Source organism: Alexandromys fortis, unplaced genomic scaffold (assembly GCF_014885135.2).
Source record: "Alexandromys fortis isolate MF-2015 unplaced genomic scaffold, M_Fortis_MF-2015_v1.1 scaffold_135, whole genome shotgun sequence".
Lineage (NCBI taxonomy): Eukaryota > Metazoa > Chordata > Mammalia > Rodentia > Cricetidae > Alexandromys > Alexandromys fortis.
In genome coordinates, this window is record NW_026068036.1 from 3,466,352 (window position 1) to 3,538,440 (window position 72,089).

The following is a 72,089-nucleotide window of genomic DNA, read 5'->3' on the forward strand; positions in this document are numbered from 1 at the left end:
GAGAGTTCTCACTAAATGTCTTTCTTTAAAAAAAAAAACTAATGATTTAATTTATGTACATGTATCTTGATATTGTTTCTCTATTGCACACAGAGTTAAATTCACATATTTTACCTGCCTTACAAAGACTCAAAGGATGTAAATCAAAACCTTTAAACCTAATTTTCTATGGTTATCATTTTTATTTCTTTTTCTCACCATTCTTTTTGCCACAATTACACATAAGTACTCTCTTTTCTCTGGTAAGGTTACTGAGATACAATACCCATGTGTGGCTGTGAATTCAGTGTGTGGTAAACTTCTTAACTCAGATAATACAATTGTTATCTATAACAATATACTTTACAATTTAGTCAATAGTAAGATGCAACAGTGTTACACTATTAACTTTAGCTAAGATATTACTTTCTTATTTACTATAAATATCATACCATCCATACTCATCAGCATATACTTATAACTGAATTTTGGTAAGAAGCTAGCTATTACTCCTCACTAATATATCAAGGATATATGTTTGGAATAGTTTCATAAAAAGTAAAGACTTTGCAATAATGGCAAAAAGTTTTGATATATAATGTATTAGACATTTTTATTTGTAATTTTAAATGTGTTGGATTCAGAATGTATAAAATAAACTTAGGAAATACTGTCAAATTTTAAGTCTTCTCTTTTATTATTATTTATAATACATAATTCAAGATATATATAATAAGGTATAATAAGCGATAAACAATATGCATATTATATAGTTAGAATATTTTTATCAACTTGTCATTCATATAATAACCTTATAATCATAATTATAACCAAAAATCTATGTTTTTTTAAATAAATCAATCAACAAATACATATAAAATTTTATATGCCCATATATATTACCCAGGGTTATGAAAGCTGATTGCAGCATTTATATTTTAACTTGGCGTTACCTCCTTTATTTTTCTTATAAAAGGTGATAAGGAATAAAATATCATACAGTGATATCTGTGTGATCATTACAACTTGTATGTTTCACAAATTTTCTCTCTAGTCAATGAAGTTATGTTCTTTATCTAAAGGGTAAATGAAGCATAAGAAACTAATAGTTTCTAGCGAGCTTGAGCTAGAAGTTTTTATTGTAAGAAGTTCTAAAAATATGCTTCAAGATCATGCTTTTTAGTCCCAAGATATAGCTTGATTCTAAACTAAACAATTTATTGAATGAAATAATAAATGACAGTTCTTTAATCAAATATTGAATGTGAGACCAGAATAAAACTGTGTGACAAAGACAGAAAGAAGAGCTGTTGGAAGGGATACTTGCAGGAGTTGTCTAGCAGCACAGAGAGCCATCACTCAAGATTAGACATTCCAGGGCTTCAACATAGCGCTCTCGAGGAAGGAAAAGTCAAATTGACAGGTATCATGACATTTACAATATGCTGATATTGTGTTAGAAACTATTGTAAGACAATGAGAGCATAATAACTGAAGAGTATGTGGATATGTGGATATATTTACATGTGGGTGTTGGTGTATAGCACTGTGTATGCATATATAAGTTATTAACATTTATCACTAATTGCTGACATTTTACTAATAATTACTAATTTTTTTTGGGGGGGGGGGTTTCGAGACAGGGTTTCTCTGTGGTTTTGGAGCCTGTCCTGGAACTAGCTCTTGTAGACCAGGCTGGTCTTGAACTCACTGAGATCCTCCTGCCTCTGCCTCCCAAGTGCTGGGATTAAAGGCGTGCGCCACCACCGCCCGGCCATAATTACTAATTTTTATTAGCTTCAATATACTATTATAATTATAATATACAGAATGTATATTATATACTAAGAATTACTAATATTAATACATTACTATTATACTTATAAAGTAATATTAATATAAGCTAGATACATGATACTAATCTTTTGGGAAGAAAGAAACAGTATACATTTGTGCCTTTATTGGGGAGTGAGTAGGACTTCTGAGAAAGACAAATACCCACCCTCTTAAGCAGACTCTTTGAGCATTTGACTATTAGATAACAAATTATTCCAAACGTGGAGGTTTGAAAAACAAATACTTACTACTTTACACCATTTTCACATGAGATGACTTCGGGAGCAGAATAGTAGCTGCTTCAAGGCCTATCTGGAATGGAGCAGTTAAAACAACAGCCAGGTATTAAAATTCAGTAAGAATTGCTTTAAGAATGCTCATCCATGAAGATGAGCACAGCAAACTTTTCAAACGCTATAGTATTTGTGTGGCTGTCCATAAAATAGCCTGTATATGTCTTGTTCTTCACCAAAAGAATAGTAGCTGCATGTTCCACTCCATAGAGCTGCTTGCTCATTCTCATAGAACTGAAGCTGACTTCATCCAGAGTAATGAACCAAGACAGAACAAGGAAGGGGATAACGTGTGTTCTTTAGCCTCGGCGTCAGAATTTCCATAGCATCTTATCGACTACCTATACTGCTGTTATGCAATGTGAGAAGAGACTATACAAGGCCTATCTGTTTTGAAAATTAGAGTTGACTGCTAAAAAGAAAGTTTCATGGGTGGGGCAAGATAGGTGGTAGTAAATAGCATAGTACTGCCGCAAACAAAAACAAAAACAAAAAACAGGCCTGGAGACTCTTCAAACAGCTACTACATTTATGATGCCACCAACAAACAGCCATGAAATATGCAGTTGGTGACCCATGTTGCCTTTCAATAGCAGAGCTATAGATATAATAGGTGTTTGTGAAACTGAAAGAGTATCTGACTTAATTTATTATCTCCTGTCCCTTAGGAGTGTGATAAAACATACTCAGAGTAAGAAATCAAGTCCATTCAGATTTAGAATACATTAGTTATAGTTAAAAACATACATGTTGAAGCATAACTACTTTAAAAGTAAAGAGTTGGAGCTAGGTGATGCTTTTTAGGTATAGGATGTAGGAAAAATGACTGTGATGCTAGGAACATTTAGAAACTTGGAAGTCCTGTAGAGAGAGTGAACCTTGAAGTTCTACTCTAGCTGATGCAAAATAAAGCCAATGCTAGAATAATAATACAACAGTGACAGGGTAGATTAATTCACTTTGTGCCAAGAACATATTACAAAATCCTTAATAGGGCCACTATCTATGCTGTGAGCAGGTAGACAGAATTTTAGCATACTTACTTGTGGAATTATTTCAGACTTTGTCTATAGTAGATATCCAAAACATGTTTGTTAAATTTGAAAAGTATACAAACATTATATCAACATAGCCTTTTTCTAATCTAGGACCTGGGCACACGGCCAGAATAAACTTGGGCTCTCCAAAAGCCATCTGCACTCTGGCCAGAGTCATCAATTCTCTCAAGTCCCTTCACTGTGAATAAAGTCTGGACAAACTTTGTGGGAAAATCTGACTCTCTGGTCCCCCAAAACTTAGAAGTGCACACATGTTATAGTGCTCCCAGTTTACCCCATGCCACCAGCCTACCCCATTATGTGTCACCAAATCCATCACCCATCATCCGTAAGTACCAAGACTGAGGGTGTGTGTAGTCTAGTGGTTGTGGTGAAGTGATGGACAATACATGAAACACCAGTAAAATAGTTTAACCCATATATTTTGTTGTAAGCTTTTTCTTGGAACTAACATATATAAAAGAGTCTATCAAGTAAAATAAATACAATGGGTTAATATTTTGATGATAAAATAAGCTAATTAAACTGATGATTATTTTCTCCAGAAACCATCCTCCCACAAAGCCTTTCTGCTATTATCATTCCAAGAAAATCCATTAATCTAACTTATGATGCTATCTTAGGTAGGAGGATGGAAACTGGGTGTTTAAGCAAGAGTTAGATTAATAATAAGAGATATTATTCTTTCTCATGCTTACCCCCAAACCTTCTTTGACTACCCATCAGGATGTAGGAGAAAGTTTAAGGGTAGTAATGTTTGGGAATAGCCTTTAATTACAATGCAAACACCTTCAAACATGCAATAGACATTTTCATAAGATTGCGTGGAAGATCTGTCCATTGTCCAGGAGCCTCCTCTAGATGACAGAGAGCTCCACTTTTGGGCTTCATTTGTTTTAGTCTGTTCCTATATTTCTGTCAGTGAGTTATGTGTTGGTTCTGGGTCGAGGGTGCAAAGTCATGACTGAAGAGGGAAAGATGCTACTTCAGTCATTCTGAAGATATTATTAAAGGTGTAGTCGCGATTATCTGCTGCCTTCCAACAGCTGTCTCAACTTGAAGAGTGTATTTCCTAAAGAAAATGGAACTTCCTTCCTCCTACGAAGTCTGTGTAAGATTTCTTTTCCCTCTTATGACATCATAAACCTTGTAAATGGTGCCAAGAGCACTAATGTTTGAATAGAAGGAAATCAAAATTTAAAAATAATTAGAATTTTTCTCAGGAAATAAAATCAAACCTAATAAAAATAAAGCTAATTTGGTGTTTGAAAATAAAAGCTCTCCATATAAAACATGTAGAAAATAAACAGGAATAAAATTAAAGCTAGAATTTCTGTGGGATAGAAGTAGGTGTGGCCAAAAATGCAATTTAACGTGGAGGTTAATAATGAGATTTAAATGCCACCAAAGTAAGGAGCTTAATTTGTATGTGTTGAGTTTGGAATGATTTCTAATTGGAAGTGTCAAGTTGGAGAGTTAAGGCCTTTGTTCTGGGAATTGAGTGACGGTCAGGATTTGTTTTCATCAGTGCAGATGTGGGAGAAGAGAGAATACACTGAAGGTGAAGTTCTATCCAACAATCCATCATCACCAGAGAATTAGTTAGCATGAATAAGCTAGCACGTCTTCTTAGGCTAAGCAAGCAGGAAATTTAAGTCTGTGCAGATGGAAGGAAGAATTTTAAGTAAATATGGGAGGGGGTACAAAACCAGACTGTGGGATCTCTCATTTGAAGACGTTGCTGCCAACTCGATATGAGTGGCTAGAGAAAAGTATGGACAATTGGTACTGAGCAAACATGCCATCATATAGGGTTTAGTAGGCTATGATTACAGCAAAAAACACCAGACTTCCAAATATATTTTTGGAAGACTATAAATATAGATCTTTTGAATAGAAGTGCTAATAAGAATCCTTGAAAGTGTATTTGACATTTAAGGGGCAGAGATATAGAAATCAGTTATAGAATGAAGCAGGTTCTTGGTAATTGGAAAGAACCAGGGGGGGAGATTAAGGAAAACCCTTGGTGAATGGGGAAGGGCATGAGAAGGAACAAGCTGGCATTTAAGTCTCTGACTACACACCTCATTTCACCCTATATTATTTGCATTTAAAGATTTATAGATTATCAGATACATACATATAATATACTGATCTCTGTGTGACTTAGCTGTTGTAAAGACATGGTATCAGGTTGGGATTCTAAGAATACAGGTTAACTGTGTATTTTGAAGAAACCTCAATGCTCTGTTCACTACTTAGTCTTTAGTTTCTACTGTATTGTGACTCCTCACCCTTTTGTTGATACAAAGACTCCAAGTTAAGAGCCCTAAGAAAACGGGAAAGAAATATAAGACAAGAGTCAATGCTAAGAAGTGTTTGTGATTCCTAAAAGCCACATCTTGTTTTTTTTTTTTTTTCCCTAATAAAACTGACATCATTGATAGTGGGCTCTCACTGGGGCTCTTCTTGGATATCCTGTTGTCCTGTGTAATAGGAATTCTGCTGTTTTGGATTTGTAGGCTCATCTCCTTTACATGCTCCAACAGTTCATAGATGAGGTAGATGCTGGAACAGGCTATCTCACGACCCTGGTTCTGGGCCTGGTTGGTAGTTGGGCTGGTCAGTCAGCCATCTTTCCCCCATGTGTTCAGCCAATGAGTTCTCCAGTGCTGCCTGCAGCAAGGGGCGTGGCCAGTTCTCCTGCTGTCAGGCCCTGCCACACTCTCACCACCAGGGCCAGCTCCACTGCCTCACTCAGGCAAGATGCAGCCCCCACCCCCTCACCCCACCTGCACCTCTGTCTCTCTGTCTCTCTCTGTCTCTCTTTCTCTCTGTCTCTCTCTCTCTGTCTCTCTTTCTCTCTGTCTCTCTCTGTCTCTCTCTCTGTCTCTCTCTCTCTGTCTCTCTCTGTCTCTCTCTCTGTCTCTCTCTCTCTCGCTCTCTCTCTCTCAAGGAGTGGGCAAGATCAGCTCTCCTGTTCTCCTCACTCCCTGCCCTCTCAACAACAGGATTAGCTCTAGTGTGTTGTCCTGGCAGGGTGCAGGGTCCACTCTCTGGCTCTCTCCTGTGCTGAGGCTGGTGAGGGGCAGGGCTAGTTCTTTTACTTTTGTGACCCCAGGGCAAGGGGTGGGAGGAAGTTGGCATCTTTCCCTCGAGGTGGGGTCTGGGTCCATTCTCTTTCTCTCAAACCCTCCAGAACAACAGGGTCAGTTCTAGTGAGCTGTCTAGTGAGGTACATGCCTGCGGTGTACTGTGGGGCCATCTTTCCTGATTGCAGGAGCCAGCTCTCCTGCTCCAATATCTAGTGAGAGTCAAGGCCAATTGTCCCAGGGCAAGTGAGGGATACATCCAACTCAACAAAACCCTCACATTTCAAAATGTGAGGTTTCTATCACACCTGGCCACGGACGTCAACTCAGACCCCAGTCACAGCAGGACCACAGACCTGGCCTTCAGCAGTAGCTCAGGCCCGGGTATCACCATGGCCCTGATTGCAGGATAGGCTACCCAGATCAATATGGCCCTGGTAACAGCATGGCCTTCAAGACACCAGCATGGTCTAGGTGATTGACTAGACCCCAGGCACTGTGTGCCCTTTGGTAGCAACATGGGCCAAGGACATTGAGTCAGATACTGGTTACTGTAGAGCCACATGCCCAGACATGGCCCTCAGCAAGCACCCAGGCCCAGAAGACACCATGGCCCTAGGTGACTATGCAGGTCACTCAGGCTGGATGCAATGCACACTCGTCTGTGAATATAGAATGACTGTCGGGTGAACGGTGTGACGTACTGGGACACACTACAGCTTCCACAACTCTGCTTCTTCTGTTTGCTTCATTTTGTTTGTTTGCTTTGTTTGGGCTTTTTTTTTCTTTTAAATGTTTGATTTTTGTTTGCTTGTTTTTTTGTCGTTGTTTGTTTTGAAAGGTTGCAAGGGCAGAGAGCGGATGCAAGGGGTAGGGAAGTGGGATAGGGACCCATGATGTGCAATCTGCAAAGAATCAATAAAAGTGTTTTTTTTTTTAAAAAAAAACTGACATCATGAAATGATTTTGTTTAGTTACATCTTAAAGCCTGAGATAATTTGTCCCCAAGGGGCCCCCACTTTTCACCGCAGATTAGCTTGAGCTTGCCTTCTCCCACAATTCTCTTTAACCAGAAGTGCTTAACCTAAGCACTTGTGCACTCACCAAGAGGAACTATTAACACATTACTGGCCCAGAACTTTTTATCTAACTGTACTTGGATGGACTACAGGACTTGCTTTTATTATTTCTGTAGATACTGGTGATCCAGTTGGCCTGGAGAATATGAGAATAATTGGCTTAGAAGAAAAATAATGATTTGTATAGTTATAGCCACTAATTTCATGCTTGTATTATGCACCAAGTAATAAAGTCAGGATAGTTCTTATCCATCTTTCAGTGAGAGAACACACTGGTACCATGATAAAATTGAGCTGAATTAATGAAGTACTTCATTTTATCTCAAAACTGAGTTTTGTTTGTGTGTCTATGGGAATTTGAGTGTCTATGTATGTGTTTCTGTATCTCTGTGTGTGCTTGTCTGTCTGTGTGTCTGTATATATTAGTGTGTATGTGTGTCAGTGTGCATGTCTATGTGACTTTGATGTGTGTGTGTGTGAGAGAGAGAGAGGGGAGAGAGAGTCACCTATTTTTTTGCACGAGTCTATCTTCCTACTTGCAGCGTTAATCTCTTGTGTACCTTGAGGATAGGCTTAGGGATGTGCGACACTGAACCAGTTCCACAAATCTGTCTTCCCTTTCCAATGATTTCTAGAATTCTTTTCTCTACCGTTTTTGGTTTTCCAGGAATAAAATCTATGCATTGTATTAGTTACTTTTCTATCTTTATCCACTGTGACCCAGGTAACTGAGAGAAGAAAGGATTTGCTTCCACTACTGGTTCCCGAGGAGTAAGTTCATCATGGCAGGGAAGCATGACAGTGAGAGGCAGACACGGTGACAGGAACAGGAAGCTGAGAGCTCAGATCTTCAAATGCAAGAAGAAAACATAAACAGAAAATGGAGTGTCCCCAGTGATGTACTTTCTCCAACAAGCTTCCACCTGCCAAGTAGTCCATAATGTTCCCAAAGAGCATTCCCAACTAGGGACCAGGTGTTGAAATACTAGAGTCTACGGGAGCATTTCCAATTCAAGGACCCACATACATGATCTGTTGTTGGAGCCGTTTTCAAATTTTCTTTCCTAACCTTGCTGTGCTGTATGTATACCTTCAGTCTCCTCCCTGAAGTATGTCAGCTTTGTCTTCAGTATGAAGCTCTCAATCAAGTCACAACTGTATAGCCCATACTGTCTTTGAATAATTAACTTCCAACAGAATAACAGAAAATTACTATATCATTTTTATATTATAATTATATTCTACACTATACAAAATATTTTATCTTGTCTCAATATCTGTGTCTTCATTGGTCTCCGATTCACTTTTGAATACAGTATGTCCGAAACCTACCAACTTCTCCCCAAAAAACTGCTAACTGATTACACATTTATCTCCCTCAAATGGAACTTAGAACAAGTCATCGTGGGCATTGGTGATGATGTTGAATGCTGAAATCTGTGCATAAGTAACCATGCGACTTCAGGTTTTCTAATGCCTGTGTGACCAACAGACATCACCAGGGTCTCTAAAATGCCCTTCTAGCTTTGAATTCTGTGGCGAACTCCCTGACCAGCAGGAAGGAACAGCCACCAGACGAGGAATCTTCTCAAATCACGCTTTATTGGAGCCTCTTGGTTAAAGGGAGAGCAGAAAGCAAGGGGCCCCGAGCTCTGAGCTGTAGCTGCTGATATAGGGAGTCTGCCTAGCAACCTTTGCTACTTTGATACTTTAACTGCTTTTCTGGAGACCCACTGGCAGGAAAGAAAGCAGGGGAACATCCCTGTCAATTACAGACCACAAGGAAGTTCCCCTGCCTGTCAGGGGAAGTGTGGGCAGCTAGATCGCCACAACTCATCCTGTTTTCTGGTGGAAGAACTGTAACCTTTATTATGGTATCAAGCGAGGCCGGGGCCAAATGCCATCTTGTAATGACAGCCACTCAAATCGGCTCCCAGCAGAATTCCTCTGAAATTTCACAAGAATCCCACTCCATGGATGAACATCCTTCTTTGTCAGTAACACTAGCAGACCAGTCACATCACATGCCTCAACATAAAGTGATGCTCATTTTCACTGCAACCTCAGCACCTCTGCTGGTGATGCAGCATCAGTGCTGTGACCTCTCTCCTGGGTGCAGACAATGTTTCTCAGGCTTCTAAAACTATCTGATACATGGTCTCAAATCCCCTAAGGAGCAAGGTGAGGAAGGGCTAATCAATGCTTATCTAATTTCTCTCCCTCTATTTTAATTTATATTTGGTTAAACAGCTTGTTCCCTGCTCTGTGCAGTGTGTAGGTGAATCTTCTATGACATAGCTATATATCAGGAAAGTTCAAAGACTCTAATCTTCTGTATCTCTATAGTACCAATAAAAGCAATTTATACATAGCACGCATTCAGTTTTGGTGGAGGAGCTATTCAGACATTAAAGGTTTAAAAAGGATATTTATTTAGTAAGAGGAAATAATTATATGCTATCATGGTGGAAGAACAGGGAAAGGATGAGATCAAAATTAGCATATAAAAGAAATTAGTTAGAAAAGAGGAAGATGGAATGACCCAGTCACCAAGCCCCACAATAAACCATGGGCAGAAAAGTGCATGTTTTACAAATGACTACCAAGGATTCCAGACCACTGGTGTGGAGGCCGTAGTGCTTCCAACCTAAATTCCAGGTCTGGTCTACTTCTCCTTTGGAAATTTACTCTATCTTAATAAACTGCTTATCCACCAGATCCTAATATCTGCCTACAACCCTTGGGACAAAATAAACCTATATAAAATGCTTGAACTGTAATTACTAGAAATTCTTAAGACCTAGTTATTTGTAGTATTACGGGTTAAACACAAGCCGTCTCCCATACGAGGTAAGAAGTCTTTATTTCAAAAGACTGTGTCCCCTGAATATTTGAAATTCAATCAACTAAGATCTGAAATATCAATCTCTGATTAAACTAAAGAGAACAATTTCGACATTTTAGTGGGAAAATAAGCCAATATTACCGTCTTTTCTTGTAAGTTTCAGTTGTTTATTGGGCAATGTTTTTAAATTTGCTGTGTGCATGCTCCCACTGCAGTGTGACATCAGCAGTGTAATCCTTTAACTCCTCCACAGTTGCATGCCTGGCTAGGGGCCACATCTTCAGGCCAACTAGACAAGGATCTGGAAAATAACAAGTGGCTCTTCAAAAACTGAAATCACTCATAACAAAACATTTTCCTTTCCAGACAATAATAACAAATAATTTATAAAACCTGCTGTACTTCTTCCTTCTTTGTTCCTGGCTATGAGATGTCTTCAGTTTGCTCAAGTACCAAGCTTGTACTTAGCAATGCATCGCCCTCCATCTTGGGAAGAAATGAGAGGAAGTAGTCTGAAAACACACAATCACACTATAATGTGAGTTTGACTCCTAAACATCCCAGAACCAGCCACGCCAGCAAACTTTCTGGTGTCATTAAGCCAATCTCTTTTCTCTTTAAAAAGGGAATAGAAATCGACCGCACCTGGTTATTGTCAGAATTAAAAGAAGTGATATACCAAAAGCATTTAGCATGCATTTAGAAGAAAAAGGGAAAGAGGAATGGAAAATAGTCGGGTCCTTTTACAAAACAAAACAAAAAACAAAAACTATTCTTACAATTTTATAATTTAAAAATGTGCAAAGTTGAGGGAGACAATCATAAAACTAGTGATAGAATTACATTACATTTTTGAAAATATGAGTGACCTATGATGAAATAAAGAATGAGGGGTCTAAAAGAAATGATTATTATCAGGAACATAGTTTCCCACAATTTCCATAAATTCCATTCTCAACCTGAACATAAGAGGTGAGACCAGCTTCCTTGATAATTATGGTTCAGATTTGTGAAGGTAGAGCCATGTGAAGCCATGGGAAAAAAAGATATCCAGTTGTAACATCTGTGAAGTCCCAGATGCTAGACACATCAGTGAGGAGGTAACATCACACTGTCCTAGCACATTGAGTAACATTTAGAACTGAACAGTTCCAAATGTCCTTTTGTCTTTCCCTTGCTTCATTGCCCCACCAATGGTGAGGTCCTGTGTGCTTCCAGAACATCCATGCATCATCGGAGCTGCATTAGTCCATCAAATGATGCACTTGCTCAGAAAGATGCATGTGACTCTCCAAAAGTTCCAGCCAACATCAAAGAGCACCAAGCAAGATCCACTTCAACAGATCATAATTTATCCTGGCAGCTGGACAAACTAAAGCAGAGTGACGCATGAGCTAGCTTAAGGAAACTCCAATCCTCGCAGACTGCTCACTGCATCACTCCTAAATATTTCTAAATAGGTCAGTGAGAAGAACATCACGGCCATATAGTAAGGCAGAAGAAATAAACTCTCTGTAGCAAGCTGAATTTGTCTTCTAAACGCCTTCAAGCTTCTCCTTTCATTTAACTGTGATTCAGCTGAGAGTGAAAAACAAAATCGTCCTGGTTTTGTAGTGGTCAGCAAGTTCAGTGACTCACACTTCGACCTGGCCCTGGGACAACTGTGGGTCTCTTCCAGGTGGTTCTTGGCACTGCCGATGTGGCTGTTCATACCATGTGTTTTGTCTTGGAGACTGGAAGAATAACAACAATGACCCCATCTCCAAGAGAACCACGGCTTCACTCTGGCAGAGGTTCTCATCCAAATGCCCTGAGATTCTGAGCTTGAAAATGACAAGGAGTTCCCAGGCCCCAGGTCATCCTGCCTTTCTTTCCCCAGCATTCAGTGAGGAGATAATCCTCAGACAGCTCCCAGATCAGCAGCCTGGCTGAGGCGGGGCTTGACCTTAGAACTGAGCTCTCCTATGATTTGAGCTACACTTTGTTGTATAGATAGCTTTGCCATCTTGAACCACAGACAAAGGAAACTGGTTGACAGCAAGGATTTCTTTGTGCTTGTATATATTATTCTATCCATAATGCTTTTGACGTTTTTGAGGCAAAGTAATAAAAAAACAGAAACTAGGATTTCTCTTTTGATATATAAAGGTGTGTGTAATAATTTTCTTCTCTTTCTGATGTGGAATTCTAAAAATACCTTTAAATATAACAAGTAAAGAAATTTTACTATTAAGTGTTGATTTTCAGGGTATAAAATTTTCTTTCTTCTATTTTCTTTTGCTAAAATTATTTATTTATGCAAGAGCTAAATATGAACCCTCAGCTAAAATCTCACATGGTTTCATCTATAATAAAGTGAACACTACCTGCTGACCTGTTCTTTTATAGATGCGGGGTAAAGTTAAGACCATTATTGTGAGCCGGGTGGTGATGGTGCATGCCTTTAATCCCAGCACTTGGGAGGCAGAGACAGGCGGATCTCTGTGAGTTTGAGGCCAGCCTGGTCTATAAGAGTTAGTTCCAGGACAGGCTCGATATCTATAGTGAAACCCTGTCTCAGAAAAAAAAAGACCATTATTGTGGCTGTTCTTATAGGTATAATATTTAATACACTGCTAGACAAAATATTAATTTATATTTTTAACAATTTAACTTTGAGAAGTATCATAGAAATAGCTACAGCAACAGGAAATTTCAACAGTATTTAAAAAAAAAATGCTCTTCTGAATTAGAAACAAATCCTGACTGTTGCCATCAAGATACTCCAGAAAAACTAAGGACACACACACACACTGCAATCATGGTCATGGTGCAGATCCTAGGGAATGAAACAGGAAGGGTACTAACAAGCTTATAATAGCAAGTAAATAAGGACAGCATCACAGAGAGGAAGCATTTTATATGAATCACAAGGTAAGTGTAGGTTTTAAACAAAGAAAGAGTGTGGATTCAAAGCAGAAAGGATGGAGAAATACCTGTGGAAGCCGATGAGCAAAATGATCTTATTAAAAGCTAACATATGATCGGGCATCTCTTGGGTATATTCCCAAGAGTGGTATTGCTGGGTCCAGGGGTAGGTTGATCCCGAATTTCCTGAGAAACCGCCACACTGCTTTCCAAAGCGGTTGCACAAGTTTGCATTCCCACCAGCAATGGATGAGGGTACCCCTTCCTCCACAACCTCTCCAGCAAAGGCTATCATTGATGTTTTTGATTTTAGCCATTCTGACAGGTGTAAGATGATATCTCAAAGTTGTCTTGATTTGCATTTCCCTGATCGTTAAGGCTCACCAAGGCCAGCTGGACTGTGACTGAAAAAGCATGGGATAAAACCGGACTCTCTGAATATGGCGGACAATGAGGGCTGCTGAGAAGCCAAGGNAGTTAGTCCCTTGGGAAGCTGAGGATAGGGAACCTGAAATGACCCTATCCTATAGCAATACTGACGAATATCTTCCATATCACCATAGAACCTTCATCTGGTGATGGATGGAGTTAGAGACAGAGACCCACACTGGAGCACTAGACTGAGCTCCCAAGGTCCCAATGAGGAGCGGATGGAGGGAGAACACGAGCAAGGATGTCAGGATTATGAGGGGTGGCCCCACCCACTTTGACAGTGGGGCTGATCTATTGGGAGCTCACCAAGGCCAGCTGGACTGTGACTGAATAAGCATGGGATAAAACCGGACTCTCTGATCATGGCGAATAATGAGGGCTGATGAGAAGCCAAGGACAATGGCACAGGGTTTTGATCCTACTTCATGTTCCGGCTTGGTGGGAGCCTAGTCTGTTTGGATGCTCACCTTCCTAGACATGGACGGAGCGGGGAGGACCTTGGACTTTCCACAGGGCGGGAAACCCTGACTGCCCTTCAGACTGGAGAGGGAGGGGGAGTGGAGTGGGAGGAGGGGGAGGGAAAAGGGAGATGGGGAGGGAAATGGGAGGCGGGGAGGAGGCAGAATTTTTTTTTCAATAAAAAAATAAATAAAAAACAATAAAAGCTAAAATATACAGAGGGAGATAGAGAGTTGAGGTGGAAAGGTAGTATCACACCCAAATTAGAGAAGGACAATGTCCTAAGAAACCAAACTGAACCTTCATTTCCTAGCACATGAAGAGGTAAAGAAATCCTAATCAGGCGAAGGATACAGCATTCATGATCCAGCAGATAACTCCTGACAACACAAACAATGTGTTGCTAGGAGAAGCCCTAAGAATATGTTTTAAAGGGATGTTTTAATAATTCAGAAGAGAAATCGTGAGTACTAGAACCTTAGTCAGGGAAACACAGGCAGGGGCTGTTTCAGGCAGCAGCTGGGTTACAAGGTCCTATTTCTAGATAAGATGACACAGGAAAACTGAGAGGGAGGGGGTTCTGATCTTAACTGGGATCATGTTGAAAGATGTTTGAAAACAATCCTACCTCTAAGAACAATTCCTTTTACAATCTGAAAACAGTATCAGTTAATTAGGGGACAAAGCCCAGCTCTTAGTGTTCAAGGAGTGAAGGATATAAAAGCAGTAGATGTAGGCCTGTTGGTGAGAGATTAATAGCCTACCGGGCCAGTCTGGAATGCTTTTTTTCCCTCACACATTAAAATAGTTTGTTTGTTTCCAATCTATAATATTCTTAGAACAAAATAACATTAGCTTTAGTACCTGTTCACAATACAAAAAACAAACAAAACTGAAAATAAAAACATAAAACAAAAAAGCACCAATTTTCTAAATAACTTATTTGTTCTTAATAGAATCAAAAGTGCAAAACATTCCCCTTCCTTTCAGGCTTGTCTCCCAGGTGCAGCCATCTTTCCTAAGAGACAAAATGGCAGAGTCAGCACTGCTATGCTGCCTCTGTGTCCCAGCATGATGCGAGTTGCGTGGACATGGACCGCATCTCATCTCCGTCCTCTTCTTATTCAGCTATTAGCTTGTTTGTTTACTTTGCAGTGCTCAGTGCTTCATGTGCACTACAGAAGCATTCTGGCCTCTGTGTCACACACCCCAGCCTGGCAGCACTTGTTTTCTGGAACAAGGTCTCAGCCCAAGCTGGTTTCACCTGTTCTTGCTAAGGATGACCCTGAGCTCCTAATCCTCCTGCCTCTGCCTCATGAGTGCTGGGGTTACAGGCATGTGCCAACATACCTTTATTTTATTTAAGGAATTCTGTCCATCTTTCCTCCCTCGTCATAGGTAAGAACACTTGCATAGTATATGCAAAGCCTCAGTTCCAACCCTAGTATCACATAAACAAGAGTGTTTGGTTTTGGATTTTTTTGTTTTGGTTTTCTTTTTTTTTTCCTTTATTTTTATGGTGGGGCTCCTCTTGTGAGTATGTTGTAAATCACTGATAGATTTTTGTCTTTATATTTCTGGAACTGATAAAATTCCTTGACATGTACTTTCTGAAAACCAAATTTCCCCAGATATTTGTTCTTTTTTTCAAAACTTTACCAAGAAGATAAAGGTCCCTGCCATTGGAGGTAAAATTAATTCTTGAGCTAGTCAGATATTTTTTTTTATCTTCCTTGATCTTAATGAGAAATGTTTTCATTAGGAATGTTTATATTCAAAAATTATTATAATGCCGTGTGGAATTGTGCAGTGGAAAGTACCTGGCAAGGTTAGTCGAGATGACAGTAAGCATAAGAAGGCTGCACTAGCAGAACAACTACAGCTATCTGATATTATTGAGTCTTTATGGTGCTAAGAACAAAGCCATTGTGTGTTCAAAGGGAATGAAGAGGCAAGTTTCCTCCATTCATCTTAATCATATGTGAGAACTGTCAAATATGTTTGTGTTTCTCTATCTTAATTTCCTTGTCAAAACTAAGGCAAACAAACATCTTTACCAAATTCAGTTTCAATCTTTCTTTGAGATAGACTCTACCGACTACATGCCCACAAATTATAACCACTAGAAATAGTAATAAGAAATCCTTCTGAAGGTGTCCTCCTTTTGGATATCTGAATGGTACTTTAAGGATAAAGGCAATCATACATACATTATGAGAAAATAAAAGTGAAATCTAAAACTCTAGTCAAACCACACTCATTTTAAAGAAAGCAGCTTCAGGAAAAACAGAGGAATACGAGAAAGGAGAGAATAAGGTGAAAAGAAATTGGAACAAATTAAGTGACAAAAATTTGTTTGTTTTGATACAATTTTGGGGTATAGAAAAATTAGAGAAACAGTTCACATGCAATTGGGATATAAGAGCCAGGTGGTGCTTTTGCACACTTTTTCATCCCAGTAATTGGGAGGCAGAGGCAGGTTGATCTGAATTCTAGTCTAGCCTAGACTATAGAGCCACTTCCAAAACAGTTGGAGCTAAAATAGCATCTCAAAAAATTAGATAGATGGTAAAAGAGATAATGCAGACAGACTTTTCTTGTAGACCACAAGCTCCCCAGGAATAACACAGAGACTTGTTATTAATTATGAAAACTCGGTCAATAGCTTAGACTTGTTTCTAACTAGCTCTTATAACTTAAATTAATCCATATCTTTTAATTTATGCTCTTTTACATCGCTTAGTTATGATTATTCTGTCCTGTTCATGTTGTTTCCTCTCCAACTGGTTGGCAACTCCTCTTTCTTCTTCACAGAGCTCTCTGTCCCCAGAAGTCCCACCTAAGCTCTTCATGTCTAATTAATGGCCATTCCACCCTTCATTAAACCAATTACAAAGACACATCTTTACACAGTGTAAAGGTATGTTCCACAATAAGATAAGAAAATAGAATTAAAGAAATAAGAAAGGTTTGATGAAAATATTAAATGGCCTTTGCCATTTCTTAAGGTAAATAAGGTGAAGGATGGTCAAGACTGACCTTCACAGACACTGTAACCATACCATGAGCTGACAAAAAAAAAAAAAAAAAAGGAATAGAGAAAAGTATCTTCAAGTCACCAGGGAGAAAGGTAGTAATTAGAAAAGAAAGAATAACTACTTTTAATCTATACTTAGAAATCACGCAACTCTGAAGACAATGGACAGTCATCACTAAAATAGTGAAAAGTCCCACCAACTCAAAATTCTGTATCATAGTGCCTCATGCCTCAAATTCCAGTACTCCAGGAGATGAGTCAGAAAGATTTTCATCAGTTCAAAGTTAGTCTGAGATGTACAGTGAGGTTCAGGATAGCCTGGATCACAGAATGAGATCCTGTTTCAAAATTAAAATAAGAAGGTGGAAATAAATATATTCCAGAGAGAAACTGGAATAGAACCTAGTTGTAGTGCTGTTTCTCCATAAGCAATACTTAAATATACATAAATAATATACATAAATCAAAATGAAATAAAACAGTGCCAAAGCAAGGTCAGTTCTCCAGGAGGAACAAAATTGGAGAGAGAGAGAGAGAGAGAGAGAGAGAGAGAGAGAGAGAGGAAGGTCCCGGAGTCCAAGAGTTTGTGACAAATGACAGACAACCCAAAATAAGCTCATTTTCCCTCAACTGCATACAGAAGTTTGCACAAACACAAACCAGACAAAATCCACACAAAGAAGAGGAGGCAGGCATGAAGTGCCATCCCTAGATAAAGGGGCTATCTAGGGGTGTAAATGTTTAATACATTTAGTAGCTGTTTGGAGAGGAAAAATCAGTTTTCCTTACTGGTATAATACATGGTATACCAATCCCACCAGGGAAGGCCTCACACCCAAGAGCAACTGAACAACACAAACTGGACTCTGTGGATTTATGAAGAAGGAGAGCAAACATGCATCTTGCTGCTGGGAGGTTTACAGCTAGTAACTACCCGCCTACTGGAGCAGGGCCGCAAAAACTGTTTACCAGGATGTGGAAGCGCATTCTGCCCTTCTCTCCTCCCCCTGGGCCCCGTTTTGCTGATTCGGTTTGTTTTGGATCTCATCTTCAGCCATGGTTCAAGCAGAGAATCCCGATTTGTAAGTTTTTACCCCTTAATAAATGCCTGTCTATTTCTTAGGTCTGAACTAGTGTAAGCTTCCTTTTGTAAGCGTCTGATCTCACAACCATCAGAAGCTCAATTGTATGAAGGTAATTTTATTAAAGGACATTGTTTGAGATTCTCAAAGAATTGATAAAATATTATTTTAAAAATTTGCCAGCTAGCTTTTTAAATTTCCTCATCAAATTCTCTTATCTCTTCGCCCTCCAACTCTTCCTCATTGCCCCTCTCTTTCTCTGTCCCTCCGTCCTTCTCTATCTGTTCTCAGTTCACTTAATTTCTTCTTCATACTCTTTCCTGACATTGTCTTCTGAAAGTCCCTGGGGTTAGTATATACATCCCTGTATTCCACAGTATTAGGATATGTTACCAACTAATAAATATTTTCCTCAGATATATGTCACTTAGTAAAGAATTAAAAATGAATATGGATAAATTTATATTAATCCATAAATTTAATTTAAGGTAAAGCATTAAAATAAGAAAATATATTTAATTCTGAAATGTTCCCATTATGAAAATGAGATTTAATATAGCTAACATAGGGACCAGACCAAAAACAATTTAAATTGATCTTGACTTTAGTTTTAGGTTTTAACTGTGTTCGTTTTTTGTTATTTTCTTATAGAATTAAAATTAATGTTTGCTTCTTAAATGTAATCAAATTTCAATAAGAAATGTGTATTTTCCCACCAAAAAAAAGAATTCACAAATAAGTGAGTTTCCATATTTGTGTTGTGTGTGAGAATGGTTGCAGAGCTCTCACAGAGCAAATGTTAACACCAGAAGAAAGCATTCCCAAGAGAAAGCCAAAGAAAAACGTCATGGATAACAAAATTCAGAATCTCAGGAGGTTACATAGAACCTCAAAAAATAAGAGAAAAAAACAAGAGAACTCATGAGAAAAGAAAATTATGAATTTTTGATATTTTCAGAATACAGCTTTGTTCAGCTTACGAACATGAAGGCAAATGCGCAAAGGATTTATCGAAAGGACTTATGACTCATTTCTTTAACTCAGCTGCTTATCGTGCAGAGATCAGTCATAAACATGGGAAAGTTTGAGAGCAGATTTGAAAGTTCAGAACCAGCATGTTTGAACACTCACACATCTGACGACAAGTTGGAAAAGCTCTCCTGGATCTTAGCATTGTTTCCTGTGACTTTGACACCAGGTTTCTATTTGTTACTAAACTTTGGCTTGTAGTCAGAGTTAAGGGCAATGGTAGGTGTAAATCACCAGACTCTTTAATCCAACGAAAATATTATTTTTGAACTGGGTTTTAGACTAGACCTTTGCGTGTATCAGCTGCTCCCAGGCTGAGTAGTATAACACATCTGTTCAGAAAAGCACTGTTTATTTTATTCTATCTCCTAATTTTGTGCTCAAGAACGATTATGACAATACTGGGAAGAGGTCTGGGCTTTCTGCTCTGTATTCTAGGGAAGGAAGGTTTGTCTGAATAGGCAAGAGATAGATATATGACTAAACAGGAATGATAGCGTGGCATCGTAACATGTGAACTTCAGTTTTGGGCGTGTGTTCATATGTGTGCGTAAGTGTGGAGATATCCATATGTATACACATGCTCGTGCATGTGGAGACAAGAAGTTAACCTGAGATGTCATCCTAGTTCCTCTGTCTACTTGGGTTTTGTTTGGTTTACTTTAACTTGTTCTGTATTGAGGCAGGGTCTCTCACTGGCCTGGAACTCCCCAGTTTGGTTAGACTGCATAGTCAGAGAACACTAGGGCTTTGTCTGTCTCTGTCTCCCACTTCTGAGATTACATACATGCACCATCATGCCAAGTGTTATTTTTATCTTGGGTTTTGGGGGTCAGAAGTTAAGTTCTTATGCTTGGACAGTAAACATAGTCTTGAAAAAGCCACAAACCCAGCATTACATCAGTTTTCATAATTGTATTCAGGGAACACAAACGATTTGCTTTACATTTCAGCCTCAAACTCAGTCAGCATACCTTGTCTTGAAGACCAACGAAGGATGATGAGGAACAAGATGAGTGGAAGGTGATGGGAAGAAAATAACTGTCCCTGCTCATGTTTGCCACCCTACTGTTTCTCTATCACTCATGAAAATGGCACATAGAGTCAGCACTCTCCCAGGGGAAAAAAAATCACACACTATGAAGATATTCTGATCAGTAGGAGTGTTGCAGAGGCAGGGACAGAGACAGAAGTCAAGTTAGTCTGTGTATGGAAGCAATTTATAGCATAAGCTTTGCAGACCACAGAAAGAGAACAGCCTGTGACCTGTCATACAAGCAGAGCCCATTCAGGTGGCAAGGGGACTGTTAATAATTTCGCCAGGAGTGATGTGAATTAACCCAATGTAGGATGCACCGTCAACATATAGACGAAAGGATTTTATCTAGAATCTTCTCTAGGCTAAGAACAGCGGGGACTACATTGATGACTTTCAGAATCTTTGCCCAAGATTTGATTTTCATTTCAAAAATTCATCTGTGAGGAAGGATCAAGACCACAACATGGCTGTAAGCTCTCTCTCCGAAGTTTATCCTTACTATGACAGGTCTTTGATAACTACCGCTTTTACCAATGTGTCAGTTCTACAGTTACACTTACCTTAGTAATACCCTAAGACAAAGCCAATGAAAAGAATGTGATTGCTTTGCCTTTACATGTCACTGGACAATTAAACTGAATTGAAAATATTTGAGGATGATGCAATTAGCAATGGTGAAAAAAAATCTTAAAATCAATACTTCATATTTAAGGGAAAAATGTGTTCTTGAAAAACAATTTTATTTTACTCATTTTAAATGCACATATCTCTAAAACATTAACAAAACACAGTTATAAAAATAAATTAAAATCAAAAGTTTAAAGATAAATGCTTTCCTTGCATTTTATTCAAAATATCTCCCTACTATCCCGTCCCCTTCTGCCTGCCCTCCTATGCTCTTTCTATTCCATCTAGTTCAAATTTTACATAATGTATTACATCATTTACTCATATCACTAAAATATCTTTATAAATATTATTTTAATTTCTGGCTAATGTGTTATCATACGGAGATATCATATCTTAGTAACTTCTCAATTGTTGAACATGTGGATAACAACTTTGGCAAAATAATATATCCATATTTCAGAATACTTCTTTATAGTAGATTCTGAGAAGTGCAGTTACATTACAAGTAGATAAAAATATTTAAACATCTTACAAGACGCTGCTTTCCAGACAGCTTAAGTACCGTGCTATCACACTCGTCTTGCATGAGACGGTCCTGTCACCTGTAATCATAAAGGATGCTCTGACTGTAAGCAATCTATAAAGTTCATCATCATTTTCTTGGTAATGTAGTTCATAATTTGTGTAATTGCTCTTTGGACAATAGAATATATTTTTTGCTTTCTACTTTCGTATATTTTTTTATACTTAGTTACCAACTCTCTCAGGGGCTCTTACCAACTCTTCTATGCCACTCTTCATCCAGCTGCTCATGAATAAACTATATAAACTATTTTCTTTTCCTTGGTCATCAGTGTATTAAAAACATGTTAAAATTTACAATAATTATTTAGTCTTTTATTATATTCAAATGCTAATTTTGTTTTTATCCACATTTGGGTTACACTTTAGGCCTTATCTTTAGCAGTAAAAATATTTTATATCACTTTTTTCTAATTGTTTGCCATATCCTTGACCATTTTCTTCCTTTTTTTTAACTTAGAAGTTTTCATTTTGTCCAAATACATCACCTTCATTTAGCCAGTAAGTTCAAGTAGTGCACAGGATTTGATTTAGCTATCAGCAAAGTCTGAAACATTTAGTTTTCATAATCTGATCCTTTTGCATATATTATTAAATTCATTATTGCCTCTGTCATTTGTGTAATAGTACTTTCCCAATGTTTCTTTTTACTTCATTTTTTTTTGAAATGTGAATGTGTTTATGCTACTAGATATCTTAAGTATAGTAGAATAATTTTCAAAAACAGTTTTCAAACTCTATGTAACAACTGGTAAAAACAGTGATCATGAATTTGAAAAAGAGGGGGGAAGATACATGGAAGGGTTTGGAAGAATGAATAGAAAGGAAGAAATGTCTACAATTTCTATCATCTAAAAGTAGGAATCAAGATCTTTGGATGCAATCTGAGCATCCCTACATCAGAGTTTCAGCCTAAAGTTCTTATTTTCACTCTGTCCCTTCCCCCCCCCCGAAGTTCTCTGTGTGTCACAGGTCACAGATAATGTGAATTCTTGGCCTCCCAAACTGATCACATGAGTTTATTTTAATAATAATTTTCTTTTTCTTCTCTCTATGAGCATGCCTAGATAAAAGAAAGGGATAGATGATTGATAGAGATAATAGATATATAGGTGGTAGATACATGATAAATAGATAGATAGATAGATAGATAGATAGATAGATAGATAGATAGATAGATAGATAGAGAAATATGCACACATATGAACATACATGCACACTTGCATATATACCTACACTCATATATATTACGGTGTTATAAGGAGAGGGCCGCTTGTTTGTCCTAGCTGCCCAGCTAGCTTACACCTGAAATAACCACACAGAAACTGTATTAATTAAATCACTGCTTGGCCCATTAGCTTGAGTTTCTTAGTGGCTAATTCTTACATCTTAATTTGACCCATTTCTATTAATCAGTGTATATCGCCACATGGCAGTGGCTTACCGGCAAGATTCTAACCAGCGTCTGTCTCAGAAGGAGGATCCATGGCATCTCTCTGACTCTGCTTTCTTCCTCCCAGCATTCAGTTCTGTCTTCTCCACCTACCTAAGTTCTGTCCTATAAGGGGCCCAAAGTAGTTTCTTTATTAACCAATGAAAGCAACACAAAGACAGAAGGACCTCTTACACCATTGTGTGTGTGTGTGTGTGTATGTGTGTGTGTCTATAAATGTTTCCAATTAGAAATCTAGCTACACATTCAGTATTTTTATTCTAATTTGGAAGTACCATTTTGGCTAGAATCTTTAGCAGAGTTGAATATGATATGTTATGTTGTAGTAAGAGCTGTGGGCCTCTTCCCACAGCCTGGCTCCTGGCTGCCCGGCTAGCTCAGTTGGTAGAGCATGAGACTCTTAATCTCAGGGTCATGGGTTCGAGCCCCACGTTGGGCGCCACTCTGTTGAAGGAGCAGCAGAGCTGTGTCCCGCAACCCGGCTGCCCACATGGCTAGCTTTATACCCGAAATAATTACATGGAAACTGTATTCTTTTAAACACTGCTTGGCCCATTAGTTTTAACCTCTTATTGGCTATCTCTTACATATTGATCTAACCCATTTCTAATATTCTGTGTAGCACCACGAGATGGCTTACCAGGAAAGATCTTAACCTGCGTCTGTCTGGAGTGGGAGAATCATGGTGACTCCCTGACTCAGCTTCTTTCTCCCAACATTCTGTTCTGTTTACACCACCCACCTAAAGGCTGGCCTATCAAATGGGCCAAGGCAGTTTCTTTATTAGCCAATGAATTACCTTCCTCCATCATTATGTTTCTTGTAAAACTTTAAAATATAGTATGATGAATAGTAGACTTCCTTTTCAATATAATTACATATAATAAAACACATGATCAATATGTACTTATTATAGAAGAAGGAATCCTTCAAGATGGTCCCCTGCCATCCAGCTCTCTACAGCCAATATCACATTTTATGTTTTTTTCCATAGTATTATTTGATATAGTTTTGCAAGTCAATGACAGCTTGGTGGATTCTGTGGCATGTGTTCTATCTGACTCATAATACAATTTCAATCCTACCATTGACTCTTTAACTTAGAGCAGATCTCACAGGCCATGATCAAGCTTGGTTGGTTCTCGTTCTTTTCAGAAATGCCAGGGTCAAATATCAGTCATCCAGGACAAGTGATTATATTAATCTAATAGCTCCTGTGGTACCTAACTTCGTGTGTCGACATATCTAAACTATCCTGCTTAGTTGTTTGGTCAAACACTAAAGGTGTTGTTGCAGTTGCCTTTCCCAGGAGTGATAATCACTTACAGTCATTTGACTAAAGTAGATTAATCTCTGTGATGTGTGGCATAGCAGTTAGTTGTAGGCTTAAGAGTGAAAACTGATGTTGCCTGCTCCCTGCAAAAAAAAAAAAAAAAAAAAAAAAAAAAACTGAAATATGCCTTAAGTTTGCACATAAATTTTTACTTGAAGTTTCAGCTTGCTGATTTGCCTATCCTAAGTGTTTTCAATTCAAGAGTTGCAAAATCAACTCTTGCATGAAGTTCCACTTATCAGCTTGTTATATAGATATGGGCTCTTAGTCCAGAAAATTGTATAAACCAATTATTTAAAATCAATCTTTAATACACACACGTACACATACACATACACTTGTGTGTTTGGTGTATTATTTTCTTTTCCTCATTACCTTGACAAAACATCTGATGAAGGCACCTTAAGGGCAGCGGGGTTGCTTGGACTCACAATTAAAGGGTGAAGTCTATTACTGAAGAGATTAATGGTGGAAGAGCATGAGGTAACATTGCATCCACTGTCAGGGGGCAAATAGAGCAAAAACTGGTGTTCCCCGTGCTTTCTCCTTTTGAGTTAGTTTGGGACCCAGGCTATAGATACATATCCATTTTGTCTCTTTGAATGCCCAGGTAAGCTTCACTCCCAGGAACCTCTCCCCAATGCCCCTATTCTGTCATCAGGAGCCATCTATCCAATGTGAAAATCTCCATCAGCATAACTGACATAGCTCCATATTTCATAACCATTTCATAGTTATGTGCTTAGTAGAACATTGAATTCACCTGCATGACAGTGAGTCTCCAGAATCCGTGGTTTTGTGAACCTTGGAACATGTCTTGAGTGGCAGGGAAGGAAAATGGAATAAGCCTCTCCTACACAAGTGGAAGAATCACATGTGAGCAGAGCTGTGACAATATGATGTGGAAACTCTACCAAGAGGATGGAAAGGGTTGTGCTGCTTTATCTTTAACAATGCTTCATTCTTAAGTAGACAACTGTACTTGGAACATAAAGATTAAAACAACCCACGACTTCCTCAGACAGTGCGATTTATTTAAATATGAGGTATGACAGGAGACATCATCTCAAAGCCTTCCTTTTGCGGGATTATTCTCAGTGAACTCAAGGACCATTTACCATCAATTTTTTGGAGGTCTAGGTTTGAGATTCCCATAAAGCTGGCTTCAGCTCTGTTTGCTTTCTTGGATGCCAGGAGAAACAGCATTTTCCTGGCATTTTTATTGAAAAATCTTTTGGCTCAGACTGTGTTGCCTTCTAGCCACAGGGTGTATGCACAGAGACTGGGTGAGGGAGAGGAGAAAGAAAGAGACTGCAGGCTGGCAACAGACTCCTACAGGGAAGTGCATTAGTACAAATTACACACAACACTTTCCCAGGCCCCTTTAATTGGGTTTCATCTCAGTCAGAGGAAGGGACATAAAGAACTGTCAGAACCACTTGCTTCTAGAAAATTGTGCCTTGGGGCCCTCTGCTTACCGTTCTCACTGATGTGCAAGAAAGCATTATAGCTTATAATACATTTGCAGGTTTTTCTTAGGTTTAATTAGCAACTGGGTGATTTAATTTTAAGTAAATCCTCTGACTTTTACTCACCATTTTCAAGTTGTTAGGGCCCTGAAAAGTTTGATAGAGGCAAGGAAGGAGAACAGAGAAAGAGCTTTGTCACCAGGCACTGTTTGTGTTAAATGTGCAGATGAAAATAGATGAATCACACATGCCCTTCTTTTGCTATCGAAAATTCTGCGGTGCCTAAAGAGCCAGGCACAACTTCCTGGACCCCTTTGCTCAACTTTTGGAAACTTTTCTCTCTCCTGCAGTGTGTTTTTCCTTGCCCTTGCCTTGTTTGGTAACTTGACAGCTACTCTAAGCCAAGAATCCCAAATAGTTTTAAACATTACTTGGTGACAAGTTGTTCCAATTTTGAAAACATGAAGAAACTAAAAGGCAAAGATATAAAAAGATCGTACGGACAGCTAATATATAAGAACTACAATGGCCATTCTTCTTGGTACCATCAAAATTGTTCATCATAATAAAATATATATGCATAAATATGTACATGAATATATTCATGCATATACATGTATATTAATATTTTCTCTATATATATATCAATACTTATATAGATACCAATAATATAACATATGTATGTTGTAACAGAGACTACAGAACCAGAGAGAGCTAGTGTTGTCTTAACTCTTATTATTTGCTAGTTGTAAAAAGGGGGCAGGAGATTTAACCTTTTGACCCTTAACTTTCTTATCTTTAAAAACTAGAGAATAATATTCACCAAAATGTTGTCATGAGGATAAAATTTAATAACATCCACAAATCATCTAGCAGGAAACTTAGCTCATAACAGGAACATAACATCAGTGTTGTTGGTTTTGATAAAGCTTCCAGACTTGCCTAATCAGATAGCTAGAGAGGTGATCTCCCTTTGTGTAGTCTAGCATCTCTCCTCTCCCCCACTGTGACTTAAGTGTCCTCACTGTGGTGTAATTCCAAGGCAAATGGTGTTTGGCTAGCTGAATTCCCAAACAACAAGCACCATTCCATCATTAACTCATACTTCTCCTTCATGCTGGGTCTTGCGTCTCCGTGGGCTACTGTCCTCGATTTTGTAAACCATCAACACAATGGGAGAAATGCATGTCCATTTTTATAATCTTTACTTCAATTGCTTTATAGAATTGGCTTTTCCCTCTCTCCCACTGCACCAATCAATTATGCTAGAATAATACAGTCTGTGAGACTCAATTACACTGGATGGCTATGCTATTTGCTGTCAAAACAAACACTGTATTCTTTTATTTAATGACTATGAAAAACTATTTTCTCCAGTAGTTCAGTTTTCCAGTGACATAGAGTCAAGATATAGATGTCCACAATACAAAATTGATTTCAGCAATAACTATTGTGGTAACATTACCCAAGCAGGAGTCCCCGATAAAAAGTTATAAACTCACTGTTGCCTTTTAATAGCAATGTGAATTACAATTAGGCAGTATCCTTGCAGAAACTTGGTTGGACTCTTTTTAACTACATAGACCAGGAAGTATGAAATCAAATATTTTTTTTGAGAATGAGTTGAAAGTCTTTGTTCAGCTTTTCGTATTTGAGAAGAAGGCATTGGCATGACTTTTTATCTGCACTTGTGGAGCAATTTGATAAGAATTAGACCATTAGCAAAGAAGAATGCTTGCCAAGACAGTGGATTCCCCAATGTTTGCCTTTCATTCTAGACTTCCTTTTGAATTTCCCTGGCACCTCATGTTTCATCTATTTGTTCGATATCCAAAACTGCTGTTGCTTTCAAAGTAACTGATTACGTTCTCTAACATCTCCATCTGAAGTTCACAGTGTGAATTCAGTGTTAGTACTTAGAAATCATATGCCTTTCAGTGGATTAGTCTAATGGATAATGGCCAATGAGTAAAGACTAAAGCTTTCTTATGAGCTAAGATTTTTTCCTTGTTAGCATAACTTACCATACTCTGATGGTGGCACTAATTTCCCTACCTTACTAACTTTTTCTTGGAAGAATAAACTTACTGAATACACTAGACATAATTAAGCAGGGTGTCAGCATTGTCGCCCTGGTTATTTCAGTGAGAAAATGTTGCCATTGACGGGAAAGCCATCCGGGAATGATAAAAATAATAAAAGAACAATTTAAATACTCATGATTTTTAATTTTCTTAACTGAGTAATACTATTAACTTTTTTTTCTTCTGTAATCTATAAGTCAAGTCCCTTCTATGGTAAGTTAATGTAGCATTATCTGTATATTACAATATAGGCGAAAGGATTCTGAATGTACAATAAGCATTGTGTTTTATTTATATATTTATTTTAGGCTTTTTAAGGCAGGGTTTCTCTGTGTAGCTTTGGAGCCTGCTCTGGAATTCACTCTGTAGACTACACTGGTCTTGAACTCACAGAGATCTACCTGCCTTTCCCTCCCAGATGCTGGTATTAATGTCAGGCACCACCACCACCCATCACCATTGTGTTTTATATTGGTTACTTCAGTCATATGTGTGACAAATACTTATTGAAAAAACTACTTAACAAATGAAAAGTCTGTTCTGGTTTACAGTTAAAGGAAATATATTCCAGTGTGGTGAAGAAGACATGGGAGCAGGTGGCTAACACCAGCTAGTCATGGTGTAGCTATACTCAGGAAGCAGAGTGAACAGGAACAGGAAGTGGGTCAGACCATAAAACCTCAAGTCCCACCCCTAGTGATACAATTCCTCCAGCAAAGCTCTACCTCCTAACGGCTCTACAACCTTGCCAAACAGCACAACCAGTTAGGGTCAAATGGTTTAACAAATGAAACTTACGTAGGACATTTCATATTTAAATCACAACATACCTCATAATAAAAGCAATGGCCATTGCCAAGAATCATTTAATGTAGTGGGCATGATTTGAAACGTCTGCATCCCTCCTACTGTTGTCATCCAAACATGTACTTTATCCAAGTTTAAGCCTAGGGAGGACTCAGATGGAGTTAGGAAACTAGAGAGTGTAAAACTACAGAATAAAATTGTGAGAGGATTTAACAGAAAAAACTCACTGGGTAAGGGACAGATTTCTTGGGAAGCTACTGTTTTACCTGAAACCCATGGATCAGACACAAGAGACTGGTGAAAAGCCTAGGAAGAGTATCAGATCTGCAATGTCTCATGTAGAGAACAAGAGAGAGGGGGAAACAGCCCCATAGGAAACTGAAGAGCAAAGGCAGACAAGTCTATTCCTTGTGAGACCTACTGAGGACTGTACTCCTTAGAGTGATAGCCACTGATGTTTTGAGATGATTTGAGAAACTGAAAATATTGTTCAAAGACCCAGGGTCAACTTTGATGTATCAAGTTAATAGAATGCCACAGTTCTTTAATGCAATCATTTCCTATTGGATAATTTGTCAATTACTTGAATAAAAATATAGAAACTATGCCAGACAGCACAATCATGGAAATCCTAGCATCAAAAATACCAAAGTTTAAATTCAAAGTTATCTCAGAAAGTCACACTGCTGAACTAACACTAAGCAGCCAACACTGGAAAGATAAATGTAACAGCTTTGATTAATAAATAAATTAGTTTAAAGGCACAGTAGGAGGGCCAACTTGGATGGTAGTCCCTGTGAAAATGGTTTGGCTCAGTGAAAGTCATAGTTATGCTATAGTGTCCTGAAGAAGTCAAAGCAATCTCAGGTTCAGCTAATGAGATAAAGAGTTTATGAGCCCGCCAGTGTGTGTGGGTGCATTGACCCTGAACAGGGCACTATATCAAAAGCTGGACATTTATAAGCTGTGATGCCTCTAGATAAAGACAAACTGTGTTGTGAAGGAAACCAAAGTGAGACAATTCCATGAACTGGAGATCATAAAAATCTGTCAGACAAATTACAGAAGATTAGGCACTGCTACCTTCTGATGGGAAATTTTCTCCCTCTTTTTAAAATTCAAGTAAAGGTAATGAGGAAAATTTCCAAAGACCTTTGGGGGTTTCTTTCAGTGGAAAGAGAGAGCAACCTAAGTATGTGACTTTGGTATTCTCTGCCGAGCCTAAGTAATCACGAATCCTCTTGGCCATTTGTTTTTCTGTAGGCTAAATATCTACCCCCTTTTTATACACATGGTAAATTTCTTACTTTATGAGCTTGGTGAGACAGTCCCTTCCTCCTGGTACAGAAAGTAAAACTGTACTGTTCCTGTTTTTATAGCCTCCATTGCACAGAGTACACAGAGTTCAGTTCAGGCAGCAGGAAGTACCTGCTCTGGAATTTGTTTGGTGACCTAATGAGAGAAGAGAAGAATCCCTTTGGTGAGAAGGTGGCTCCATAAGGCCCAGGTGCAGTAAACTGTGGGCCCTGGCAGCAACCACAGATAGTCCTGTTGGACTATGGTACTACTGGCAGTCCAGACTTTTTCTAATTCAGGTCCTGTGCCTCTCCAGGGTCCTGTTTTTCACAATCCCTTCAATAAGTTTATTTTTTACCTTAAATTACCTAGATGTAGTTTCTCGTTTATTTTGCGGTATAACCTAACTGGCCCCCTTTCAGGTGTGTCTTCAACTTAATTGTGAACATCCACATTTCCATGAAACAGTGCAGGACAACAGAGTCAGACTCCAGGGAGACGCTTCTCACTGTCATGTTCAGCTTTGCCAAGGGAGTGGCTCCAAGGCCTCATGCCTGACTTCTGGAACATCAGCCAGAACAAGAACATAAATTTGAAATAAAACAGTGAGGATATCATTGAAAGTTGCAGCCCATTTTCATATTCCACATTCCATACTCACAGTCTTGTCCACTCACAAAAAAATACAAAAATGTCTTTGCAACTCCCAAACCAGTACTCTTTTCACCTCGTTGCTCTTTTTTGGTGATTTAGCTGTGTGCTGGTTTTTGCTGTGAGCACAGTGCTAAAGTGCCATCTGACATCATAAACACAAAAAATCAAGTCCCTTCCAAAGGAATCAGGAACTTGGATTATGCTGCATTCAGGCACAAGTTACTCTACTGTTAGCAGTGAATTCAGTGTCGATGACTCAGCAGCCTGAATCTGTATTTCCTCTGAGGATCAGTGACTTGGTGGTCACTAACTCAGAGTTCCCACCGATGAGTTAGAGCATAATGGTCAAGAACAACTCCACTGTAGAAGTAGAAGCCAGTCAATAGCTGTGTGAGTCCATCTCACACCCAAAAAGTAAAGATAACTCCTAATCTTCTTATCCCAAATATAGTGAAAAGCCTTCATAGGAACATCTGACTTTTAGAAAGTCAGGGAGAAGATACAGTGTTACTGGTTTCCAGGAAAAATGACAGAGAGAGAATTGGCATTGACAGTGGTCACATCACCAATATTGCTACTCAGAGAACAACCTCTACTCCCAACTTCAAAGCACAGAATGACTAAGTATTTCCCCAAGGACAGGGAGTGAGGAAAGAAAATGTCAGAACAGAGCTGACTTAGTGCTAACCTGGACAAAATGTGGGAAAAGGCCTCAGCAAGCAGATGCCAAGTATGTACTGCAGACAGACTAAGAGCTGGGGAACTGCTCACAAGAGAAAATAAAGACTAGGAGATCCTGTAGGGAAACCCTGAAGAATCTAGTGCACCCTGCAGGAAGGATGGTCAGCTTTCCAAGTCCGTGTAGCGGAGCTGTTTTCGTTGCAGCAGCAAGATCCATCCAATTCCTTGCTATTACCCTCTCCCCTTTACTTTTAAACATGGCAGGCACTAAAATAAATAAATGGTGAAGAAGCCATGGAATCCAATTGAGGACATAGAAGAGTCAAAGTCAAATATATTTATATGTTAACAACTTCCTCTCCCAATGAAAGGCTCTAGCCCAGTCAAGAGCTCACACCAAATTTCCGATTCCATTGGTTATCATAAACCATAAATGAAAGCAGATTTCTTGCAGCTGGTATTTTAATTTCTAAATTACTACTCTGTTTGTCACTTGGGTATCTATAGAATTGCCTTTTCCTTAAGTCATTAAGATTTACATATGGTTAGGTTTGAAGTAGAATTTTTTCATTGAGTTTCTTTCTTTCTTTCTTTCTTTCTTTCTTTCTTTCTTTCTTTCTTTCTTTCTTAAAAATTTCCACCTCCTCCTCTCCTCCCATTTTCCTCTCTCTCCTCTCACTCCCCATCCCCCTCCCTCTCTAGTCCTAAGAGAAGGCAGGGTACCCTGAACTTGAGTAACCTCTGAGAATAAGCCCCAAACTATTATAGATGTCTACAGTAAAATAGAGTTTGGGAAGAAAATACAATGTTATTATCTAAGTCCAGTGGAAACAAACTTCTATTAAAATGTTTACATTTTAGGATTGTTTCAAATATAATTATATCCAACAGACAAAATCAGGTCACACACCATATGGCAGACTTGCCTACAAATATGAACACTGAATACTGCCCACCCCCAACTATCTACCATCTTGATTTTCTTTACTCATTCTTCATACCAGTAGGTTAACCAGACAAATAATTCTTTATTGCTGAAGAAGGTTCTACTTGCAGGCTTTTTCTCAAATATATTTTCAGAATGTTTCTATTTGATTCACTTTGCACATATTTTAACATCTGATCCCTTGTTTTTCTATTTGTCCCTCTTCTTCTAATCTTCTTTCCTATCAGTTGAACAAATTGAAGCTCTTTCAACTCTGGTATTTCTTTTTGTACTTTAAATTTTCCATTTTCCACTTTGATTTCATACTTCTTCTGTGACCCACCTTCTTTGGATCGGCCCCTTGACATTAAATCTTACCCTTTGTCTTGTCGTGGCTGTGCTTCTCATCTACTCCTAATGTAGTGAGAAACAAACATGGAGATTTTTACCTATCCTTGCCTTTGGCCTATAAGTAAATCTGGATTTCAAAGAAGAAGGGTATAAGCTTCTGTCTAGAGAGATCTGCCACCAACAACGAATGGCCAACCAAAAAAAAAAAAATGAAAATGATTAGAGGCATTTGACACACATCGCAGGCTCTCAGGCTGAGTTTCATTAACTCAGCTCCACTTTCTTTTATTCTTGTATACTTGAGCCAGCAATTACTTGGTGCAGGTTACTAAAGTTCAACGAAGAGTGCTCAGCACCCAGATGTTCACTTCTAGCCAATTCTTCACTAAAAAGAAACAGAGATTCTTGGAATAACAGCAAATTCAAGGTCTGTGGTAGGAAGTGTAAAAGATCGTTGGTAGAACTCTGTAGTAACAGAAGGTTAGAAAAATGCTTTCTTAAGTTGCTTATGTTTCAATGGCTGGTATATTCCAAAGTATCAGATATATCATCTTAAAGACTCCCCAGTGCACAAAGTTATAATAATCTGAAGAGCAAAAAGAAGGAAATATTATTGAGATAGAGCCCAAGTGTTTAGTAAGTATCCACAAGCCTATATTGGTATAAGTAAATAATCTATTAATAAATTTATATTAGAGTACTACTCAGCAGTAAAAAACAAGGACTTCTTGAATTTTGCATTCAAATGGATGGAAATAGAAAACACTATCCTGAGTGAGGTAAGCCAGACCCAAAAAAAGGAACATGGGATGTACTCACTCATATTTGGTTTCTAGCCATAAATAAAGGACATTGAGCCTATAATTCGTGATCCTAGAGAAGCTAAATAAGAAGGAGAAGCCAAAGAAAAACATATAGGCATCCTCCTGAATATTAACCTTCATCAGGTGATGAAAGGAGACAGAGACAGAGACCCACATTAGAGCACCGGACAGAAATTTCAAGGTCCAAATCAGGAGCACAAGGAGAGAGAGCACGAGCAAGGAACTCAGGACCGCGAGGGGGGCACCCACACACTGAGACAATGGGGATGTTCTATCGGGAACTCACCAAGGCCAACTGGCCTGGGTCTGAAAAAGCATGGGATAAAACCGGACTCGCTGAACATAGCGGACAATGAGGACTACTGAGAACTCAAGAACAATGGCAATGGGTTTTTGATCCTACTGCACTCACTGGCTTTGTGGGAGCCTAGGCAGTTTGGATGCTCACCTTACTAAACCTGGATGGAGGTGGGTGGTCCTTGGACTTCCCACAGGGCAGGGAACCCTGATTGCTCTTTGGGCTGATGAGAAAGGGGGACTTGATTGGGGAGGGGGAGGGAAATGGGAGGCAGCAGCGGGGAAGAGACAGAAATCTTTAATAAATAAATAAATTAAAAAAATAAATTTAAAGAATTCATAATTTATGTAAATAAATATGCCACAGAGAAAGGAGAAAACAACACCACACCAGTTAAGAAGTCATTCATTGATTTCCTTCCAAAGCGAACACATAGTAAGGAGGGAAGTGACAATGATTTTATAATAAGAAAAGAAAGGACAACAGCAGTTCACACAGGATCCAAGTCATTATCTATAGTAATATTATACTGAGGGTTAACACCATCTTGATAGGAAATGATGAAATGATAATTTTATATCTGTGGTCTTTGTCTCTAAACTGCTATCTCTACTGCAATCTTGAGAAAACGCAAAGTTCAATGCAGTGGTTCACAGCCTTCCTAACGCCACAACCCTTTAATACATTTCCTTATATTGTGGTGACCCCGACCACGAAATTATTTCATTGCTACTCATAATTGTAGTTTTGTCACTGTTATGAGTCATAATGTAAATGTCTGATATGCCGTTTGCCTGATATGTGATCCCCAATGGGGTCATGATCCACAGTCTGAGAACTGCTGAGCTAATCAAAAGGCATTATTAAAGTACCTGATCAGTACTCATAATGATTCTTCCGTATTGAAACACGGCATACGTGAAGCAGGTCGGAACCTGGTAGGACTGTAAAAGCCATGGAAACTCACAAGTCTTAGGAAGCTCTCAAAGTTACCAAATTCATAACTGCATCAGCCACCAGGCTATAATAATAACAAATAATTGCTGGAGAGAGGACACTAAGAGACTTTCTTCAGTGACGCTAACTCAAGTCAGGCAAGGAAGTTGAGCAATAAAAGGTAGTCTATATTGCCTTTTAATTTTCTACAAATCCCAAGTGAATTTAATGTAAACCTAAAAAAAATTCCATTAAAATTTCAGTGAAAAGTTCACAGGAATAAAGAAATATTTTTTTAATTTTTGTTTTAGAATTTGTCTCTGAAAAAAAATTGCAAAAAGAATTTGTCTCTGGGTTTGAATTTTAAGAACAAAGAAAACAACTGCAACGAAAAGAGGACCACAGAAAGCTCATTATGAGCACACCCGAGCTGTCTCCCAGCTCAGGATGGAACATGTCAGAGCTGTCTCGCAGCCTAGGATAGAGCACACCTGTGCTGTCTCCCAGCTCCAGGCTGAGCCCCCACCGTCCTTTCTTTCTTGAGAACCTTTGCCTATCTCACTCTCGCCACTCAGCATCAACTTCATTTCACATTCTTTCCGAATCTTCAGATGAGATGAGTTCTCCTTATTTTGTTCCCCATCCTTTCTAACCTACTCCTAATGATTACGCCTTCTTGGTGTTTGTTTGGGATAAGAAAGAATATTATAAAGTCATTTCTCATATGGCAGTAAATGCCACAATATCAGAATATGGACAGAGGATCCTTAACACAGAAGTGTTCATTGATCATCTACAAAGGTAAAGTCCAGGGTAAGAGAAGGAATGACACACCAATATGGAAGGCAAATGACCTGGTCATATTTGAGGGTTGTGTGTGTGTGAAGTACAGACATCACTGTATTAGCAATGTCACACTTGACTATATCACCTAGCCACATTTGTATTTGTTTAGCTAAAACCTTACTAATGGAAAATATTTACAAGACAATTGATTAATCTACTCTTATTTGGTATTGAAAGTATTCTAACTTGAAGCACTTTAATCTATTTGTGAAATGAAAGTGGTAATGGTGATAGTGGGGGTGGTGGCAGTGGTGGAAGTGGAGGTGGTGGTAATGGAGGTGGTGGTGGTGGAGGTAGTGTTGGTGGATGCAGTGATGGAGATGGTAGAGATGGTGGTGGTGTTGCTGATGGAGGTGGTGGTGGTAATAGAGGTGAAATGGCGAAGGTAGTGATTTTGGTAATGGTGGAGGTGGTGATGAATGATAACAGCTAAGTATTTGGTTGATCCTCTGTTCCTAGCAATGTAATAAGCCATATGAAAATCATTTTGCTCAAATTTCACAGTAAGTTTGTAAATGCTCACACCTAATCCAGCACTTTTCTGTTCTAAGCATGTTACACACTTTAGTTCATTTCATTTAATCATCCCCCAAATCTCTGTGGTCAGTATGGCTATGATTACTGTTCAAAAGTACATGATATTGAAGTACGATAGCAGAAGTAGCCAAGTAAAGCCACAGAGCCACAGATCTGGGATGTAAAAGAGCACATGGCAGGAACAAAGAAGGGAGGGACCTCTTCTTATTGTACATTTCCCAAGTGAACCCCCCGCCACTCAGTCTCTTATATTTTCTGAAATTTTCAGTTTACAAATATCCTGGAGCCTCAGAACCAGGCCATGTGCCAGAATTTTTCAGTATCTAATGAGATGATCATGTATTTTCTTTCTTTCTTTCTTTCTTTCTTTCTTTCTTTCTTTCTTTCTTTTTTTCAGTGTGTTTATAAGGTGGATTACATTGACAGATTTTTTTTTAAGTTGAACCAGTTCTGTGTCTATGGGATGAAGCCTATTTGATCATGGTGGATGATCTTTTTGCAATATTTTATTGAAAAATTTTTGCATCTATGTTCATGAATGAAACTGTTCTATAATTCTTTTTTGTTTGCACTTTGTGTGGTTTGGGTATCAGGGTGACTGTGGCTACATAAAATTAAGTTGGCAAAGTTCCTACTATTTCTATTTTGTGGGATAATTTGAGGAGAATTTAGAAGCTTGGAAAGTCTTGAATAGCGAGAAGAATGAAGGAGTGAGAAGAAGCACCACAGCCATGTGATCATGTGAGAAGCTATCAAAGGATGTTAACCATGAGAGGAAGATCGGACTGCATTTCAGAAAGACTAACTGGTGAAAGTAAGAATCAGGAAAGCTATGTGGTAATTAGTATAATGTAAGAAATTCATGTGATGGTCTAAATTAACAAATTAGTCATAAAGATGAAAGAGGTAAGCATTGTAAAATGAAGCACAAGCAGACAACCCAGTTTCCAAACCCAGAGTTAGCATGGCTGAGCTATGTCAGTCCTAGGAAGTTACTTAACCTTGCTGATATTTTGTCTTCTTTCTCCACATGATGGATGGACAAAGTGGAGTCTCGTCTTCATGAGACTTAGAGGACTGGCAGTAGAGATGGACAAACATCAGCTACTCAGGAGAATTCAATGTCAAAGGGAAAACATTGACAATCTTACCAAGTTATCAAGACTATGATCCCACAATAGCAACTGAATGAAAAAAAATGAGGCTATTATTGTTCCATAGTACACTTGAGAAGAATGTTTATGGTAGATAGGAAGGAGAAAACAGACAGAGGCGTCTGGATGAATGAAGACTGAACATGGCCAGCGAACTGAACTGAATCTTGAGAAGAGGGGGCCTAGAGATATGAAAGTAGGCCAAGTGGACTAAGAGATGCAGAAGCAAAGCCAACCAGAAGCCAAGAGCCAGAAGACCAAGAGACCACCTGACTAAAAGGCTGAAGTTATATAGAATCAGATGCTGGGGAAAGGGTAACAGAAGCCCAAGCTTTAGAACAGAGAAGTTTAGGGTAGGGGACAGGGTGAGTAGTATTGCTTGGAGTCACAGGTACTAAAGAGACTACCCAATTTGATTTTTGTATGTGTGTCTTTGAATACTGACATTCATGTCTGTTGTTGATGATAAGGGGCAGGTTTCTTTGAGACCTAATACCAACCTGTTAGGTAAATATCCTCGCAAGTATAGTAGTGTCAGTTGTTATGGGGGTGACCAACCAAGCCTTTTTTGATTGGATTTGTTGACTCCTCTACAAGAGTAAATTCATAGCTGATGTGGTCAAATATCCATGCCTGCAGAGGTCATAGGACCTAGAAACAAACTTACACAGTTGTTTAGATAAATTGTCATGGAAGAGGGGCTGAAAACAATATAAGAGCCAGAAGGTAGAGGTAAGGATCATAAAATATTGTCTTCTGGGCATGACATAGACATTACAGTGATGACCTCACAGCAGCTGTGATTTTCTACAGTGGACCTACAACACCACAGGACCTAACACCAAATGATCATTCCTGAAATTATATAACCATGTAAATATGAGTAGAATGTCAATCATGGAATAAAGGAATGTTTACACTCTCTGATGAACTATTGGCTACTGATGAATTCTGGAGAAGAGTAATATTGTTTTCTTTGTATACCTACCTATGATATCACTGGCTCCAATGGATGGTTCCAAATCCCTGGTAATCCAAACGATACTGGTTGAACTCAGTCAAAAATTAATATCCAGCCAACAAAACAAACAAACAAAAAAACTAAGATATTATGAATGTAGGAAGAGAACTTGTAGGGATAATGGGATTAATACAGTGGGCAGTATACTCAAAATGATTGGGTATTATAATAATAAAAGTATAATAAATTTGATCAGTATCCATATATGAAATTTTCAAAGAACAAACTCAATAAAAATTATTTTTAAAAAAAGAAAGTAAAGTAAATTCCAACAGTGCCCTCCTTAGCTCTAATATCCTCAACAGGGATATTAGAGAGTGTTTAGTACCCTGGCCTCTAGATGCAGATTTAAACCTAATGGAAGTCAAAACACAGCCTTACATTGTCAAACGTTGCCCAAGGAATTGGAGAAACCTCAGGTGAGACTCCATTATCTTGATGGCAAAAAAAAAAAAAAAAAAAAGGAAGAAGTTTAGTGCAAGAGTCCAGCAATGGGAGTTTCCAATCAGACCAGCTCGTAGCACTGGGTGGCAAAGTCTTAGTTACCAAGAGAGTTCACCCAAACTCAGCTCCTCAGTAGGATTCTGAGGGAGTCCAGAGACTGAAGGACACCAACATCCCAGCAGGAAGTTGGAGTAAAAAGTGAAAGATGCTGCCACTGAACATTGCTGTAGCTGAATCACGTTTATGATGTTTAGAAACATCAAAAGTCAAAAACGCAAATTAAAAATGGTTTCATATTCTTTTCAAACAGGCACATACTTGAATATGTGGCCAAATGCCACACAACATATAACCTGCCTGAACATAACTGCACATATATCCACATGGCATGAAGGGAGTGGAAAATTCCAGGGGGAAACATTTTTTATAATTCTCTCTGGATAATTTTTAGTGTCTCCTTTATTACACTCTCTTTATTCAATAAGATGAGAAAAGTTTGCAACAGGTCCCTTTGCTAACATATGAAACAAATGAAATTTTAAGGGTTTTTTTTTTCTTGAAATGAATACATTCTTAAAACCTAAGTTTTAAAGCATCTCATATTCAAAAGAAGTAGAGACAGAAATGATTTTTAAGGTCTCTTAAAAAAATACAAGTTGAGGGCGGCAGCGGCGGCCGGAACGGGACGCGCACGGCAGGCGACATAGCTGGCGCAGCTGGTGCAGCGGCCGGGACCAGCGGGTACTGACACAGTGGCAGACAACGCAGGCTACAGGGACCAGTGCAACACCAAGAGCAGATCGCCCCAGGACAATTAAATCAAAGAGGTAGGCCTTTGGTTGGCGAGGTCCCTGGCAAACAGGGAACCTGGTTCTTTTCCTGAAGACCCATCTGAGGGGTGAGAGGGATCTTGGCCCCTGGCAGGAGCCAGGAAACAGAACGAGGGAATTTTGCAAGAGGAGCCTCTGGCCAGCAGGGAAACCTGATCTGGTTTTAAAAGACCAATTAGAGATCGTCAATAGGAGGAGATGGGCAGGCGCCAAGGCAAAAATTCTCCCAATAAGCTGAAAAACAACATGAAAGCACCAGAACCCAATGATCTTACAACAGAAGGACTTGAACACCCTAACACAGAAGAAGTGGAAAAAATCGACTTTATGAAAGCAATAGAGTCCCTTAAACAATATGTAAAAAACACCTTTATAGAAATGGATGAGAAGTATAACAAAAAGTTTGAAGAATTGAGTAAATACGTACATGAGACCCTGGGAAACCAAGAAAAAACGAACAAACAGGTAATGGAAACAGTTCAAGAATTGAAAACTGAAATGGAAGCAAGGAAGAAAGCACAAACTGGGGACCAGCTGGATACGGAAAATCTAGGTCAACGAGCAGAGCCTACAGAAACAAGCATAATCAATAGAATACAAGAAATAGAAGAAAGAATCTCAGATTCTGAAGACACCATAGAGAAAATAAACGCACTGATCAAAGAAAACAGCAAAGCCAACAAATTCTCATCACAAAACATTCAGGAAATATGGGACACAATAAAAAGACCAAACCTGAGAATAATAGGAATAGAAGAAGGGGAAGAATTACAGCTCAAAGGCCCAGAAAATATATTTAACAAAATTATGGAAGAAAACTTTCCCAACATAAAGAAAGATATTCCTTTGAATATCCAAGAAGCATACAGAACACCAAACAGACTGGATCAAAGAAAAGCATCCCCTCGCCATATAATAATCAAAACACAAAATATACAGGTTAAAGAAAGAATATTAAGAGCTGCAAAGGAAAAAGGCCAAGTAACTTATAAAGGTAAACCGATCAGACTTACACCTGACTTCTCTATGGAAACCATGAAAGCCAGAAGGTCCTGGATAGAGGTTCTTCAAAAACTAAGAGACCATGGATGCAAACCCAAACTTCTATACCCAGCCAAGCTAGTATTCACTATCAATGGAGAAAACAAGACATTCCAGGATAAGAACAAATTTAAACAATACGTAGCCACAAATCCAGCGCTACAGAAAGTAATAGAAGGAAAATCGCAACCCAAGGAATCCAACATTGCCAACACTGACTACAATAACTCAGGAATCTAGCGAACCTTCACCAGTACAACTCAAAGAAGGGACACACACAAACTCTACTACCGAAAACAGTAAGAATAACCGGAGTAAACAACCACTGGTCACTAATATCACTTAATATTAATGGTCTCAATTCACCTATAAAAAGGCACAGGCTAAGGGATTGGATACGAAAACAGGATCCAACATTCTGCTGTTTGCAAGAAACACATCTCAACCACAAAGACAGGCATCTACTCAGAGTAAAAGGTTGGGAAAAGGTCTTTCAAGCAAATGGTCCTAACAAAAAAGCAGGTGTGGCCATACTAATTTCCAACAAAACTGACTTCAAACTAAAATCAATCAGAAGAGATCGAGATGGACACTTTATACTCATAACAGGAACAATTCATCAGGATGACATCTCAATCCTGAATATCTATGCCCCTAATATAAAAGCACCCACTTATGTAAAAGAAATATTTCTAAAACTCAAGGCAGACATAAAACCACACACACTAATAGTAGGAGACTTCAACACACCTCTCTCTCCAATGGACAGGTCAATCAGACAGAAACCTAATAGAGAATTAAGAGAATTATTGGAGGTAATGAAGCAAATGGACTTAACAGACATCTACAGAACACTCCACCCAAATAGGAAAGAATATACCTTCTTCTCTGCAGCTCATGGAACCTTCTCAAAAATTGACCATATACTCGGAAACAAAGGAAACCTCCACAGATACAAAAGAATATCAGTGTCCACCTGTGTCTTATCAGATCACCACGGATTAAAGTTAGATGGCAACAACTATGCTACCCCCAGAAAGCCGACAAACTCATGGAAACTGAACAGTCAACTACTGAACCACACCTGGGTCAAGGAAGAAATTAAGAAAGAAATTAAAGTCTTCCTTGAATTTAATGAAAATAAAGAGACAACATACTCAAACCTATGGGACACGATGAAAGCAGTGCTAAGAGGAAAGTTCATAGCACTAAGTGCCCACTTAAAGAAAACAGAGAAAGCATACATTGGGGACTTAATGGCACACCTGAAAGCTTTAGAAAAAAAAGAAGCAGAGGTGCCCAGAAGGAGTAGAAGACTGGAAATAATCAAACTGAGGGCAGAAATCAACAAAATAGAAACACAGAAAACAGTCCAAAGAATCAATGAAACAAAAAGTTGGTTCTTGGAGAAAATCAACAAGATCGACAAACCCCTATCCAAACTAACTAAACAACAGAGAGAGAACACGCAAATAAATAAAATCAGAAATGAAAGGGGGGACATAACCACAGACACAGAGGAAATCCAGAGAATCATTAGATCTTACTATAAAAGCCTGTATGCCACAAAACTGGAAAATGCAAAAGAAATGGACATTTTTTTAGATAAGTACCATATACCAAAGCTAAACCAAGACCAGGTGAATGATCTAAATAGACCTGTTAGTCGCGAAGAACTAGAAACTGTTATCAAAAATCTCCCTTCCAAAAAAAGCCCAGGACCAGATGGGTTCAACGCAGAATTCTACCAGAACTTCCAAGAAGAGCTAATACCTATACTCCTTAACGTATTTCACAATATAGAAACAGAAAAGTCATTGCCAAATTCCTTTTATGAAGCTACAGTTACCCTGATACCAAAACCACACAAAGACCCAACCAAGAAAGAGAATTACAGGCCTATCTCACTCATGAATATCGACGCAAAAATTCTCAATAAAATACTGGCAAACCGAATTCAAGAACACATCAGAAAAATTATCCATTATGATCAAGTAGGCTTCATCCCAGAGATGCAGGGCTGGTTCAACATACGCAAATCTATCAATGTAATCCACCATATAAATAGACTGAAAGAAAAAAACCATATGATCATTTCATTAGATGCGGAAAAAGCATTCGACAAAATTCAACACCCCTTTATGATAAAGGTCTTGGAGAGAATAGGGATACAAGGGTCATACCTAAATATAATAAAAGCTATCTACAGCAAACCGACAGCTAACATTAAATTAAATGGAGAAAAACTCAAAGCCATCCCACTAAAATCAGGAACAAGACAAGGATGTCCACTCTCTCCATACCTCTTCAATATAGTGCTTGAAGTTCTAGCAATAGCAATAAGACAACATAAGGGGATCAAGGGGATTCGTATTGGAAAGGAAGAAGTTAAGCTTTCGTTATTTGCAGATGACATGATAGTATACATAAGCGACCCCAAAAATTCTACCAAAGAACTCCTACAGCTGATAAACACCTTTAGTAGCGTGGCTGGATACAAGATCAACTCCAAAAAATCAGTTGCCTTCCTATACACTAAGGATAAGGAAACAGAGAGGGAAATCACAGAAGCATCACCTTTCACGATAGCCACAAAGAGCATAAAATATCTTGGGGTAACCCTGACCAAGGAAGTGAAAGATCTATTTGACAAGAACTTCAAGTCTTTGAAGAAAGAAATAGAGGAGGACACCAGAAAATGGAAGGACCTCCCTTGCTCTTGGATTGGGAGGATCAACATAGTAAAAATGGCAATTCTACCAAAAGCAATCTATAGATTCAATGCAATCCCCATCAAAATCCCATCAAAATTCTTCACAGATCTGGAGAAGACAATAATCAACTTTATATGGAAAAACAAAAAACCCAGGATAGCCAAAACAATCTTATACAATAAAGGAACGTCTGGAGGCATTACCATCCCTGACTTCAAACTCTATTACAGAGCTACAGTATTGAAAACAGCTTGGTATTGGCATAAAAACAGAGAAGTCGACCAATGGAATCGAATAGAAGACCCTGACTTTAACCCACAAACATATGAACACCTGATTTTCGATAAAGGAGCTAAAAGTATACAATGGAAAAAAGAGAGCATCTTCAACAAATTGTGCTGGCAAAACTGGATGTCAATCTGTAGAAGAATGAAAATAGACCCATATCTATCACCATGCACAAAACTCAAGTCCAAGTGGGTGAAAGACCTCAATATCAGTCCAAACACACTGAACCTGATTGAAGAGAAAGTGGGAAGTACTCTACAACACGTGGGCACAGGAGACCACTTCCTACGTATAACCCCAGCAGCACAGACAGTAAGGGCCTCATTGAATAAATGGGACCTCCTGAGACTGAGAAGCTTCTGTAAAGCAAAGGACACTGTTGCTAAGACAGAAAGGCAACCCACTGACTGGGAGAAGATCTTCACCAACCCCACAACTGACAAAGGTCTGATCTCCAAAATATATAAAGAACTCAAGAAACTAGACCGTAAAAGGCTAATCAACCCAATTATAAAATGGGGCACTGAGTTGAACAGAGATCTCTCAACAGAAGAAGTTCAAATGGCCAAAAGACACCTAAGGTCATGCTCAACTTCCTTAGCGATCAGGGAAATGCAAATCAAGACAACTTTAAGATACCATCTTACACCTGTCAGAATGGCGAAAATCAAAAACACCAATGATAGCCTTTGCTGGAGAGGTTGTGGAGAAAGGGGTACACTCATCCATTGCTGGTGGGAATGCAAACTTGTGCAACCACTCTGGAAAGCAGTGTGGAGGTTTCTCAGGAAATTTGGGATCAACCTACCCATGGACCCAGCAATACCACTCTTGGGAATATACCCAAGAGAGGCCTTATCACACAACAAAAGTATATGCTCTACTATGTTTATAGCAGCATTGTTTGTAATAGCCAGAACCTGGAAACAACCTAGATGCCCTTCAATTGAAGAATGGATGAAGAAAGTATGGAATATATACATATTAGAGTACTACTCAGCAGTAAAAAACAAGGACTTCTTGAAGTTTGCAGGCAAATGGATGGAAATAGAAAACACCATCCTGAGTGAGGTAAGCCAGACCCAAAAAGAGGAACATGGGATGTTCTCACTCATATTTGGTTTCTAGCCATAAATAAAGGACATTGAACCTATAATTCGGGTTCTTAGAGAAGCTAAATAAGAAGGAGAACCCAAAGAAAATCATATAGGCATCCTCCTGAATATTAAACTTCATCAGGCGATGAAAGGAGACAGAGACAGAGACCCACATTGGAGCACCGGACTGAAATCTCAAGGTCCAAATCAGGAGCAGAAGGAGAGAGAGCACAAGCAAGGAACTCAGGACCGCGAGGGGTGCACCCATACACTGAGACAATGGGGATGTTCTATCAGGAACTCACCAAGGCCAGCTGGCCTGGGTCTGAAAAAGCCTGGGTCAAAACTGGTCTCGCTGAACATAGCGGACAAGGAGGACTACTGAGACCTCAAGAACAATGGCAACGGGTTTTTGATTCTACTGGACCTATTGGTTTCGTGGGAGCCTAGGCAGTTTCGTGGATGCTCACCTTACTAGACCTGGATGGAGGTGGGTGGTCCTTGGACTTCCCACAGGGCAGAGAACCCTGATTGCTTTTTGGGCTGACGAGGGAGGGGGACTTGATTGGGGGAGGGGGAGGGAAAGGGGAGGCGGCGGTGGGGAAGAGACAGAAATCTTTAATAAATAAATAAATAAATTAAAAAAAAATAACAAAAAAAAATACAAGTTGACTCTATGAGCCATGGCTGTTTCTCCATAAAAGGTAAAACTGGGGTAAACATTTGTTGCATTGTTTGCAATAGTCTTATTAAGTGAAACTGGGGTAAACATTTGTTGCATTGTTTGCAATAGTCTTCTTAAGTGAAACGCTTTACTTAAACTCAGCAGACCTGGACATAGAAAAGGCCATACCAATGATATCAACTAACCTTAGCTCAAACTCTCTGCTGTCGAAATACAGATGCATTATTAGATTGTCTAAACATTTAGCAAATTCCTCAGGAGGTTGGGCTGACATTTTTTGTAGTATTCTGGAAAAGATAAACAAGCACTTCTTTTTCCTCCAAAGGAACTAGAGGGCTAAAATTAGGATCTCGTTTCCAGAAGAAAAGAAGAACAAAACATAATTATAAAAGAAAACAACTGTTTTTAAACAAGGATTAGTTGAGTATATCAAAAACTAAGAACTCTTGAATATTTATATATGTCTTAGTTGTATTTCTTTGGCTGCAATAAGATTCTATGACCAAGGTAACTAAACATGCTCCCAGGGACACAACTCCCCCAATAAATCCACACCACTTTACCATTCCTACACAGTTCCACCAACTGGGAATGAAGAGATCCATCTTAGAAGGAGGTTGCAGTGATCATTTATATTTAAGCCACCACAGTATCATATATTTCTCAGAATGTTTTATTAACCTTGAACTGTAATAAGCTTATAGCACATTCATCATGTGTAGGTATCCAAGTGCTAATCACATGATTTTACCTCCCCAAGTCTGTTTCTTTATCCATCATAAAGGATCAAACTCAACCATGTCTGATCATTACTGTGAGGATTCTGGAGGTTGATTCATGACAAACTCATAGGATTCTTAATAGTTACTGACGTCATTGTTACATTCAGAAACACCAGCCCAAGAATAAGAGCTTATTACCAAAATGATAACCATATTTATCTCTTCTAGGCCATTGTCTAAACTTTTCTTTTTTATTAACATTTGGAGGCATATACAAAGAAATGCATTTCATTGTGGCATTTTCTTACAATTTTATAATTATATTTTCTTTTTTGTTGCAAACATCTGACCTTTCTCTATACAATGTTGTTTAATTATAACGATAGAGCTTTGTTTTTTTTCTTTCTTCTAAACCCTTAAATCACCAGCAAGAAGCTTTTAAATAATTATAGGCATGCTTTTCTCACTGAGTAGATTCACCATTCATGTCCATTTGCTTTTCTTTAAAGGAACAGGGACACATGAGCTTTTAAGCCGACTCAACTGGCTTGAACCTTGGCTCTTCCATGTTCGTGAAGAATACCTTGTATGCAGAGTTACATTTCTGATCTTTAGGACAGAAAGATAGTCCTCCCAAAAGATTTTTTTTTACACCTTAACTAAGATAACGTCTCTAGGGTTATAATTAGTTTATCTAGTCTTTCTGTCTCAGGTTCCTGGCACAGAGCACCAAAACCCTTAAAATTTTCAGAGTTATGGGCATTTTGTTATTCTAATGAGGTGACTTTAGGTGATTCCAGAATAGGACCATGAGAGACCAATGAGAAATTAGAAATCTGAGAAATTAAGTCACTGAACTCAAGCAAAGCAGGGGGCACTGGAGAATGAGTTCAAGCACTAGGAGGTGAGTTAGTTAATCATGGCTATGTTTCCAAACTTTTCTGAGCACAGCAGGAAAATGAGGCTTCCCTAGATGCACATTGATGAGCCAGGAAGGCTACATCTCTGATCTCATGAGGAGAGGGCAAACAAGGTTTGTAGTATATCTCTTCATTAGTCTGGTACTCTTGATTTGTAGTCTTCATAATGAAAATTTCAAGCATAATGCTTTCCTAAGATGGTCACAGTGCTCATAAATTATACCTGGTTATTTAGAAGTCTAAATGCCTTAGAGAATGTTTTTTTTTTTTAAATTCTGGGATCTTTTAAAAACTCCAGATAGTTAGTGTCGGTAAAAAACAACTGAGATATACCCTCTGGGATTGAGCTATAATAGGGACTTAGATCAGTATCTGACCATGTGATGAGATCCTGGTCATACAGATTACCTCCTAATACTTCTCCTCGTCCTCCGTGCCAAGCTTTATCAAGATTTTCATTATCTAATATTTCAAGTGACTGCTTGAAGATTTCTCAAGCATAATGATGTCCATAAGAAACATGTTTTAGAAGCATCACGTTTTAGTCCATAAACCACAATAAAATAGATGGGTCAAATGCTGGGAGTCAGTGCATCTGAAATTTGAAATCTTGGAGTCCCAAAAAAGAAGCTTAAAGGCTAGGAGCCAATAGAACACTGTGTGACTTCTTTATTAACTGCTTGACACTGAGAAGTCTGCATTGTCACTGCATCCATTCTATAAATTAAACTACATTTCTACAAATGCAGTTTGCTGGCCTAGTCCCAAAGTTTGAGTTACTCAGAGCCAACGTTAGCTACCAAGGCTAATATGGTCAGCAACACATAAATCTTCACAACTGAAACCATGTATTTGTGGTTAACAGCTTAATCTTTTGGGGAGTCTTCTGGCATTGTTAATCTTCAACGCTGCCAATATACACATCTTCCTTCACTTCAAAGAGTCCTCTACTGCTGTTTCAGCAGCAGATGAACTGCAAATACATAAATGTCATTGGAAAGATCAAAATAAAATGGTTTGATTCTTTGGGGAAAACAGAATGGCTTTGAGTTAGGAATCAAATTTCAACATCTAAATACCTGTTTCCTTTGTGGGAGGTTGGGATTGAGAAGATGTAGGGCATGAGGAGGGAGTTGGGACCAACTAGTTCTCATGCTGATTCAGCTGCTAAACCCTAGGATGAGCTCATCCAAGCATCTTCATTTCCCTGTTTGGTTGTCTAAAAGGCAGAGTAAGTACTGACAACATATCATAAGCATTATGAGAATGAAGAGCAGCCAACTCTAAGACAGCAGTGGTTATTAAAATTGACATATCTTGTAGGCATATTGCTTAAAGACACACACAGCTATAAATGCAAGCACACATATACAGGTACATGCAAACATATACATCTCTTATTTCTCCCATACAAAGTATGATAGTATGATTTCATGTTTCTTTCTTTCACCTAGCTGATTATGATAATTCCTTATAATGAGTGTTTCAATGCCCTGAAGATCATATTTAATGGATAAAGAAATTCAGGTAATGAAGAAAGCACTGGCTGTTATATAATTGAACTGTATTTAACTCTTCCTTTCCTGTGGCCAAAGGAACTGGCACATGGTTCTCTCTCGGGCTCTCACTGTCTTATTGTGTGGGCTGAGAATATTTTTTAAAATAATAGTTTCACACTTTGTAGACATCTCCAAATCCCATTACCCCCTCTCCACCTTAATCATTTCCCTTGTTGTCACAAAGCACACTTTGATAATCATCTATGGATGCCAAAAGCTCTCTGCCTACAGCTATATTTCTTCCCTCTCATGTTGCCCTTCACAGATCAAGCCCAAGGACAGATATTTCAACCACACAATGACTGCCAAGCCAATCTTCCTTGCAACTGTGTCTCCCATTGTCTTCTCCAGTCTATGCTCCAAGCTGCACGATTTCTTCAAGGTAAGAGTTTTCTGAAGACGTGTTCATACTGGTGGCTTTTACGCCACTGGGACTACGGTGCCTGCCAAGAACAACGTAAGAAAGGGAAGAACATTCTGGCTCAATTCATCGTGGTCACGGTATCGATTCATCGTGGCATCGAAGGCACAGTGGGCGTCTAGGGTCATGGTAGCCCGAAGCTATTCACATCTAGCCTGTTCACTTCACGGAGGATAAAAAAAAAAAAAAAAAAAAGAAAAGAAAAGAAAAGGGGACTGCTGATGCTCAGGATCACAGCCTAAGACAGTGTGTCACCTGCATTCAGGATGAGTCTAATCTCAGTCAGGTCCTTAGGAATGCCCTTACAGACAAACCTAAGGCTGGGCCTAAATTTCTTCTGTGATTCTGAACCCAATTGACTAAACAATGAAGATTAACCATCACACTTCCTTGTGGAGAAAGATAGACTATTAAAAAGAAAACAGTTTATCATATGGTAGTACACAGACATGGAAGTACAAGGAGAAAATGAATAATTTTTAGATCGAGACATAGGGGAAAGTGAAGATGTATATGAGATCTTGGGAGAGTATGAGATATTTCTTACTCATCACCTGCCATAGTGACTTTTAGGTAATCCTGATATGTAAGAAGACATAAATTCAATGAACAAATAAGTAAAAGTTGGTAAACACGTAAGAAAAGAACTTTGTTAACATTAGAAGAAATTGAATTCTGAATGAAGTTAGTATGGTTTAATTTGTTGTAGAAACTTTACATTTTTGTTACACCTGAGTACTTATAAGCCATGTAATGTAGAGAACAGTTTTAACAGACAGTGGCTTTTCTGGCTCACACTTTCAGAGATCCTAGTCTGTATTCCATGGTGGTACTGATGATGATGTTCCATGGGAACACAGGGAACCATTACAGTGAGAGCACATAGTGCTGGTGGCTCTTCCCCATGTGAGGAACAGAAAGCAGAGATCAGTGATAAACAGCCGCCAAAGACATGTCCCGACATGGGGTCTAAATTTCACCAGAACAATCCTACTTTTAAAGTTTCCAGAACCAGACTGAGTAGAGTTACCAACTAAGGACCTGGCTTTAATACATGGGTCCTTTGATGGAGTGCTTTCTGCCCAAACCACAGCACTTTCTTTAGCGCAAATCTGGAACTGGAGAAATTCTATAAAATTTTCTACTGCTAAAATATTACTAGGTCAATGAGATGGTAAAGTCCAACAAGCTGAATTCTGTCCCCAGAACCACACGGTTGAAGGAGAGAACTAACTCCTACAAGCTGTCCTCTGACTGACATTAACAAAAGGCTAGGGGGGCTGGAGAGGTGGCTCAGAGGTTAAGAGCAGTGGCTGCTCTTCCAGAGGTCCTGAGTTCAATTCCCAGCAACCACATGGTGGCTCACAACCATCTGTACTGAGATCTGGCACCCTCCTCTGATGTGCGGGCATACATGGAGGCAGAATTTGTATACATAATAAATAAATAAATCTTTAAAAAAAAAAAAACAAAAAACAAAAAAAACAAAAGGCTAGGGAATGTATGTATAATACATATAGATAATAAACAAATGATATTATGTTAATAGAATTTGTTTTAACCAAAGATTTTTGTAGCTAATCAAAATATCACAATTGATTATTATTTCTTATACTTTTAAAAAATTTAGACACTTAGCGAAATGTATTGTGTACATGAATATGTCTACATGGCAACCTATATTTGCATTAAAAGGCAGGACCATTCCATTGAGTTAATGTGAGCATTTTGACATCTATTCACAAATCTGTGTATGTGAACCCACGTACACTAATATTAATTAAAAATAATTTTACTATAGATTATTTTGACTTCAGCTTAGACACTTATGATAACTCAGTAGGCCAGCATTTCTAAAGAAATTAATGTGTTAAAAACACATTCTTTGTGATGAGATTCAAAACTGAAAAGTTATTTTCCTTGGGATGCTACATAGCAGGAAATGACAGTTACTTTAATTTTTTCACATAAATACTGTCCTGCTAAAGTTGCTATTCAAAGAATTTGCAGGTAACCTGAGCCCTGGAGACAGTCCTTGTGACACAGTGCAGATGATCTGAGCCATGGGGACAGTCCTGTGTGACACAGTGCAGGTGACCTGAGCCCTGGGGACAGTCTTGTGTGACACATAAAATGGAGCAAGCTTTAAGTGGAGATTTTTTCAACTGCCAACTTAGTGAAAATGATGTTCTATTAACCATTATTCCTGATCCATAACCAAGAGAAAACATAATCACAGATTTGGTTTGCATATTATTGATAAAAAGAGACTAGATTTATGTGGCTGCCGCTACCATAGTTGTCTATGTATATACTGGTATTTTCCTGAACATCTGCAACCAGGACCCACATATCTCCAGAAGCGTTTCAAAGATTCAGTCAAAGACCTGCTGGAAAGGCTCTGGCACTTGAGCGACAGCACACCAACATTGAGAGGAACTGGAAATCCAAAGGGAAACATACTTGCCTCTTATTTTTGGATGAAGTCTTCACAGATTTCCTGTAGCTTCTGAAACACAGTGAGTTGGTAGATTTCATTCATTTGGTAGCTACATTAACATGGGCCTAGTTCATAAAGATCACCTGCAATGAAATGAGTGTCCCAAATGGGAGCAAATAATAATGATGGAGGTGGGTCTTGTAATAATAAAGAAACTGCCTCGGCCCTCATAGGACAGAAAATTAGGTAGGCGGAGTAGACAGAAGAGAATGCTGGGAAAAAGAAGCTTAGTGAGAGAGTCGCCATGATGCTCCCACTCCAGACAGACGCAGGTTAAGATCCTCTCTGGTAAGCCAGCTCATGGGCTACACAGAATATTAGAAATGGGTTAGAACAATATGTAAGAGCTAGCCAATAAGAAACTGGACCTAGCCGGGCCAGGCAGTGTTTGAAAGAATACAGTTTCCGTGTAATTATTTCTGGGTATAAACTAGCCATGCGGGCGGCCGGGTGCCGGGGACGCAGCCCTGCCGCTCCTATTTCAACAGATGGCGCCCAACGTGGGGCTAAATCCACTTAAAAACCTGAGAAGGCTTAAAAATAAGGGAAACAGAGTTTAACACAGATTTTTGCTGTTTTGTTGGTGACATGCTGTAGAGAGATTCCTGATTCAGCAACAGCAGCAGAGAAAAAAAGCTGCGTCATTTTAAAGCGCGGCTTCCTGGTGCTATGCTGCCAGCGTGAACTCTGGCTTTAAAGCATTTCAAGGCTTTTATGGGACTGGATGTTTCTGTTCCCACTTGGGATCGGAGGAGATTGCTCTGAGACCTGCCGATGGCTCAGCGTTCCCTGCCTACACCTGGGCAGATGGCGGAATCAGGCTTAGGCAGGCGGAAGAGCATGGCGGATTCCTGCTGCCATACAGAGACGCGTTTTCAGACTGCGCAGTGCTCTGCGTGTCAGATTTGGCTGTAACTTGGATAAAAAGAGTTTCTGTGCTGCACACTCAGTCTCAAAATTAAATTGCTGATTGCGGCTCCAATGTAAACTGCTGTTTGCCTGTAACTGTGCTCAGCTCAAAAGCACCAAATGACTCTGAGGCAGGAGCGGCTGCTCCTTGCTGAACTGTGCTGATCTCAGGCAGGAACTACCGTAATTACCTTAAAACCGTGCAGTTAAGGTTTAGACTGGGCAGGACACAGGCAGTACCGTATTACCTATACATGGTGCAACTTAAGTTTTTAAGAAATGCTTAACATTTTAAGAAATGCTCCTGGATAATAAAAAAAAAAATACAGATTCACAGTAAAACAGATTCAGACACCGTTGGATGAATGTACGTAGGCTTGGGGAAAAAAAGAGAATATAAAGAATAAAGTTAATGTCTTAAAAAGAAAAAGGGTAAAGTCTTTAAAGAGACAGAGTACAGAAGTACAGATAGTTATAGATTAAGAGAAATAAAGAAAAATAAGCCACGTAAAAATGAAAAATTCACAGAGAGTCTGGATTATGTACATTGTGTTTTCTTTAAAATTTTTGACTGTGAAGGAGCTAAGTACAAAGAGACATTTTATTATATGGGCTGCTAAGCTGAACCTGCACATATGTTCTAAAGGTATCTTGACTTCAAAATTTGGATCTAAGGATATGATGCTTTGGAGAGGGTCTTCTTTTGTTTCCACAGAGGATGTGACCCTATGGATTGCATCTATCCCGGTATGGTATGATAGACCACGCCCTCCTGAAAGGTTGCTGTGAACACCCTCAAAAAATTACTTCACTCAACTGCCAACCGAGATGAACCTGACACACAGGTTACACCCTAAATGATCTGATTAACAGTGCCCCCATTCAGCAGGAAGCAGTTTGGAGAGAAAAAACTACGCCCATGTTCCCAAATATTGTTTATAAATGTTCTTTTACATTTAAAGGGGGATATGATATAGATATGAATAATTTGCATTGGTATGGATTTTAAGGTCAATTTTGTTATATGTATATGTATTTTTGAACTTGATTAAGGTATTGTGATTATGTAGTTCACTTAAAATGTAATGTATAATTAGGAAATATAGGTTGTTAATGGATAATCATTGCTAATAGTTAAGCTTGTAGTCATGTTAGTTAGATTTTCTAGATATATAGAGATATATTTCAATTAGATAGGCATTCTTCATATCTTTCAAAGACTGCAGAATATGGCATTTAAAATATTTTAATAACTTAGGACTTTTCATGACAAGGAGACACGTCTGCTCCTGGCAGCACCAGCTACTTCAAGAGGAAGATGGGCATCGAAGAGGATCCTTATGGAGTTGGATAGTCATTTGGGCAAGAAACTGCTCTTGCCTGGACTGTTGCATAAACTGGACACAGAGAACCCTCAGAGAGAGGACTGCTGAACTTGCCTAAAGGTGAGATGGTCTTTCGGGGTTCCTGATTCATGAAAGAGTCTACAAGACATTCTACAGAACACAGCAGAAAGTGACTGAACTGTCTTTAAAATTTCCTGCTTCATGGAAATGTATCTGGATACCATGGGCCTGTAGGCCGAAGATGGATGCCCCAACGGTACAGAGGAACTTTGGGTGACTGTCCAGGCAGCGAGATGTCTCTGTCATTTCTAGAGTTTTCTTATTTCTTGTTTACTTAGATAATATTATATCCTTCTGGAGTCTTTGATGGAGTTGAAGAATAAATAGTTATAGTTTTCCTTAGTTATGATAAGAGATAAAATAGATATAAATATTGTAACTGTAATTCTTACTTGATAACTGTTTTGTTATATGTAATTTTACTATGCTAAAGTTAAAGCCTTTCTTTTTTGTTTAAACGGAAAAAGGGGAAATGATGTGGGAATGATTTCTTACTAATAAAGAAACTGCCTTGGCCCATTTTATTGGATAGAAAATTAGGTAGGCGGAGTATACAGAAGAGAATTCTGGGAGAAAGAAGGTTAGAGGAGGAGTCGCCATGATGCTCCCACTCCAGACAGATGCAGGTTAAGATCCTCTCTGGTAAGCCAGCTCATGGGCTACACAGAATATTAGAAATGGGTTAGAACAATATGTAAGAGCTAGCCAATAAGAAACTGGACCTAGCCGGGCCAGGCAGTGTTTGAAAGAATACAGTTTCCGTGTAATTATTTCTGGGTATAAGCTAGCCATGCGGGCGGCCGGGTGCCGGGGACGCAGCCCTGCCGCTCCTAATTTCAACATAATAAGGATTAGCTCATTGCTTAACTGAGAACTATAGTTTTAAATTCACACATTGGAAGTTGATCATATGATTGTCTTGACTACTCCAATAGTAGCTTTTGAAAAACTCTGACTATGACCATACAAACTAACAATTACTCCATGCTTCTCAATTTCAAGCCTGCATACTTCTCTCTACCTCATTTATCATCTTGGTTGTGAATGTTTGCATGGTAGTAAATTCTTTTACTTAATTATATCAATATAAGATGTGTTCTTATTTGGGTTTATTAATAATTTGGAATAAATGTACAATACATTTGATTCTTGTAATTAACTATAATTATTCTATAAAGTTGCTATGAACAATGAATAAGCAAATTCTAAGTCTTTGCTCTTAAGGAAGATATAAGATTATATTTCTGAATCTTTGGCCACATTTATATAAGCTGATTCATGCGTATGTGTTATTTGTTTCTTGTTGCCTTTTTTAATTGGTGGTAGTGGTAATAGTGGTGGTGATGGTTGTGGTGTGTGTGGTGTGTGTGTGTGCATGCGTGTGTGTGTTTAAAAGTTCTATAATGTGTTGCCAATCCTAGAACAATGAAGAGAAACTAACACTCTACCTCATGCCTAGGTAGCTGATCTAGCACACCTATTTTGTCTGTAAGGCACATCTCAGTCTTCTTGTGCTTAAGAATATTAGGACACCATTGTTCTTAAGCTCAAAAAGGAGCTATACATGAGTACTATACATGAGATCACATTAAACAGCAAAATCACTAATAAAAATCACAGAATAAGAATTCATAGTCCTAAAGAGACCATGAAGACAGTGGAGCAGCACTTGGAAATATACATATTAAGCTTCTAAAACATTTTGCCACTCTGTATTTGAACAAAAATAACCATAATATACCAGAAGTATTCATTTGGAGGTTATTATAGGCATCTTCTTTCTCCAGCTGTGCCATAATCAACATGATCATGAATTAGGCTGTGGTGACCAATAGATTTTGGCTTACAGTCATGACAATGAAATAGAAAAATATAGTTGATGGGTAGGTCTACATCATGACAAGTTTATTAGCATTGCTTTCTGAGAGCCTGGCAGAAGGTTGCCAGACACACTTTCCTATACCAGCTGCATGGGTCTTGGCAGGTGCTAGGGCAAATAGGAGGTAGAAGATTGGCCGGAAAATGGGGCTCCTCCACAGTGAAGCTGCCCCCAAGTATGCAATATGGAGCAGGCTTTTGTTTCTTCCATTGCCTTTGAGTCGCCCACACTTTTATAAGAAACCCTCAATATCCCATTGGTTTCACAAGTTGGGCTTGAATGAAACTTTCTTTGCTATTTCAGTGGCCTTTCTATCTGTGAGAAATAAGCACTTCATTGTTTCTCCTTCCCCCTCCCAAAAAAGGCATGCAACTCAGCTACAAATTAACTTCAGTGAGGTGTTAAATTTACAAATACAGAATTCATGGATTATGAGAATATTTTAAAATTATTTCTAGAACATTTAGAAGTTCTAGCTGAAATTTAGTGCTGTGAAAAGTTTGAAACTTCAGGAAGACATTTCTATATCCTTTTATTTATCACTAACAGAAATTAATTAGAGTTTTAAACACAATTGCACTGCTTCTGTAGAATTCTAACTATTACGACCAGCATCTATATTCATGTGGGGGTACAGTGAAACAGACAGCAGTGAAGTCTCATGTATCACCCCTTTTCATCAGCTATCCAGCCCACTGGAATTTATACTTTTTATGTACTCTTCTAAGGAAATATGAAGCTTTGAGAAATAAGATATGATGATTCTGCTTCCTTTGAAACTGTATGTACTGACTTTTCATACACTAAGTTCAAAATTAGCTGGTCTTCTGAAGAACAAAATAGAAAAATTAACACAATACTCTCTGAACACTTTACTGCTCTTTGTCACAGATGACCCCTCTTTCATTTTTGTTGAGTTTCGTGTCTGGTATCACAATCTGGCACATTCAATTTTAGCATTAAATTTGAAAGGCTTATACTTACAATATTTTAACAGACACATTTAAGATCAGATCATGCTTGGAAAATCTATTATTGAAACATACTGCATCTGATGATTTTCAAGAAGGAAGAAGATAATAGGTTTTTGACTTTGACATTTGCTTTGAGTTACCCCCAATATAAGTGAACACTGGACTTCTTTAGATAAAAGAATTATTAGTGAAATTTTTCATCTTAGTCTTTGCTTTCACTTATCTACTGACTTATTTGCAAAACCAATATATGACTAAACCACATTCAGCATAAAGTATTAGTTCTAATACCACCTTAAAACAGACTATTCCCAAGACTGCTGAAAAAAAATGATATTGTTATACCTAAAATGAAATTAATCTCCCTCACTGCAATATATTCATCACTTGACAAGCATGTTCCAGCAAATAGAATGTCAAGCTGACCTTCCAGTGGACACTGTGACACTGAAAAAATATAACTGTAACCAGATTTCATTTCAACATAAAGTCCAGGCAAGATAGGGAAGGCACATGATGCATTAGTTTCAAATAGGTGATTAGTTCAGAGATCATGAAAATGCAGGTGAAGCAGTATTTACCTCAAGTGTACATGCCTGCTGGCTTTAAGCATACTCAGTTAAGATGTCTAACATGGTAATTATCTAGAAATATATATATTTTCAGGTTGAGGAGTCATTTATTCTGAAATTACTGACTATCTGGTTTTTATCATCTGTGCTTTAAATAGACAAAATAATTTATTTTACTTAGCCATGGGAAGTAGCATTCTCTATTTCCTCTGTGATACTCCCAAGTAATACCAGATTTCTTATGTCTTTAATGTAGGTACCATACCATAAGACAAATCTAAATTAATTACAAAATGAACAGTCATGATTTCTTTTCATTTTTGGCTTTCATAATAAGGAGGAAACACCTGCTAACAGAAGATACCATGTGCTACAATTCCAAACCACCTCACTGAATATTCTGCTACTACCTTTCAACATCTTGTGAAAAGTTGGATAAATCTTGACTTCCTTCTCTTTTCCAAGCATAGGAATTTACACAGAAAGCTTGTACAGTTGCAATACCTGTTTGCAAAATATAAGCTGTTCACAGGTATATCTGACAGACAATTTTTAAATAAAATCCATCCCTATTTTACAATGCACAGAAAAACCAAGTTGATCTGCCCTGCCTGTTTTATGGTGTAAAACTTTCTCTCCCTCCACCTCAGGATGATGAAAGCATAATTGAACTCCCCACAGAGGACCAGTGTCCATCTGGCTCTGGAAAGTCCTGGAAGTAATAGAAAGGAAATAAGTATGTGTTCACACATAGTTCATGTAGAATCTGCACAGCAGTTGTTCCCAGCAAGAATCTGATCTTTGGCTCTGGCAGTAGGAGTAGCCAAAGAATGAAAAGAGGAAAAGACAAAGGCACCTTTCTCTGAGTATGTATTCCTATACAATGCTGATTTTCCTGCTGTGATTAGTATGTGTGATGTATTCTGAAGCTTCAGGCATGGCTGAAGCACCTCACTGTATAGTTCCTATAATATAAAAAGCCATATTTAATATAAAATGATAAGAAGACATATGTAATATAATATAAATCCATAATTTATAACATTTCTCAGCAAGGCTATCCAAGAGAGTCCTGTGTGCGTACACTGTGTTTCTTCTTTTTGCTCCACTGGTACTTTTCAACAAGAATGATTAAAACTGCCTACAGGACTTCTGCGTATTCCAACCTCTGATTGCTTTCAACCCATTTATGGACAGAGCCAGCTCTCATGGACTTTTACCAAACCAAGAACGCCGTTTTCTGAACTTGCTGCTTCCCTGTTTGATTTGGTTGGAATCTGCTTTTCTTCAGGATTGTTTAACAGGTCCACCAAGTCACAGGCAGAATGCCAACTTCTTCCTATGAATTTTGGCTTCTAGTCCACTCCCTCAGGCTGGGAAAATGGTAGAGAGAGTTTCTTTGAATGCTTTCTTCTTTTTGAAAAGAAACTATAAAAATTGTAATAAAACCATTGATTTCTAATTGCTTATCACAGAAATGATTGCCAGCAAATACAAAGATAAGCATACAAACAGTGAAAGTGTCATACAAAGGATAACTTGCAATTCATGCATATAGTTTAGATCATATCAAATAGTAACCAAAACCTATAGAAAGGAACATAGTGAGAAAGGTTTTCAGCAGAATATGATTTGTGGAACTAGTTCTCTTACCAGGAAATCATGATGATAAATTGCAGATTAAAAAGAACACTGAACTAAATGGAATTTATTTGGCCCAATTCCAAAAGTTTTCTCTTCTCCTAACATATTGTCTTCCAAACTGAAAGTAAAAGGCCTAAAGATTTAACCAAAGTCAAGCTTCTGAGCAAAGCCTACTTAATTTTAATGTTAGTCTAGTTTTCGGCCAAGAACTTAAACTTTTACATCTTTTTGTCATTTGAGAATTTCATATGTATATACACTGTGATTTGATCAAATATGTCTCTTATCTCCTCCACTCCAAGGCTCTCCCATCTCACTACCACCTTTCCCTCACAGCTTCATGGGATTACTTTCTTTTTTTACTACACTGAATCTACTTAGTGTTCCTATATGTGCATGGGTACAGAACTATCTACTGGAGCATGGGTAGCCTCTCAGGAGCTGCATCTCTGAATAAAAATGGCTGTCCCTCCACCAGCAGCCACAGATTGTCAATAGCTCCCCAGTAGGAATGGAACTTTAAGAGCTTCTATGATCCATGCTGTGATTTTTGGCTGGCTTCATCTTGTGTGGGTTTTGTCCATCCAGTCAATGCCGCTGTGAGTTCATGTGTGCAGGGGCCCTGTCATAACCCTCAAATTCTGTTTACATGCACTTATTCACTACTTCTTGTTCTTTCCATATTTCTCTCCTCCTCCTGGGATATCTTTGAGCTTAGGGAGTGGGTATGACGTAGATATCCCAGTTAGAGTTAAATACTCTATAGTAACTTGTTCTCTATACATTGATCAGTTTTGTGTCTCTGTGTTAATCCATCTACTGCAAAAAAAAAAGCAGCATCTTTGTTAAAAGTTAAGAGATGCATTAATCTATATGTATAAAGATGAGAACTGGGGATCCAGTCTACTATTATGTTCATAGCAGAACAGGCCTGTGTTCTCCACTGGAGCCTACGACCTAGCTAGCCATGAACGTTAACCATAGTTACTGGTGCCAAAATTCCTTCTGGTGGAGCAGGCTTTAAATCACCAGAAAGTGTCTGCTTAGTTCCATAGCATCCATGCCACTATTTTACCAGTGAATATGCTTTTGCCAGGCTGGTCACTATTGTTTTCACAGCGTTTGCCGATTTCTCTTCTCCCCAAGTAGCACACATAGCACTTCCTAACACCCTGAAAGCTCGCCAGCACGAATGAAGCTTCCGTGTTAGTACCAGACTGATTTTTCCATGTCCTACGAAAGTGCCTGTTGTTTCCAACAATAGATGGTTGTCATCAAGTCCCGGAGGAAAACCTGTAAAGTGTGTGTGGTAAGGGTAGGGGGACTGTGGGATCCAACTGACCAATAACTCTAACAGAGGTATCTCATACCAATCACTGAGCTTTTTAATTGAGGGTTCATGGTATCTGGGAGGGACCGTGCCATTCTCCTCCATTATACGGTAACTTCATTTAAATTTATTTTATGTATGCATGGGTATATATTTTAGTATGTTTCAACAGTAGATTTGCATATGACTGTCTGAAATATCTATAGTGTTAGTTATCCCTCCCCACATTTCTCCCCTGCCCTCCTGGCTGTCACACTCCCTATTTAATCCTTCCTATTCCATCATTCCCTCTTCCTGTCTTCATACCATTTACACTCTTGGTTCTTTCCTTGAAATCCCCCATAACCCCTCACTAGTTATCACCTTCTCATGGTTACTGCAATTTCGGTTCACATTTCTAAAGATTCAAAGACAGCATTTAAATCAGAGAGAGTGTGGCCACATTTGTCTTTCTGGTTCTGAGTTGCCTCACCTAGAATAATTCTTTCCGGATCCATCCATTTACCTACTTATTTATAATTTCATTTTATTTACAGTTGAATAATAGTTTGTATATGTACCACATATTCATTGTTTGTTTATCAGGCGATGCATATTGTGAGAAAACAGCAACAAATATGGATGAACAAGTATCTCTATATCGGGGAATAGAGTCCTTTGGAAATATGTTCAGAAATAGTGTGGCTGGATCATATAGTGTAACTATTTCTTGCTTTTTTGAGGACCCTTTACATTGTTTTGCATAGTGGCTGAATCAGTTTTTTAACTCCCACCAAATGTGAATAAGTGCTCTCATTTTCCTCACATCCATGCCAGCATTGACTGTTGTTTTTTTATTAACTCTCTCAAAGTAGTTTTAATTTGCATTTCACAAAGCTAAGAATGTTGAACACTGTCTTAAAAATATTTCTCAGCCATCTGTATAAACTCCTTTGAGAACTCTATATTTATTCACATGCTTTAATTTTCATTAGGTTGCTTATCTTGCTGCTGTTATGTTTTTGGAGTTCCTTGTATAATACAGACACCAGACCTCTGTCACAGGTGCAAGCTTTATCTTCTGTGACAACTCCTTTGTTCTGATCCTATAATCAATCAGTTAACTAAAGAGAAATTGTCAAGACAATTAGTTACCTAAGGAATAAAGCGACCCATCATTACACTATCAGCTACGTGTTTTATCAGTTCAAACTGTTTCTGATGTGATAGTATGGTCTAACATGGAAGAAGTGTTATTTTAAATTGCTCATGCTGTTGTACCTTGTTTTAAAGCAATATACGTTTACATTTCCTGAAGTTGTTAGTTAAAAAATATCAGGGGATCCAGCAACAAATAGTTTCTGTACAGTTAAGGAAACAATCAATTGTGTAAAGAAGCCCACAGAATAGGAGACAATCTTTGCTAGCTATACATATAACAATATCTTAATATCCAAAATATATTAAGATTTTTAAGAATTCAAAAAAATAAATGAATTTTAAAAATTGGCTAAGGATCTAAACAGAGACGGCTCCATAGAATAAATAAAAATAGCTAAGAAATACTTCAAAATATCTTTATCACCCTTATCAATTACAAAAAAAGGAGTTTTTTCTCTCTCTTTGTCTTTTTCACACAAAGATACACACACACACACACACACACAGTCATGGTTTGAAAGAAAATGCTCCCTAAAAGGAGCAGCGTTTTTAGAAAATACAGCCTTGTTGGAGTAGGTTGGAAGAAGTGTGTCACTGTGGAGATTAGCTTTGAGGTCTCATATGCTCAAGCTACCCCCAGTGAGACAGACCACTTCCTGTCACCTGTATAAGATGTAGAACTATCAGCCTCTTCTCCAGCACCATGCCTGCCTGCATACCACATGATAATAATGGATTGAACCTCCATAACTAAATTTTTTATGAGTTGTTGTGGTCATGGTGCCTCTTCATATCAATAAAACCCTAACTAAGACACATGCACACACAAACACACTCACATACTTTCCCCTTTAATAGTTACTTTTCCAGTTTCTGTCAGTTTTCCCATAGTATTTTAAGTCTTTTATTTCCCTAACACATCACCTGTAACCAGAGTTTAGGGCAAAAGTTTGGCTTCTAGAAGTCAGAAATAGCTAGGCTCAAACAATCCCCAATATGCAAATTAAAGAGGTAAGTAATAGTGAAAAAGCAGAGAGATTTATCTAGGGATTTGGTCACACTGGGTAGATGGATGACTAAGGTATTCAATAATCTCTAGCTTCGGAGTGCTGGCATAAGCTTTAAATTGAAACAGAGGAAGAACTGCGGCAAGAAGTAAGCACACAATGAAGCAGTCCTGGTAAAGATGTGGTCTGGTAGATTACTGTCTCAAACCTGGTTCTATATGGTGGTCAAGGAAGCACTCTTTCTGTCACCTTTCATCATTTCTGCAATAAATCTAGTTCCTACAAGATGATACCTGCTACTCTAGAAGTGCAGTGAAACCCCACCTCCAATACTGCTGGAAAGTTTTTTTAATGTGTACCTGGAATAAAGTCATTTTGGTAAAAGAGTTAGCTAAAGCTACTACATGGTGTTACTTCTTTTCGTTTCTTTTAATATTTTGTGTTCTAGTTAGCTTCTCTATTACTGTGATAAAACACTAACCAAAAGGAATATAGAGAGGAAAGAGTTCATTGGTTTACAGGTCACAGTCTATCATTAAGAAAGCCAAAGGAGGAACCCAAGGCAGGAATTTGAAGGAGTAACCCTGGAGGGATGCTGCTTATTGGCTTGCTCCCCATGGCTTGCTCAACTGCTTCTTTTATAGAGTCTAGACCCAGCTAGCTGCCCAGGGGTGGCATTGCCAACAGAGGGCTGGGCCCTCCTCCATCAGTGAGCCATCCAGATAATGCCCTACAGACAAATCTGAGGAGGTAGTCACTCCTCAATTGCACTCCCCTCTTCTCCAGATGTATCAGCTTGACAACCAAGATTAGTCATCACACTGTCTACCCACTTATGTCTGCTGCAAATCTTTTCAAGAGCTAATGATTTTCATGTATGAACAAATGTCATGATAGCCAGTTATCACATTGTGCTTTCCTTCCCTTGGTTGAAAGAAACCTTGGGTATCCTTCTCATCCATACAAGATGAACACAAGTTTTATTTTCTTTATCACTTAATCTTCCATTTCTAATGTAACATTTCATTTTTAGCACATAAATACTGTTTAGAGCTTTCTGGAGAAACATGTTGCTGTCAGTTCACTGGGCCTCATCTACAAATGTCTTCCGTGTTTGCAACTCAAAAGCTATGTATGTGACACTGAAACAAATGGATGTGGAGCATGATTGGGTTGCAGGAGTTTAATGATATCATATTTAGCACATCAGAGCTTATATTTAATGTATCATGAAAACATGGCTTTCAATGTAAAAGCAGTTTCTCCCTTCCATCTCTATGGTTGTTTCCTTGCAATGAAGTCTTAAAATATTGGACTTCCATGAAGAAAGCATTTCCCACATCTCACATTTCCAAAATATTTCTCTTAGACCCAGATACCAACCTGCAGTCTCCTTTCTCACTTCATTTTTGCTTGTTTGAGCTTTTTCTGGTTTTCATTTCATTTCCTGACCAGATTGCTTTGCTTCCATGGTGAAGTAAGATTTTCATTATAGTTTTTGGACACACACTTTCCACATAAAACCAAATTCAGAGGGTTCATCACATATCCAAACAAATATGACTTTCTCAACTTTCACTCAGCTTCTGCATGAGACTAAGCTTTGGCTCTCCTGTTTGCAAGCATTTGGTACATCTTGGCTATGACTGGAATGCCAGAACATGCAGACTATCTATACTACTTATGGCTTTAATTTGCAAGATTCTTTACTCAAAACATGTTCACCTTATGATCCCAGATTGAGCTCTGCTTTGAGTTCAACAGCCTCAGTTCATCTGCTTACTACATCTGCTGAGATCAACAGCATCAGTTGATCTGTTTCCTATATCTGCTGAGTTCAAGGCATCAGTTGATCTGTTTACTGCCTCTGCTGACTGCTGCTCATGATGGTTTTCTCATAAGGTTTGTGACTGTTCATGTAGACTTGGTTTCATCTTGGTTTAAAAAATTACATTGAACTCCAAAATGCCCTAGGTTATGAAATGAAGGTTGGGCCATAATTCCATAATTCAGCTGGGGAGCTGAGAGATTTTAGTCATTTTTGGAAGGGATTTTCAGGTTGATTTTTTTAGATCATGTTGCCTGCACCACCCATGTAGTACAAATTTGGATTCTACACCAATAAATAATTCAGTTCTACTGTTCTAATTCTCAGAAAGGTTAATTTCCAACATTAGTCTCAGATAATGATAAGGTCTCTTAAGTTTTCACTGTTGTTTGAATTTTTGAAAGGTAGGAGGCCTGGAAGTTCATAGAAACTGATTTATTCAAGACTTCAGTTTCTGTTCCTGTTCTTTCTAGGTGTAATAAGCAACTAACTAGATATGGTTCGTTGCAGATTCTAACTTCAAATATAAACAGAGAAATTGAAAGCCATGGATTTTAGCTAGGGTACAACATCCATTTAAATGAAAACAACATTGTCTAAGAACTCAAGGGTGAACCATCACAGAGTATCACTCACATGAACACCTGCTATTCTTAACAAAGTTGTGATTCTGACACAAGAGTATCCAAAGCATCAATGCATGAAGCCACTCTTTTGCATTCTTGTACTTAATAAATATTGGAGATTATAGGAGGCTAGAAAAGTCAGTGCTTCTGGATTATGTGCTTGGCATCATTGGTCCTTATGTATTTGCAAGTTCCTTCTTTAAATCTGCTTGTGAGGTCCAAATCCATGAGCATAAATAAGAAAAACTTCCAGTTTCCCCATTGAGCACATTGTTAGCCAAGGTGTATCTTCTTGTTTTGAACTCAAATTAAGAGTAAATGCACTTTGAGGAGTCTACTTCATCTCACATTTTTTGATAATTTATGTTTCTTGGTGATGAATTCACTCTAAGATATGGTTCCAGGGTATATTAATATGTTATCATTTAAGAATTTCTGAAGACAGAAGCCTATGAAAATACTTGAGAAAAATGGATACAACAGTTAAGCAAATTCATGTGTCATTGGTTATCAAGACTATGACCAAAGGCTGTATTTCTACTAGGCAAAAGGATTCCATATTTTCTAGTTCAATGTTTTCAGAATATTTCTGAAATAAAACTGAGACTGTTAAGAACTACTTTTTTGATAACTAATGAATAGAGGACACATTTGGTTTTTGCCTGCAATAGTCAAACACTAATACAAATTTGATGTGAAAACTAAACTTCAAATTTAGAAGACTGATACCCAAAACTACCAGGCATATTGAAACAACACCACTAATTAGCTAAAATTTATCTATTTTCTGAGGAAAAAAAACTGGTTATCTATTAAGTATTGGGTTTTCTAGTTGGCCTCAATCCCACATTATCAGTTATTTTAAGATCTCCAGGAGCATTTCTATATAGTGGTTTATTCACTTGGCTACCATAGCAACTGCATACTTTACCTTATGTGTGTCTACTTTTCACAGCCTCTGTTTCTAGAAGGCAGGACTCATGTGCTCATTCTAGTATCATTGAGACCCATGATGGTATGTAGTGCATAGCGTATGTTAAACAAGTGTATGCTAAGCAAAACAAATAACAAAAACAATACTCATGATCACAAAATTTTTAACAATAGATTTTTCAACTTAATTTCCCAGAAGTTTGATTTGGGATTCGGGTTCCATAAGCATTTTAAAAGAACATTATGACTGTACAAATAAATATTGGATGCGTAATTGTAGTAACAAGAGTGCTAAACACTAGAATAACATGGTAATAGAAAGTGTGCAGCCAGTTACCACCCTGACAAATCCACTCTCCTCTTTCTGACATTTTTGTATGAATAGATGTCAAAGATAACTACAGCTGGAAGAACAGTATACCAGCAACACTCAAGCACACACACAAACACACGGAGATTGTTTTGTTCTTTTGGTATTCATGACTTGACCCAATTACTAATTTAGGAAGTATCAGATATCCAACGATAAGGATATTTGTTTTGAACCACATCCCCATCTGTACTCCTGCACATAATCCACGCATATAATCTTCCTAGGCTGTCCACCTTTCAAACGAAAATGTGTTTGATATTAAGTTTTTCCAATCAGTGGGGACATTGCTGTGTCTATATTTACATGACCTTTGCGTTTCTCCACTTCCTGTGAAAGGCCTGGGGACTTCATGAACCTGCCATCTCAGTGCACTCAAAAGTATTTGCTCCAAAGAAAATGTAATTTTATAGTTCAGAAAATCTCCAAATTGAAAGAAAAGGTAGATACATATCACAACTCGGAAGCATCCAGTCGTGGCAGAGTGCATCCAGAGGTTAAAGAGGCTTAGAGAAGCCCTGGGGAAGGCTCACATGTCAAGAACTCCACATCCCTGGCAGACTGAATGGAGCAGCTTATAGTTCATTTCACAGCATGGATGCCAACCAGTGAAAAGCTCATGAATCGCAAGATTGAGGCCAAAAAAGGATGTCTCTGCTGTGTTAAGTACAAAATAAATAAATACACATATAAACTTACAAATGCAAATCCGGAAACAGACAAACAATTCTGTGTACTTTTACAACAGCTAAAAAGAGCCCAGTAAATCACCAGTTGTTTAGTAAGACCAAAAGAAACATGCACAGCTTTATGTTTAAGGACTAGGTTAACAAGGGATACCATTTTTTATTAGCAGACCTCTTCCTTCAAACAAATGCTAGAATTATGTAACCTTCACACTTTTCTATTGCTTTTCTTATAACGGAAAAAGTTAGAAATGCAAAACTAGGTCACTTGGCATCATTCATATTGTTTCCTCCAAGTTCTAAACAGTTTCATCTTGCAGTGGGCAACACCCTCTTAGATCAGTTAGGCCGAATACATGCAAACCACAACACAATATTTTAGACCTAAAGGTGGCTCCTACTACTCTATATTCAATCAGTAACTGTTCTTTTTGTGTGCCTACAATGGGGCCTGTCAGGAGTTAGTGAATTTGGGGAATATGCACTATTTTCATGACAGTAATCTAATATAGAAAAGAAAGTTTCTTATTGTTTTTAATGATTTTTTTACTATTATTATCTTTTACAGCTCAACCATAGTTTACCTTCTCTCTTCTCTTCCCAGTCCCTCTTCCCATCTCCCCTCTGCCTCCCCTCCAGCATCCACTCCTTCTCTGTTTCTATTCAGAAAGGCGCAGGCCTTCCATGGATATCAACCAAACATGGTATCTCAAGTTGCAGTAAGACTAGGTGTTTCTCCTCATATTAAGGCTGGGGAAGGCAACCCAATATTAAGAATAGGGTCCTAAAATCAGACAAAAGAGTCCCACTGCTCCCACTGTTAGGAGTTTCACAAGAAAACCATGTTACACAACTGTAACATATATGTAGAAGTCCTCGGTCAGTCCCATGCTTGTCAGTTCAGTCCCTGTGAGCCCCCACGAGCCCAGTTTAGTTGATTCTGTGGATTTTCTTGTGGTATCCTTTAACCCTCCGGCTCCTGTACTCCTTCCTCTTCCTTCTCCAAAGGATACCCCTAGCTCCACCTAATATTGGACTGTGGGTCTATGCAAATGTTTCCATCAGTTGCTAGATGAAGTCTCTCTGATATGACAATTGGGCTAGGCACCAATTTGTGAGTGTTGGAAAAAATCATTAGGCCTTAGTCAACATTGCATTGACACTTTTCTTTCCAGTCTGTTTGTTTCTAACTTAGGTCTCTGGGCTATCCAGCCTCTTGGTTCTGGCACTCCAAGCAGTGTAGGGGTGGGATCACTCTCATGGCATGGGTCTTAGGCTGGACATGTCATTGGTTGGGCACTACCACAATCTCTGTGCCACCTTTACCCCAGCACATCTTGTAGGCAGGACAAACTGCAGGTCAAAGATTATGTGGCTGGATTGCTGTCCCAGTTCCTCCACTGGAAGTATTGTCTAGGGGTCAGGCTATGTATCCACTCTTGCTGGGCGTCTTAGCTAGGGTTGCCCTTGTAGATGCCTGGGAATTTCCATTGCGCCAGGTTTCTACCTCACCCTCCAATGCCCTCTTTTCCAGTCATCTCTTCCAGTACTTTCCCCTTCATCCCACCGCTTAATTTTAAAGTGATAAGTTTCATAAACAGCTTGTTGAATGTCATCTCCATGACAAAAATCAAAATACACATGTGCCAAGCATGGGACAGCGTAGATCCTTCTTTCTACCAAAATGGCTCCTGGTATGAAACTGCCACTACCTGGTGGTACACCTGAATTAATAATTTGGAAATAACTACCATTGAACATTGAGGACACAGATAATGAGGGGAATGCATTCTGAAGGTACTTCCACTAAAAAGAAGAGACGGCATCTCTCCTATTTCTCCTTCAACAATGTGAAGAATTCGGTCTATGTAGAAAAGATGAAGACCGGCAGATGTGTGGGACAAGACTCAGAGTCAGTGATGACAGCGCATGCACACTGTGGAGACAGGGCAGATGATCTTGCTGAATGGAGCGCTGGGAGAAGAGAAAGAAATAAAATGAAAATGTGTTAGTTAACAGGACGGGAGAGATTGCTTGAGAGGCTTGAGCATTGAGTGCTAACAAAGCACAAAAATGAGCGGGTAGATAAGTATCTATGAGGTGCATATGGCAGACAGATAACGAGGAGGCTCACTCTGCCCTTTATTCTGTGCAACCACCAAAAATGTTACATAACCAGAAGATTAACTCTGTGAAAACAGATCTGTCTCATCAAGGATAGGAAAGCAACTGAACAGGAAGGCCAAGAGACCACTAAAAAACTGTGGATATGGGCTGGAGAGATGGCTCAGAGGTTAAGAGCATTGCCTGCTCTTTCAGAGGTCCTGAGTTCAATTCCCAGCAACCACATGGTGGCTCACAACCATCTGTAATGAGGTCTGGTGCCCTCTTCTGGTCAGCAGGCATACACACAGACAGAATATTGTATACATAATAAATAAAAATATTTTTAAAAGAGAAAAACTGTGGATTTAAGAAAAAGCAAATAAAAACAAAAAATTAGAAGACTTTGTCATTTACAGTCTAAACTTTAGGCCATTCAACAAGACTATTAGTTATAAGAAGGTTAAACTTAAACTCTGAGTAGTTTCATGGACCATGCTAGAGAACAGACCAGAGTATGAACAGCAATGAAAACTATTAAAACTATAAGTGTTCTGAACACACACACACACACACACACAGTGTGTTACAAGTGAACAGGTCCTCAACTACGAAATACAGAGGAGAAATAGAAAGAGGCATCCATTGATGAACACATATATCAGAAGTGGCCGTAGAGGGAGCAAGAGACCTCAGACTAGACCCTGACTGAGTTGCCCCAAGCACAGGAAAAAGGGTTCCTGTGGAATATAGGTACATCAGCAGAAAGCAAGGGGTTTCCAGCACTTTAGAAACTGCTGTTGTCTGAGCAAATAAGCTGATCTACTCTACACTAATGCCATTCATGGAATTCTTGAGTAATTTGTGGTTTTGACCCACCAAAAAAGGTTTCCAGCCTCATTTACTTGAGTGTAAATTCCATGGTTCCTATACCTCTCTTTGAAAACTGCATATGCTGGACACAGAACTAAAACTTCCCTGTGTAACAGACTTCTCCTTTTCCCTGAGAAATCACAACATGGCTGTGCAAAGCTTTCATTATTTTCCCTCACTCAACTTTAAGTCCTGGGAAAGCATTCCCGGTAATACAGATACACGTTTCGCAGTTTTCTTTTCTTTTATAAGTTAGAACACCTTCATAATCACATTTTCCAAAACTATACCAACAAATTGTACCATCATTTGGGGACTCATATTTTCAGAAATAATGTTTTACCAAGTAGAGAGAGGAGTGTGTCCACTAGGGCTGTTTGAAATAAACACAATAGTGCAGTGGAAGAAGGACCATGAGCGTGTCTAGGGATTCAAAGGAACCAGAGTCTGTGTTTATAAAACTAGGAACATTTCACTGTTTAGGAAATTTTCATCAGATGAGAAGTTTGTAAATCTACATGCCATGTGTAGCTTCCCACCACTACCTTTAAACCCTGTCTCAGATTAAACCATGGGGAAACAACATTGGCTTAGAAGTTTAGCAAATATCATTACATATTAAATCTAGAATTTGTATATCATTCATTGCAATTTCCTGAGACAGGGCCTTGCTATGTAGTCTAGGCTGCCCTGGTGCTCACTATATAAACCAGACTGACCTCAAAATTGTGGCAATCCCCCTGCCTCTGTGCTAGAGTTAGAGGCATGCAGTACCACTGGTTAGTTGAATCGGGAAGCTAACTCTGGTGCTTAAGGCACAACATGCCACACTGGTACATGGTACTCTTCGATATAAACCTAGGGATGTGACAACCTACCCATGTTCTCCTTTTATTTCATAACCACACTTTCAGGACAGCATCAGTCATTTGAGTTTTGGCCAAACAATTTTAAGTTCCCAGAATTTGAAAGGATCACTCAGAACTATTAGTTAAATTTCTCAAAAAAAAAAAAGTTATGCTTAAAGTCAGCACAATAAACAGGCCATACTTTATCGTGATTTTAATGAAAAAAAAAGCCTTTTCTGTAAAATGCCACCCTTAGACTTTAGGCAGACTTTTATGGGCATTGCACAACGGTAACTGAGCCTAGCAGAATATGAAGCAATCTGTTACCAATGGGCAAAGCACATGACACAAGGGAGCCAGAGAACATCACCTGACATCTGCCGGTCTTTAGCCAAACCATTTGAACTGGCTTGGCTTCTGTTTCTTCACTCAGAAGTGAGGTGTAGGGGCTATTCTCTAAGGTGGCTTTCAGTTTTAAATGCCTAGTAGGTGATAAGTCATATAAGTAAGAGACCCTGAAGTATTTTTGTCTTTACTTTTCCAGACAGGGTTTCTCTGTGTAACAAACTTAGCTGTTCTGGAACTAGCTCTGGAGACCAGGCTGGCCTCAACTCACAGAGATATGTTTGCTTCTTCCTCCCAAGTGCTGTGATTAAAGGCATTCACCAACCCTGCCCAGAGAAACCCTGAAATTTAAGGATAGTTACTTTGCTAAACATGGCCACTGACTTAGTAAGGGTTATCATTACTGATACAAGAACTGGTAAGGATTATCGCTGGTGATGGAACACCATGACCGAAAGCAACTTGATAAGAAAAGGGTTTATTTGGCTTACATATACTGAATCATAGTCTGTTGGAGGAAGCCAAGGCAGGAACACTCAACCAGGACAGGAGCCTAAAGGCAGGAGCTGATGTAGAGCAATGGAGGAGTGCTGCTTGTTACCTTACCCGGCCTGCCTCAGTTCATCTGCTTACTACATCTGCTGAGTTCAACAGCATCAGCTGATCTGTTTACTGCCTCTACTGACTGCTGCTCATGTAAGAGAGAAGAAGTCTGGTGAGGACAATGTGCATCAGCTTAACACAAGAGGCTGGTAAAAACCAGCTCTTGGCTACATTGTCACATCAATGGCAGGTATGTTTCAAAACAAGTACATACTGAACCACAGAGGCAGAAAGAAGCCAGAGTTGCCTTCATTTGTCATGGGTTTTTTATGAGAACTCAGGAGTCACACAGAAGATACCTCAAATTTCCAGTGACCTCATGACCTCACACTAGGCACTGACTCTTAAAAATTCGACCTCCTCACAAGAGTGCAACCCTGGGGACCAAACTATTAACACATAAAACCTTAAGTGATACAATTAGGCTTTGCTCGGTAGCATGTATTGTTTCACATTTTGATTTCTCTGAAATTGGAAAATATTCTAAAGAGAAACAATACTATTAATTAAATCATATGATTTTTATTTACTTAAATATTTATGTGGCATAAAATAATCGTGCATGTTGTAACTGACAAAGTTCCGCTTTTGATGAGGGTCGGTTGTAACATTTTTGATAAAACCATTGAACTTTTGTTCAAGTTCAGTCTCCTTGCCTCACTTTTGTTCAAATGATTCGATATTTGGCCCTAAAACAAAAACTGAGTTTCTCCAGCAGTCATATCAGGAGAGCTTAGCTCTTGA

General features: G+C 38.6%; 1 non-coding gene across 1 annotated transcript; it reads left to right on the plus strand.

Moving 5' to 3' along the window:
• The first annotated feature begins 23,198 nt into the window (after positions 1 to 23,198).
• Positions 23,199 to 23,271, plus strand: Trnak-cuu (transfer RNA lysine (anticodon CUU)). The gene has a single exon. It is a non-coding gene; the product is annotated as a tRNA-Lys (tRNA).
• The last annotated feature ends 48,818 nt before the right edge of the window (positions 23,272 to 72,089 follow it).